This window comes from Parasteatoda tepidariorum, chromosome 5, assembly GCF_982258835.1.
Source record: "Parasteatoda tepidariorum strain Cologne lab strain chromosome 5, Ptep-v5.0, whole genome shotgun sequence".
Classification (NCBI taxonomy): domain Eukaryota; kingdom Metazoa; phylum Arthropoda; class Arachnida; order Araneae; family Theridiidae; genus Parasteatoda; species Parasteatoda tepidariorum.
Window position 1 is genome coordinate 93,914,282 of NC_141759.1, and position 72,089 is coordinate 93,986,370.

General features: G+C 31.3%; 1 protein-coding gene across 1 annotated transcript; it reads left to right on the plus strand.

Moving 5' to 3' along the window:
• Positions 1 to 37,327: 37,327 nt before the first annotated feature.
• Positions 37,328 to 54,142, plus strand: LOC139426573 (uncharacterized). The gene is made up of 3 exons (XM_071185868.2): positions 37,328 to 37,890; positions 44,086 to 44,422; positions 51,367 to 54,142. The coding sequence occupies exons 1-3, from the start codon at positions 37,338 to 37,340 to the stop codon at positions 54,071 to 54,073; spliced, it is 3,597 nt and encodes a 1,198-aa protein (XP_071041969.2). The 5' UTR covers positions 37,328 to 37,337; the 3' UTR covers positions 54,074 to 54,142.
• The last annotated feature ends 17,947 nt before the right edge of the window (positions 54,143 to 72,089 follow it).

The window sequence follows — 72,089 nt, forward strand, 5'->3', positions numbered from 1 at the left end:
TAAGCACCTATATTAATATGCGTTACTGTTATGACTGTCAGCTTAATTTTTTTCAAATACAACTTCTTTTTTTGCTTAAAATTAAATTTTGATTCCATTTTAATACCACTGGGAAAAATTATAACGAAAGGTATTAAAAGGTGGCAGGTATGCTATTGTTCTATTTATACGAAAAGAAAAATGGTAAAAAGATACTATTAAACTCACAAACGTATAAAATAAAAACTTTTCAATATCAAACAAAACAATTGAAAATCTTTTTCTAAATCGTTTAACTTCTGGTTAATAATATAATTGAAAGTGCATATTAATAAACACAATCTGTATATTTGAATCCGTTTTAAATTACTTTCCAATAAATTTAAAATCATACAATGAAAACGTAATTTCTGAAATTGGCGTTTCTCTTTGGATTTTTGCCACACAAGATTGCATTTGGCGTTAATAAATTTCAATTTTGATTAATTTTCATAGCTTTACAGTTTTAATTTAGCAGCTTATTTTCAATCTATGGATTTTCTATCAGTTCTAATACCTGTAAAATTTACATCAATTTATTAGAATTTATTTCTAGACCATTTCTTTGTCGGCTAGCCACCGAAGGCGGCTGGTTGAGGAGCATCAGATATGAAAAGAGCCGCTCGATACAATTTAAAGTCGAATGTTGACCGATTTGTTCATATTTATATTTCTCTTTCCAGATGAGAGTCTTTATGGAGAGGGTGAAAATAAACTCATAAAAATGTTCTATTTTTGATATAAAACAGACCATAAAATTGCTACGGTACCTTCTTTCTACTTGACCTGGAACAAATAGTGAAAAGATATACTGTGAGAAAAGAAAAAAAAGTTCAGTTTAAGATGATATTAAAAAAAGCAAAAACTTTCTTCGTTTATAACTGATGTTATATATTGTTTTTTTTTTTTTTTTTTGTTAACATTTTTATTTCTCTACTTCAACTTCAAAGATTGGTATCAATATTTTCCTTTATTTGGGGTGGAGGGAGCTGTGTTATTTCCAGAAAATATATAATTTGAACCTAATAAAAATTTCGAAAATTACATTGATACTCCTGTTTGTAAATAAGCTTTCGCAAACGGTAATTTGTTTTCAAAACAATGGCATACAATCCAACACATACGGAATTACCGTACTTTAAGAAATTATATTTCAAGCCAAGGTTATGTATTCATGTTTTAATGTTTCAATTTTCAAGTTCATAAGAATTTTGTCCAGCACTGCATGTATTAAAGGATTTATGTTGCATCCATGTAATAAAAGGCTAAATAGGCAAAAGCTCATATTGTGAGTTATGATAAATGTTATATAAAAATATTATTTATATTTATTATTTCTGCTTTACTTCTCTACAACTGGAAAAAACATTTCGCAGAAACCATAAATAGCCTACCATCCAGGCTATTCCTGTTCAAACTTTAAACTATTTACGCTAACTTCGGTAGATGCGAATTTTGCTCGGTTGAAAAGCTCACTTTCTAAAAGCTTTAAGTAGGATCTCAATCAAATTAAACCAAAAGTTCTGTCAAGTAAAATTTTCCAAAACGTTTGCTGCTTATATAGTTTACAAATATAGTTTAAATGGAGTTAGAATAAGGGTGTTCGTATAGTTTTCTTTTCTCGTTCACTTGCATGTTAACACTAATGATTTAAACTAATTTTTGTTCAAATAAAACCCTCTAAGCAACCGTTAATCTTATGGAATATGGCTATGGAATATAATCATTTCAGTCAAGTATTCCAGTTTTTCTTCTTAAATTTTTCGCAGTTTTAATATGCAAGGTTTTAAAATGAAGCATGATAAACTTTATTGACTCGCTCTGTCTGGGACTCAATCTTAAAGGTTCGAAGGGATGACCCCAAATATGCTAACTAATAACTACTGACGCTATTTTAAGCTACGAAATCAGACACAAAAACGTACTGTCTCTGAATAAAGATCTAACTTTTTTTCAACGGACACAGATTCCCGATCCCTCCTAAATGTATAGTCTTCACAGTTTAATCAGGAGAGCAACCCAAGTTCAAACCCCCTAATGTTCATTTTAGATTTTGCGTATTTCGCCTTTTTAGTGAATTAAAGAAATTTTTGCACGCAATTATAAAATTCGTTTATCCAAAGATAATTTCATGCCAAAGTAATTTTGAGAAAATATTTATTATTATTTTTATTAATAATATTCGAAAAAAACTAAAATTGTAAGGTATAAAATTTTTTTACATCTTTTTAAAGTATCTAATTTCCCACGGCGAAAGACAAAATTTAAAAGAAATCGGTTGAATAGTTTCTTAGAAATCGAATTTTAAATAAACGACCTATTTTGAAATTTAATTTCTAAGGAGCTATTCAACCAATTTCTCTCAAATTTTGTATTTTTTTCCCAGCTTATGTTAGATACTTTAAAATGATGTAAAAAATTGTAGACCTTACAATTCAACATTTTATCGACTATTATTAAATAAAATAACAATAAAAAAATAATAAATATTTACTGAAATTTATTTCTTAAAAAGGAGTCTTCCTTTCTTCAAAGGACAGATTTATGGGCTAAATTGTTACTTTAAATAGGCTCTACAGTATTACTGCGTATTGTATTGACTGAATATTACTTTGAGTTGTCTTTGTCTATTAAGTGTTCCATTATTTCGATTAAAATAAAACAATACGTAAAAAGCTATATGTAAAATTTCGGTTGTTTGTAGCATTCCAAAAAATACTCTTGTAATAAACCATTTCTTATCTAACATTGCTTTCAGAGGAGTAGAAGAATCCTGGCTACCAACACTTATTAACCAGTTATAGTGTCCGGCATACAAAGACCTGTAACATATTTATAATCATCAGCTACGAATTTTGCATTACCAGTTACCATCTGTAACAATTGGTTTTTTACGTCTCTATTTAAATTTTCCTATTGTTGCCATAAGCCATTATGGCAGAGGGGGTGCGATTGTTCTTGTTTTCCAGTGGCGTCATCTATGGTCAAGAATTTGACTTCTGACACACCCATACGTCAGACCCGTTTATAGGGCGGACCCATTTATACATCCTTCCATTCCTCCACGGATCGTAATTTTGACCTGAACCAGAGAACAAACAATCTCCAATTCAGTATCCCCAGAGGTATTGATTTACTATGGGAACCTGGAAGACTTTGTGACTCGACATATTTAACGTGTACCAGTCTTCATTTACTACACGGCGAGTCATCGGTCGGTTGGATTCGAACACCCGTTCTCACAAACGTGAGTCCAGCGCCCTGCCAACCAGGCTATCCAGGTCAATTTTGCTTTTTTTTTGTCGTATGCCTGTTTAGGCAGTGGGGGTGCGATTGTTTCTGTTTTTCAGTGGCGCCATCTATGGGGCCAGGAATTCGACTTCTGCCGCGCCATTCACATAACCACAACCCGTTTATAGGGTGGGACACATTCGCACACTTTCACACACAAAGGAGAAATAACATAGAACACACACAGAGAGAAAGAAACATCCATGCCTTGTCCTGGATTCGAACCCAGGACCTTTTTGACGCAAGGACAGTTCCCTGCCCCCTACACAGACCGGTCGGCTTAAAAGTCCAGTTGTTGTTGACTTATGCCTGTTTAGGCGGAGGGGGTGCGATTATTCTTGTTTTCCAGTGGCGCCATCTATGGCCAAGAATTTGACTTCTGCCGCACCCATGCGTCAGACCCGTTTATAAGGCGAACCCATGCACTCATACATCCATACATTTATCCACAGATCGTAATTTTGATTTGAATCAGAGAACTATCAATCTCCCATCCAGTACCCCCAGAGGTATTGATTTGTTATGGGAACATGGAGGACTTTTGCGACTCGACAGATTTAACGTGCATCAGTCACTTTACTACACGGGAAGTCTTCGGCCGGCGGGGTTCGAACCCACGAACTATCGGACATGGGCCAAGTGCCCTACCGACAATTTTGCTATTGAAATATTACATTGAATTAAATGAGATATTACAGTGAGACACAAAATCATTATTTGCAGGTCACATATTTCAGCCTCCTAATTTACACTAATACATAAACGATTCTTATACGACGATATTCTCCAAATTTTTAGAACACTGTGTTTTTTTCTTTTTCTTTTTTTTTTTTTTTTTATATTTCTTTTGGACACCTTTTTCGAATATCATTGAACTCTAATTGGGCTAGAAAGCGCGATTTAAAAATAATGATTGTAGTTGTGATACGGTCGGTAGGTTGAGGATTTTTTCACGTATATGGTTACGAAAGAAAAAGAAAAAAAAAGTAGCGAAAGCTCCGAAGAAAATAACTTTGTTTTGTTCTAAAATATAGATTATTAGAAATTGATTGAAAATAAATTATCTTTTCTTCCAATAGAAACATTAAATTTTTTGTGGATGTAAAATAAAGCAGAATAATTTCCCCTTTTAGTAATAATGTGATTTATTTGATTTGATGTCTTTATTGCAGATAATTGATTTTTTTTTCTGTATTACAGTTTGGTTATTTTTAAAAATAAAAACAAATTCGCTGATTTTTTTTGGATTTTTTTCTTCTTATTTTTTTTAAAAAAATAAATGAATTTTCGTAATATTATGCAAATAAAAAGTTATTAAATCTAAACAATTTGAAAAAAATTATGAAAGAGGCAAACCGATAGTAAAAAATATTTAAAAAAATGCAATATTGTTTTTCTATGAAACTACCTTTGTTTGCAAAAAATGGTCCATAATTTAAGTATAGCAAGAAAACGCATATAACATAGTAGAGATATGAAACTGATATGAGGTAGCAGCATTAATTCTCCAGAATAATACGTACTATAAAACTACCCTTCTTTGAAAAAAATGGTCCATAATTTAAGTATAGCAAGAAAACGCATTTAACATAGTAGCGATATGAAACCGATATGAGGTGGCAGCATTAATTCTCCAGAATGCTGAGGTCTGCATCATTTTCAACGCTAATACTTCTTTTACAGCAGGGGTTTCCAACTTACATGACGCCGAGGGCCACAATTAAAAACACAAATCAAATGGCGGGCCGCAACTTTATAAAAATTTTATGTAGGACTCTTTTATGTTTGAAGGAACATTAAATATTACTGTCAGATTTTTACCAAGTTTGTACAAAACAAAAGTACTGAATTACAAATTAAAATAAGAAGTAGATTTCTGAAAAATATTTAATTGTTATTAATAATAATATTTTTAAATAAATTCTATTAAATTATTTTTAAATATTAATTATATATTTAATATTAATTATATTAATTATTTTTAAATAAATAAATTCTATTAAATAAATAATAAAAATTCGGGCTACAATAACTTTAATGTGCACCTATGTATTAAACAATTAATGTGCTACAGATATCAAATTGTTAGATATAAAACTTTTAAAAGGTTGGTATTAAAACTTACATAGTAGCACACAAAATATTTAATGAGAAAATTGAGGTTTGTCTGCTGCAACCACCAGAGAATAGATATTGATATTTTAAATTTACAAATGTGTATATAAATATTTTCGTCCAAAATGAGTGGTTTCAAAAAGTTAATTCTGATAATTTCTTGGAGGAAATTTCAGATACGCACATGCTAAATTATATTCGCAAAATACAAAAAAATTAAATAAAAAAGAGCAACATACACGATTGTTTTTGTATTTGAATAAATATTTTCTTGGATGCAAAACCTGAGAAAAAATTTTTTTTGCACCGTTGGTATGTTAAATTTCACAGAAACGAAGAAATTAGGTTTTTATTAACGAGAAAAGTATTTTAAACCCATATATATTTTCAACGAAAATTGTAAACAAAAAAATGACAACTAACATATTATAGTTCACGGGCCACAAAAAAAGGCTTCGCTGTCCGCCAGTTGGATACCCCTGCTTTACAGGATGCAAACAGTAATTGATTTCTAAAAGAACTCCTTTGAATTCTTCCAAAGTAAAAAGTCCATAAATTTATAAATTATTTTTTATTTGTAATTTTTTAACACAAAGATGTACATTGGAGTGCGTGTTTTTTATGAGCAAAATATCTTAGTAGAGTATCTTAGTATCTTTACTACTCCATGCTATATTTACTATTTTGTAGAGACAAATTTTCGCGCGTGAAGTGGAAGTTAAAGTTTCTTTCTAGATTCTTATTTGTATGGTTGTATTTTGTGTTGCAACATTCGAATCCTGTTACCCTACAGCCAAGAATCGCCATAGTCTTTCCAAAACGTATCGTACTTCAAATGGATTTATAAATTCTATAAACTGAATACTGAACCATTCATTAAAAATTCATGTCATGGCATATCACTAACATTGAAATCTGAATTAATCCGATAAAAACGGTTTTTATTCTGATGTAGTGTCCTCTGAACTATTCTGAGGAAATAGTTCAGAAAAAAGTTCTTTTAATTACGATTAATCATGGTACTCGATTTGAATTGGTAAACTACAGCACTTTCATCCTTTCAAAAGTTATCGCCTTCTTCCTTCCTTCGCAGTGAAGAAGTGGAGATACTTAGTATACATTCGAATGAATTTAGAAAAAAATCCTGGTTAGGAATATATTATTAAATTGAATGAAAACTGCAGCTTGTAGTGAAAACAAGAAAACAATTGCAGACTTTAACAAGTTGAATGTCACGCTAATTTTACATGGCTTGCTCGTCTGGCCACACGGTAAATAACAACAAACTAAATTATCAAATATTACACAGATTTTGCTGGTTTTGTAATGGGTTTAGCATGACATACATATAAAAAAAGTGGTGAATCATATAAGCCTACGAATTGTTTAGAAATAGTGGTGGATAAAAATGTACTAAATTGAATTTATAAATCCAAGAGTTACAATTAATAAACTACCACTTTTAAAAATATTTATTCGCTGTCCGGAGCAAGTTGGCATCTTTGTGTATATAAATAAAACTATTTTTGTCTGTTCTATATTGCATTAATTTCTTCAAACCATTTTAGTAACGATGATAATATATAAAAAAAAATAAAAATTTACTCGAATTATGTGTTTCTAATAATCTTAGCTTCGCCGGTCACCGGTGACCCCCGTGGCTCTACGAACAAACTCAGTGCCGATCCCCGGTGACCCCCATGGCATTTAACGTGTTAAATCAGTGACGGGAATATATTTGAGATCCGTTAAAAAATACCATGCAACAGGAAAAAAAATATTTTCCCCCAGTGTCAACGATAATAAAATCAAAACTCATTTTTTTTAAAACTTTTTACAACTCGTTTATTTTTCAAATTTTGCACTAATTTCATTTTAATAAACAATCTGCTAATGTCATGAGAAAATATTAAATTTTCTGCGAGAATATTGTATTGCAACCACTATTTTATCGCAACCACTTGCTACATTTTATTGACACAAAATGTAGGGAAGAATTTCATCACGCGATATCACATGATAGACAACAATTGTGTTAAAGAGCTACACAGAAATGCTAGCTTGAGGTGCTCTGCCCGAATTTTCTTTCCAGTGGTGACAAAATTAGTGTTTTAACCTTTTGCATTCCAATATTCTTTCTGAGAAGACATTGGAAGACACGAATCTAAAATTTGAACCGTGGTGGTTCAGGGAATAGAGCAATCGTCTTCAAATGAGGTGAACTGGGTTTCGAATCCCAGAGATGGTTGGTCGATATTCACATCAGGCTTGCACCGACCACAGTGCTGACGTAAAATATCCTCAGTGGTAGACGGATCATGGGTTAGAGTCCCTTTGCAGTCAGGCTAAACGGGGAAGAATATAGTGGTTTTTCCTCTCCATTTAAAGCGAATGCGGATTAGTTTTATAAAAAAGTCCTCCACGAAGGCAAATTTCTTCCAATACTTGAGTCAAGAGTTCTCTTATCCTTGAGATTGGGTTCAAAATTACAAGGCTACGGAGTTGAACAATAGTAATTGTTAACCCGAAATCGGGTTAGTTGTTCAATGACGGTTATAAAATTTTATCTATCTTAGTAATTAGTAGTCACATTATTTTATGACAATCCACTCGCTTCTGTAGCTGCCCACTCTTCCGGTTTTGCCGGATGATTTTATTTTCATATTTAAGGTGGTTGCGCAACTCATGTTATTGGAGATATCAACTGCTCCGGACAAGACAAAATAATTAAAAAAGCGGTAAATAACTACCAAGTAAATTTTTCAAATATTTGTCTATATTTACTTTCTTTTTAAGAGGTATAGCAGCCGCAAGTACAACAAAGTGTTAAATTATATAAGCTTACGAATTATTTAGAAATAGTGGTGGATAAAAATCTACTAAATTGAATTTATTAAACCAAGAATCACAATTGATAAACTGCCACTTTAAAATATATTTTTGCTGTCCGGAACAAGTTGGTCTGTGTTATTCCATTATACTTTTTGTATAATAATATTAATTATAAATGAGTTTGATCACTACTACACATAAATAATTAAAACAAATACATAAAAGCATACTAGACTTTACTATAGCAAGTTTCAACCTGTTCAAATTAAAAGTGTTTTTAAGTAAGATTGATTTTCTATAATTGTTTTACTACCACTTGGAATATCTATTCTCGAAAAAAAATGAAAGTTGGTAGGTATGCACTTCTTTCTTTCCTCCGGACACTGTCCTTAGTGCCATCTACAAGCACTAAAGAAGACAGTGTGATGCGATTAATCTGCTCTCACAACCACCTTTTCTAACTACATACATAATATGTGACAATTTATATATTATATAAATGTCAACCGATGGATCAGATGATGCTACTTTCGGCGGCAGGTAGCATGATGTAGATAATAATTAGAAATTATTTTATGAATTTTAGAAATTTAGAGTTGGCAGCATATTAAATTATTCGGAATGCAAAAAGTTAATCTGTGATTCTTACTTTACTAAATTATTTTGCCCTCACTACCAATGAATAATTCGGAAATACATATATGGAGCCATTTTATTCCAGTCCACAGAAGCTTTGAATTTTAATTTTTAAATATCATATAAAAATTAATATATTATATATAAAATTAATATAATATTAATATTAAATATATATAAAAATTTAAAAATTTGTTGCACAAAGCGATACAGTTTGCATCCCTGATAATGTTGACACAGATATTTCACATTTTATTGCAAAAATAATTTGAAATTAATTGCGAGGAAATTAACTTATTACACGGATCAGATAAAAGCGTTTTTAAATTGCCCAAGAAAGTTTATTTTAAACGCGTTCATAAAAGAGACGATTCCTGGTTATCCATAATATCAAATAGTATAGAAAGAAATCAGTTTGGTCAAAAGAAATCCCACTTATTGATCCTTTTCTTTAGAACTATGACAGCGAAGTCTTTTTAATAAAAAAAATGGAAATAAATATTCATATTTAAATTTTCTAGGTTACGAGTACTCAATATTCTTGTCTCGAGGTCCCTTATTTTATAAATAATTCATTCGATTTGAAATCAAAATTTGGCGTTTATGCCTTGAATAAAGACTCTAATAATAACGCATTATTTAAAAAATAGATGCTCATGAAACCACAAATAAATGCAATTTGGCGAAGTGAAAAGCAAAAATTCATTCAGGCGAAGAAAGGATTCATCTCTTGATTTGAAAGGGCTCGGAGGGAAATGTTGCTAATGTACCGTTTCCATCTAAACATTTTCTATCATTAGGAGGGTTCGAAAACTCTTTAAGCTTTGTTTTTTGTAGGTGGTTCGTTCCATATCAATGAACGGAAGATTTGAGTTCTGCAACCTATCTTTATTCTAACGGAACTGAGAAAATGAGGACGATTTGGCTCTTTTGTCGCCAAAAAATATACTTAAAAAGTAAGAGATTATTCTGCGAAAGTAGATGGGTGTAGGCAAGTTTTTCCTTTCGATCTTTTTGAACCAACTTGCCCAATCAGTTGTAAAAATTTTCGCTAAAAAAACAATTAAAAGTAAAAAAAGACAAGTTTGTGTCCAAGCTCAAGGGTAATGGCCTTTTTGAGTGTGGCACTTGGCCGATTTTTTACGGAACATCATACATTTAGTATTTTTTTCGAATTTTAAAGCAATAAAATAATTTTAAGCGCGAAAAGGGGACACATGAATGAAGATAGCTTTTCTTTTACCACAGGCAAAAGTTCTAGCAATTTAAGGTTTAATGAGAGTAATGCTTTTGGTCTTGAAACTTCAGCTTATGAGAATTAATAATTTAAAGCCATATGCATTATTCATTAAATCTTAGCCACAGAAACGTCCCGCTAAAAATTGTAGATAGCTTGGGCCAGTTCAAAGTAGTTGTTGGAGTAATAAATTACAAATAGTGACATTTTCTAACTATATTTTCACTCATTTTTAAGAAATATATATACATTTTAAGCTTGTAAAGGGGACAGCTAATGAAGTCAAAAAATTTTTTTACTTTACTCAAATGCTCTAGAAATTTAAAGTTCATTGAGAGTAATGCTTTTGGTCTTGAAACTTCAGCTTATGAGAAATAATACTTCAAAATCAAATGTATTTAACATATGCGACAGGGATAGAATGTGTGCTTAAAATTTTAAATAGTTTTGGCCAGTTCAAAGTAGTAGTTATAGCAATAAATTTCAACAAGTTAAATTTTTTAATTTTTTTTCCTTCTTCTATTTTTTAAGCAATAAAGAAATTTTTTTCAAACTTGAAAAGAGGACACACGGACAAAGATCCACAGGCAAAGGTTATAGCAATTCAAGGTTCAATGAGAGTAGTGCTTTTGGTGCTGTAACTTCAGCTTATGAGAATTAATACCAAAATCAAAAGGCCCTGTAACTTCAGCTTATGAGAATTAATACTTCAAAATCAAATGTATTAAACATATGCGACAAGGATAGAATGTGTGATTAAAATTGTAAATAGTTTTGGTCAGTTCAAAGTAGTAGTTGTAGCAATCAATTTCAACAAGTTAAATTTATAATTTTTTTTCCTTCTTTCATTTTTTAAGCAATAAAGAAATTTTTTTTTAATCTTGAAAAGAGGACACACGGATAAAGATCCACAGGCAAAGGTTATAGCAATTCAATGTTCAATGAGAGTAGTGCTTTTGGTGTTGTAACTTCAGCTTACGAGAATTAATACTTCAAAATCAAAAGGCCCTGTAACTTCAGCTTATGAGAAATTATACTTCAAAGTCAAATGGTCTTGTAACTTTAGCTTATGAGAATTAATACTTCTAAATCAAAAGGCCCTGAAACTTCAGCTTATGAGAATTAATACTTCAAAGTCAAATGGTCTTGTAACTTTAGTTTATGAGAATTAATACTTCAAAGTCAAATGGTCTCGTAACTTTAGCTTTGGAGAATTAATACTTCAAATTCAAAAGGTCTCGTAACTTTAGCTTTGGAGAATTAATACTTCAAAGTCATATGGTCTTGTAACTTCAACTTATGAGAATTAATTCTTCAAAGTCATATGGTTCTGCAACTTCAGCTTATGAGAATTAATACTTCAAAGTCAAATAGTCTTGTAACTTCAGCCTATGAGAATTAATACTTCAAAATCAAATGGTCTTGTAACTTTGTAGCTTCAGCTTATGGGAATTAATACCTTCAAAGCCATATATATTAAATACATGACGCAATTCGAATGTTGTAAATAGTTATGTCTTGTTCAAAATAGTAGTAGTAGTAGTCAGTTACAACTAGGTAAGTTTTCTAATTATATTTCTCACTTTATCATTAGAAATGTGTGCTTCACAGATTACCGTTTTAAACATTCTTGAATAATTTTAATGTATCAAGGTAATCACAAATGAATTATTAAATTTAGGAACTGAGAAACAATGAAATTTTTTTCGGCCATTTTTTTATTTCTTTAAACGCAAATTATTTCCCTGATGTTTTAAATCACCAAATAAAATCTTCTTACGATGATTTTTAAAGCAATAAACTATTTTAAATAAATTCTAAACGTAAATACATAACTTTTAACATGTTAATGCCTCAAAAACCTGTTTAAAATAATTAATAGTTTTGAAAAATTAGTTAAAGATAGTCGTGAGAATTTTTACACCAATCATTCCAGCTTTAGAATATCAAGAGTCATATTGCCATTAAATTAGTTAAAGATAATGGTGAGAATTTTTACACCAATCATTCCAGCTTTAGAATATCAAGAGTCATATTGCCATTAAATTAGTTAAAGATAGTGGGGAGAATTTTTACACCTATCGCATCAGTTTTAGAATATCAATAGTCATATTGCCATTAAATTAGTTAAAGATAGTGGTGAGAATTTTTACACCAATCATTCCAGCTTTAGAATATCAAGAGTCATATTGCCATTAAATTAGTTAACGATAGTGGTGAGAATTTTTACACCTATCGCATTAGTTTTAGAATATCAATAGTCATATTGCCATTAAATTAGTTAAAGATAGTGGTGAGAATTTTTACACCAATCATTCCAGCTTTAGAATATCAAGAGTCATATTGCCATTAAATTAGTTAACGATAGCGGTGAGAATTTTTACACCTATCGCATCAGTTTTAGAATATCAAGAGTCATATTGCCATTAAATTAGTTAAAGATAGTGGTGAGAATTTTTACACCAATCATTCCAGATTTAGAATATCAAGAGTCATATTGCCATTAAATTAGTTAAAGATAGTGGTGAGAATTTTTACACCAATCATTCCAGCTTTAGAATATCAAGAGTCATATTGCCATTAAATTAGTTAACGATAGTGGTGAGAATTTTTACACCTATCGCATCAGTTTTAGAATATCAATAGTCATATTGCCATTAAATTAGTTAAAGATAGTGGTGAGAATTTTTACACCTATCCCATCAGTTTTAGAATATCAAGAGTCATATTGCCATTATAAATTTTAAAATGACTCTTGATATTCTAAAGCTGGAATGATTGGAGTAAAAATTCTAGCCACTATCTTCAACAAATTTTTCAAAATTAAAAAAAGTAATAAATTTTTGCCATTATAAATTTAAAAAAAAAAATAGATACTGAAATGCTAAGGAACAGTTGCAGGCACTGCTGACTAATTTTCTGTTTATATTTATACAGTTGATAATCTATTTAATGTTTCTTTGTTCTAATTGATTTTTTATTTCGAGTGTTTGAAAATTTTTTTATTTGTTGTTATTCGTCTGATGTTATTTGTTATTTGTTTGTTGTTATGGGTCTGTGCAGAGTGTTTCTACACTCCAGCGAATGATGTACACATCAAGTGCTGCTGCTAGAAAAAAAAATTTTAATGTGATTTCAATTACATCTTTGAAGATATATCAGTTTATTATTTCAAACTTTAGTTATCACTTTGAAAAATAAAGTAACCGAAATATCGCACTTCTACTTACATAACTTATTTATAGTGTGCTGTGGTAATAAATTGTTTTTTTAAGAAATTGTTTAAAAGCAGTAGAGTAATAGTGAAGACAAAAAAATTTGATTTTACGAATTTCTATTTACCAAGATGTATTGGTAAATTAAAAGACGTGAAACCTTTTTACTGTTATCTATCTATCTATCTATCTATCTATATATATATATATATATATATATATATATATATATATATATATATAAATGAATGTGTGTGTGTTCTATATAGACTCCTAAACCATCGGGACGAAAACTATGAAACTTGGTATACAAATAGTTCAAAGGACGAGGAAGGTCACTGTAGACATTCGAACATTCTACGGCAAACCGTTCGAACGGGATGAGCGAAAAACGGAATGAAATTTTCTGATTGGTTAAGCGTTAGCAATTGTTTTAAATTTAACGGTTCAATTTTTCACACATTTTAAAGATAACATCAGTGATAATTGCTAGCTTATAGCTTTATTTGATCTAAAAATAGTTTATTGCGCGTACTATTTAAATATTTAATTATTTTATATTCGCTATGTCAGAAAAATGCAATGAACATTACCTGGTAACACGCGTGGTCTACGTCGCCAAATTTATACTTTGTCTGACACCAAGCGCTTTTATTTTATTTATATTATCGTTTAAACGTGTTTTTAAGAAATAACTTATTTAAAATCTACTGTAATGGAATATAATATAATACTTAGATATTCAAAAGCAAAATTAATGGGAAAGTGGTACTAATTCGTTTAAGAGAAACATAAAAAATCGACGCCAATGAGGCTGAATTACAACAATGGTGCCTAATTAACATAATATATGCATATTGAAATAAAAGAAATAAGCTATGTAGTAGAAAGCAAAAGTAATGGAGTAAGGGTATTTATTTGAATAGATGAAGAGCAAGAAATTGTCGTGCTATCATTGACGACAATGACGCTTAATTAATGTTGATAATATGTATTTGTTAAAATAAAAGAAGTAATTTCTGAACTAAAAGGCAAAAATAATGAGAAAAGATACTTATTCGCATTTGGGTAACCGTAAAAAATCTGCATATTGTTACTGACACTAATGCTCAATTAATATTGATAATGTGTATTAATTGAAATAAGATAATTAAATGAATTAAGATAGTGTATTAATATTTTAATAAAATGAACTAAAAGAAATTTTTTCCACCAATACTTATATTTTAACAGTAAATTAAAGGTCAGATAGAAAAATGGTCATGCTCCAAAATTTTTATGAAGTTCTAATATTTTTATTTTATTTTTAAAATTGGGCTTTAGTTTGCTGCTACTGACATATCTATGAACTCAAATGTTGAAGGGTTATGTAATGAGTACCAAATATATTAATATAGGTATAAAATATTGTATTGATATATTTGGTGATTATTGCGCCAATATTAAGCAGTTTTAATACTGATACTTTGGAATTAAGCGTTTTACGGCCCCTCGAAAGGGCCGGTAAGTACCTGAGAACATCACTTAATAGTGCTAAATTTTAACTATCAAGAATTGGCCTCGAACAATAGCATCATGCCAAGTGATGTTAAATACATTTTATTTTTCGTAGAATGGTATTAATTACAAACAACGAACTTTGCTTACTTCGTAAAGCCACCGACGATTACAACATATATTATCAACAAAAAAAATCGAAATTATTTTTTTCATATTAATTGAAAAACTTCATGGAAGAGCCAGGTAAGTGACATTTTCAGAACGAAGAAAGAAGTTTCATCCGAATTATTTTATTACCTATTTATTAGAAGGTGGGACTAATAATTCTTTGCCTTATTTTATTTATCACCGCCTGATTTGAATAAAAATCATGCAAGCATATAAAAAACTAGTATGGATTAGTTATATTAGGATAAAAGTGAAAGCAAAAACAGTGCTGTTACACTAAACATACCCATATTGACACAACCACTTTATGTTTTTTTCTCTAATTCATCAATTCGCCTAAAAATGTCATTCACCTGGTTCTTCTATCAAGCTCTTTAATTGTGTCGGGATATGCCCTTCAGTTTTGAGCATGATTGCAGTGTGTTTTTCAGTACTGTTTTATTGATTCTTTTCCTCTTTCCGGTATTCAACTAGTATACATATATTAATTTAATAAATAAATAGGAAGTACTGTTATTTTACTACCACTTTAAATATAGATAAAAAAAATTATCCAACAAGAGTGATCGATAATTTGCTACACGCATTTTTAGCTTCCCTCTAATTCAAACAAATATAAACAATATTAGTCATCATCATCAAAATTTATTGTGGGAGGACTGAGGCCGTTTACCCATCAATATTGAAAATTTAAATTTAAGTTGATTATTTCTAGTATTCTACATGTTAACAATAAATTTTTAAAGTGCAACTATAAAAAAAAAATTTCTGGAACTAAGTAGTGGTGAATTAAATAAATCAAATTATCATTATCCCGCTCATTAATAAACTGCTAAATAAATAGTTTGGCTACAAGTTTAATCTTTTTTATAGTGATTGTCACCACATTCTCTGTGAAATATATATGTGAGGTAGATGTAAAATAATTTCTTCGATTCAATTGGTATTTTTACGGATGGTGGGGCAAATGTGAAAAGATATGAAATTTTTTATAATTTGTGTCATGGTGGTGCTTATTTCTAAAAACTAGTGGGCTGCGGCCCCTGCTCGCTAACGCTCGCCAACCCCCGTAAATTGCTACGCAATCTTATATGGTTTGCTTCGCAAACCAAGCTCGCTTCGCTGGCTATTAACTTAGGTACATTGCAAATGCACAAAATTCTAAGAATTCAAAACAATCATTCAGATCCATAACATCTTTTTAGTAAATACTAAGTCATTAAAATAAATTTGAATTCAAATAACTGACATGTAATTCGTTAATCCTATTAGAAATGTGCTATAGTATAATTCGTGATATAAATCAAAAATCGTCAAATAAATTCGTAATATATCGTGAAAAAAAGCACTTTCGACAAAATACTAAAATAGAGATCTATCGACAAAAACTACTCACTTCTGCCTAGCTTAATAGGATGAGATTGCCGCAGCTGATCTTCTGGTTATTTCAGTTTCCGTTTCTAAAAGCGCTATATGTTGAGCCACCTCAGCTAGATTTGGCATGTGATATTTTTATCGGCAATCATTGGTCGATTCGCCGTGTAAGAGAAATAGTAACGCAAACAAAACAAAGCAAACGTTGCCACCGGCGGAAAAGAAATACAGCCAAAATTTGGGAGCCACGTAAGAGAATTATATATATTAGATTCTAAACGTAATATAACAAAAATTGAATATCATCTTTATTTTACACGTGATAAGTCTTACTCAATTTCATAGCTGCCAACTAGTACGGCCGTTAAGAAATAATTTTCTTAGTAGTGTCAACATTAGCATTTAGGCGTATTAAATCTTACATTAAATCGATACATTAATAATATGAAAAAATATGTAAATAAGATCTATTTGTTTACTAATTATGCTTATAGATGTCGTGATAGTTTTGTTTCTAGAAAAGTCTTCTAAACTTAATTATCGTTTTACTACCCTTTCGTAAAATCTTCAACTACCGTTTAAGTTGGCAGACATGTAATTTAATATTTCCTTAACCCCTTGGGGACGGGTGATTCAGAAAAGCATTTGTACAAAATCAGAATCAAGTTGTAATTAAATAAAAAACGGTAACTGAAATGCAGTCGTTGCTAATTTGACAGACTTACATTGCTTTTACTTTAATTATTGTTAGTTTAATCATATATATAATCAATGTTAGTTCAAAGTATAACTAAATAGTTTTATTTTGAGCAAAGTAATGGTGACTTAAATAAATCAAACAATAATAACTCCGCCCACAAATAAACTGCTAAAGAAATACTTTGATTACCAGTTTTATCTTTTTACCCTGATTGATACAGTTTTATGCTGTCACGTATTTGTGACAGTCGGCGGGAAAGGGTTAATGCTGACTTCTACGCAAATGAAAAAGGAATAAATGCTTGCAATTATCAATAGGGAAGCACATATTAGTACATTAGGAAAAATAGATGAATCTCATATGAAAAGTTTTTTTTAAATCATTTTTATTTTATTTTATTTTATAACCGTCGTTGAACAGCCGATCCAATTTCATGGGTTTACGACTACTTACGTTCAACTCCGTAGCCTTGTAATTTTGAACCAATCCAGAAGACAAGGAAACTCCTGGATCAGTACCCCCAGAGGTATTGATTTGTTGTGGGAACATGGAGGACTTTGAGACTCGACAGATTTAACGTGTATCAGTCACCATTTACTACACGGGGAGTCTTCGGCCAGCGAGGATCGAACCCACGACCTCTTGGATATGGGCCCAGCACCCTACCGACCAGGCTATCCCGGCCTTTTTTTTTAAAAAATCATTGGAAAATTGGGTCTTGGTTAGGATTTGATGGCGTCCACACACTTTTCAACTACAATAATCAAGAGTAATAGTAAATAGCTGACCGGCCTGTGTAGGGGTTAGGGAGCTGCCCTTGCATCAGAAAGGTTCTGGGTTCGAATCCCGGGCAAGGCATGGATGTTCTTTCCTTCTCTGTACTATCTGTCCTCACTGTGGGAGCAACGTTGGCCCACCTAATATGGTGCCCCTGAAAGAGAGGCCAACAAATCTGCCCTGTAAATGCCAGAATTGACGGATGTTAACACAGGTGGGCATTGGAAAAAAAAATAGTAAACAGTGCACATGCGTCGTCATTGCATGCGTTGCTATGGCGACCGCTGCTGTTCTTTTTATTTTCACTAGCAGGCGTTTTTAATTTATTTACATAATAATAATAAAAAGCATTTTTATATTCTTTTTATTATTAACATATCTGGCTTGACGGTGATTTTAATATAAATATCAATGCTGAAAAGGGAAAAGTATTTTGTGACGTCTTGAAACACGCACATAGGTATTTTGAAATTAAATCCGACGACGAACATCAATGGAGACAGTTTTTGCACGAGCGATTAATACTCACTTGGGTCGGATCATGCTACTGGTCGAAAATTACATCACTATTTGGGGGAAGGGAGATGGTGGCTATTGGCTGGTGTTTGCATGATTTTGGCGACAAATTTTGTATTAACATGTGCTTCAGGATTTATTTCTTCCTTGTAAATGTTTACATAATATTATGTCGTCGTTAGGGTGGGGGAGATAAGTAAATGTCCTCTTCAGTATTTCAGACAATATTTTTGTTTTAATTGATTGAAATTCATGAAAGCTAAAGTAAATAAATATAATGAATGTTTTTGCAAATATAAGATGGTGGAGCAATATTTCAAATTCGTTTTTTTTTTTTTATTGTAGCTTTTCCTTGAGAATTTTCTTTTACAGTTATAAAGTAACGAAGTTGATATAAATATAAGCTCAAATTTACTGACACATCCTTATTTAGTTGTGTTATGAATAATTTTAAAAACTTTATAATCAAACAACACTTAAATTTAGTTCAAAGTAATGACCAAAATTCTGTGCTTAGCTTCCCTCCCCCCCTGCATTTCTAGATCAGCCCCAGTTGCCCATGAAGTAACAGCAGTATTGCTTAATATCACTTACTTAGATTCTAATAAAAAATTACCACAAAACTGTTCAAAATGTGATTATTGTCTTTATTACTTTTTGATTATAATAAGTATTCCCATTCTTAGGACATTTCAAACTTCCAGTTTTTACACCAGCTTTATGAACGTTTCTTATATGCTCGTATAAATTTTTATTTCGTTTAAATATTTTTTCGTTAATCACCTGATTCATAATTAATAATAACAAGAAAAAATTAATAGATTAAAACAAGAAACATTAATACCACGTGTAAACAGAGCTCGTTTGAAAGCTAGATTTAAAATTTGTAGCCAAATCAAGATCTGTCGCCAATTTACTATGCAATACACAGCATGCCCCTTCCCCCAAACAGTGATGTCATCTACGACCAATAGCGTGACCCGGCCGAAGTGAGGATTAATCGCTCGTGTTCTTGCAACCCATGATGGTTCGAAATGTTGTGGCGTTTAACGGAGTCAATCCAGAAAGAAAAAGCATTTGAACAATGGGTGATCAGTAGAGCCCGGATTTTGATGACCTAAAAAATCTCAATTAATGCCCTTAAAAAGTGCAAATAATGCCCTTACAAACTGCAAAAAATGCCCTTAAAAGTGCAAAAAATGCCCTTAAGATGCGAAAATTGCGCTAAAAATGCCTTATGACATGACTTAAATAGAAGTAAAAATATTGAACTAAAACAATGTTTTACTCTTTAAAATTATTATGAGTCGTTTCAAAAAACATAAAGCAATGCAATACTTGTTCTACGTTCATTAAAGTTTGACAAATATGTTTTATATCCTAAAATAGCAAAGAAAAGGAAAATATATATTCTCCAAAACATTTTCATTTTGTACAGAAACTTAAATGAATATAACAATTTCCGTCTCATAATATTACTAAATATCAAAATTACAGTGGATTATTAATTTTTTTTTAATATTTTGAAATGTAAACGAGCGTCTCTTGTCTGAAAGCAAATTTTTATACCAGGAGAAGCTTCTTTCAACGTCTACTGATGTTATTGGTGCGTACTTGAAAAGGACGGTCACACTTACTGACAATTCTTCTTCAATTTGAAAAGATGTTGCTTCACCTTTTAATATCCTAGAGATTTTCTTCATTGTTTGGAAGCCAGTGTAATAATAAAAAATTATGAAAAATAATAAAAATTAGAAAAAAATTAACAAAAAATTTAAAAAATGCTTTAAAATGCAAAATACGCCCCAAAATTTAAAGAAAATGCCCCATAAATCTCAAAAAATGCTCTAAAGGACAAAAAATGTCCAAAAATGCAAAAAATGCCAAAAAATGCAAATGTCATCAAAATCCGGGCCTTAGTGATCAGTAATCGTAATAAGGCAATCACAACTTTTTTGTTGATTTCGTTTTTTTTTTAATTTTCTATTATTATTTTTAAGCGCATCTGTTCATCCGTTTAAAACTGGGATTTATTACGATAAATTGAAAGAATTTTTTGTGAAAATATTTATTTCATTACGGAATTAATTTTCCAAGCTGCATATGTGGTAACATAAACTAATTCCATTATGAAGGGAATTAAGGAATTAAGAGATTGAGCGAAAGATAAAACAGTGAGAAAAATGCTACTGATACCATAGTTGAGTGAGTTTTCCTTCCACTCCTTTTTCTTTATCAACACTTCGAAATAGATATCATTGGCTTTAAAGCTACATTGTCATTCTTTTTACTTAATACTTTACTTAATGCCTTTTACTTAATCCTTCTTAATCTTTATAAAAGAAAACAAAAAAACGAAAAGTTAACTTTTCAATATAAATTTAGATAAAACATTTTTTAAGTAAATTAAATATAACTAGTGGGCTGCGCCCCCTGCTCGCTAACGCTCGCCAGCTCCCGAAAATTGCTACGCAATTATATATGGTTTGCTTCACAAACCAAACTCGCTTCGCTCGCTGTTAACTTAGGTACATTGCAGATGCACAAAATTCTAAGAATTCAAAGCAATCATTCAAATCCATATAACAGCTTTTTTTTTAAAAAAAATTACTTCTTTTTAGTAAATACTAAGTCATTAAAATAAATTTGTATTCAAATAAATGACATATAATTCGTTAAACCTATTAGAAATGTGCTTTAGTATAAAATCTTAAAGCGTAACAGCACGACTGAGACTCATTTTTCAAAGAATAACTAATAACAATAATAAAACAAATAAATTCATGATATAAATCAAAAATCGTCAAATAAATTCATAATATATAAATTCGTGAAAAGAAGCGCTTTCGACAAAATACTAAAATAGTAAAATACTAAATCACTACTCACTTCTGCCTAGCTTAAGATTATTTCAGTTACCGTTTTTAGAAGCGCTATACGTTGAGCCACCTCAGCTAGAGGCATCATTGGTCGATTTTCTAGCGTTGCCATTAGGGGAGTTGTAATGAGGCTTTTTTTTGCCGCCGTGTAAGAGAAATATATGCATATAGATTTTCTTTAATCACTTTTTTGTTGTTAGAAGGGATGTATTTGGATTATGTTAAAGAATAAATTGGAGCTAGTGATAAATATTTTAAAAAATTCAACAATTAAAGCATTAACGTTGATTCGATATAGTATTCTTTAAAATCAAAATTTCAACTTTGATCTTAATTTCAAATGATACATGAACTAACTTTTACTTCGTAGGAAGAGGGCGAGTGTGATCATGGGGCTAGTGTAAACAAATGAAATATTTCTATTATGTTTAAAAAATAAACAAATTTGTCAAATATTTGCAAATTTTAATAAGTAGCTGTCTACCGTTTTAAAATTATAATGGAGCTTCCGGAGCAGTTCTGCAAATGTATGTTATTCCAATGAACAATACAATAATGTGTTTCAAGAGATGGCAAAAAGTGAATCAAGTATTTGCCTAAAATGTAGCTTTATTAGTTATTTCACTAGCACTGGAACGATGGAATTTTGATGCACGCAGAAGTTGCTAGTATGCCTACACCAGGGATGAAGCAGGCGACTAAAAATATAAACAATGGTGACTAACCAATTACAAGATTTTATTGAAAGATATTAAAATTCGATTAAAATTGATTTAAAATTGATTATTTTAAAATTTATATTAAAATTTGAAAGATATTAAAATCTAGCATATTTTTTCTGTTTACTAATGAAAATGAGTGTCCTAGTCCTAGTGTTTTGATTTTATTGGGCACCTGGGACGCGAAGCGGTCCCTATCCCATTCATTTGGAATTTCAGCACTATTTTGGTAAAGCATTGAAGTAAGCAGCTTGCTCTAAACTATGTTAGTTTGAAGTTGTACAGAGTTGTGTTGAGCATTGAAGTAAACAAGCACTTTGCTTGAATAACTACAGATGAATTTAAAAAATAAATTGAGCAGCTTAAAATGAATGTGTAGACAGTTTTTGGTTTAAATGTACACAATAATGTGTATTTAATTAATGTGTAAATAATTTTTAATGTTATCCACGGTGATAGTTTTGATTCAATTATTAATTTGAGCAAATAAATAAAAATGAATTGAGTTTCTACCACATCTTACATCGATTGTCGCTTGTAGAATCCCTAATATACCTATGTTCCAGACGGATCAACGTTTCCCTCTTACTGTGGGAGAATTTTTTTCAGTGTTTAAAGTTGTTTCATAATTTAACATTGAATTTTTGATTAAATAAGCTTGACTTGCAATGATTTCAGCCACAACTGCAAGAAATATATAAATCTGATAATTGATGAACCGTCCGATAAGTTCGGGCCTATTTTCGATAGGCGATGCTCTCAAATGCCTACCGAAAATATTCCAAGTGATAGAAAACTACTCATCAGAGCAATTCGAAGTTATCTTAATTTCGCAACCACTTCGGTTGCAGCATGTTATCAAACTGCTACATATGCAATAAGTTTCCAAATCTTTGAGGTAATTAAGATAATGTAATGATCAATTCTTTAGTATAAATTTTGTTACCAGTTGAACATTTTTGGCTGACCTTTGGAAGCTCAGACTATCGGAAATGGGCACGAACTTTCCGAAGACCAAATATTTTATTTTGACAAAAACAAATTTTTTTCTTAATCAGTGTCTACTTCTATGTATGTACGATATGCCCTATTAGAGACGATATACTTCTATGTATGTACTATTTGCACTATTAGAGACGATATACTTCTATGTATGTACGATATGCACTATTAGAGACGATATATTTCTTTGTATAAATGATTTGCACTATTAGAGACGATATACTTCTATGTATGTACTATTTGCATTATTAGTGATGATATACTCCTATGTATGTACGGTATACACTATTAGAGGCGATATACTTCTATGTATGTACGATATACACTATTAAAGACGATATACTTCTATGTGTGTACGGTTTCCACTGCTAGAAAACTGCAGCAGCTAAATGAAAAAGAAGAAAAGAATTCCCCTTTTCAAAAGTTTAATAAATTCAACTATTTTGACAGTGTGAGTGTGTGCGAGATCTAAAATGCGTTAAATTGTTTTTTCATAATTCCGTTTTTAACAGGCCGACCAGGTGGCCGAGGGGTTAGTGTGCCTGACTGCGGAGCCGATGGCTGCGGGTTCGAATCCCGCTCAGGGCATGGATGTCTCTTTCTATCTGTGTTCTATGTCCTTTCTCCTATGTGTGAATGTGGCCAGCCCTATAAACGGATTTGTGGTTGTGTGACGTGGGGGACGCTGCTCCACCGTCGTGGCTTCGCCACAGGTACCCACTGGGTAACGAGGAGATTAGCAGTTCTGGCACTCCTGGCCAATGGGACAATACACCCCAAGTGCCCGCCATTAAAAAAATATTTAGCAGTGTATTTATTATTTTTTTTGTTTGAACAATATAATGTTATAACAGTATAAATGTTATTTTAAAAAAATAATTACGCTTACCAATAGATCTAAATATTTATAATACTAATAGATAATAATATATGGACGTAGGAAGTGGAGGCACAAGCGTAAGCAAATAGAAATTCCTCTTAGTACACATGCGTTTGAATACTTGTGCAATATATATATATATATATATATATATATATATATATATATATATATATATATATATATATATATATATATATATATATATATATATATATATATATATATATATATATATATATATATATATATATATATATATATATATATATATATATAATATATGCATGAATAATTTTAACTTTAATTGAAAAACTGTTTTCTGCGAAGAAACAACAATTATTGCGAAACAATCATCGGGTTGGTGAACGTCAGCGAACAGGTGACTTAGTATCAAGCTATATTAAGAAACAATTGTATTTTTATGAGAAAAACATTTGCTCAACTACCATACATAAAGTAACAAAATTAAAGTACTTGTAACGGGTAAGTAACAAGCTTGTAACAAAAATATTTAAAAAAAACAGTAACGGGTTTGTTCAAATTCCAAAAACAAAAAACTATCTTCCTCGAAAATACCAGAAATCTCTCTGAAGTTCCATAAAAATCTCGTGCTTTTAATTTTAATTTCTCGTTATACGAGGCGCATCCAGAAAGTAAGTTTCCCGAATTTAAAAAAAAAGGAACTCACACTTTCAGGAACTTATTTATTGGCAACAAGTACAGCAGTCATGACCAGAATTGAGACAGTTGTCGTATCGCGGGATCAACTCTTGTATCCCTCTGTCGTAGAACTCTGCCGCTTGTGAATGAAACCAGCGTCTTCAGCTCTTCGTCGTTTTCAAACCGCTCACAGGAGGACAGGAAATTTTTGAGGTGCAAGAAAACGTGAAAATCACAGGGAGCAAGATCGGGGCTGTAAGGTGGATGATCAAACAACTCCCAGCCAAATTCCGTCAAAGCAGCTGTTGTGCGTCGTGCCGTATGTGAACGAGCACTGTCATGGAGGAGCACAACACCTACAGTAAGCATTCCACGCCTCTTGTTTTGAATGGCACGTCGCAATTTCCGCAGTATTCCGCAGTAACCGTAGACGTCTGTCACACGCTGGTTCCATTCACAGGCGGCAGAGTTCCACGACAGAGGGATACAAAAGTTGTTCCCACGATACGACAGGTGTCTCAATTCTGGTGGTGGCTATGTTGAAAAATAGCTAAAACATTGCTGTGCTTGTTGCTAGTAAATATGTCCCTGAAAGTGTGAGTTCTTTTTTTAAAAAATTCGGGAAGCTTACTTTCTGGGTGTGCCTCGTATGTTTTGTTTCTTTTATTCATACTTTTGTTAGCCAGATATTTTTCAATATTTTTAGCCTTTATAGCCCCCGAGTACATAATAAATATCTATGTATTGCTTCATCTGATGTTAAATATCCTGCATTAGTAAATTTATGTTAATAAGTTTACTAAAAATTATCTGTATAAATGACTTATTTGACATAAATAAACTTTATCATGAGCCTTAAGTAAAAAAAATACCCTTTCAAAATCCTTTAAAATACAACTAAAAGGAAGCTAATAAACAACCCCAAGGCTTTATAAAGATTAATAAATTAAACATCGAAGATCAAATAATCAAAACAATGGACGCTCACTGAACTTTCTGGACTGAGAGATCTATTTCCACTTCATTAAATGAGAATAAAGAAGCAAATCGCAACTTTCCAAAAAAAAAAGAAGAAAAATTGCCCAACCCCTCCAGAAAAATAACAATAACTGAAGGTAAAAATGTTCTTTTGTCAGCCTTGTAGCGAAGATGAGTTCTGGCGATTTATCGTCACACTCCAGTAAACGCCATTTGCCTCAGTTAAAACTCTGCTCTGTTTTTTTTCTTCCCCTAAAACTAACCAGGGTGTTGTTGTAAATAAGCCGTACAGCCCTACATTTGAAGTAGAAAGAGTTTGTTACTTGAATTACTAAGATCGTGTTACTCTTCGCATGAGGACGTGAAACTGTCAAAATTGTGTGTCGGTTCCCTTTTTTTATTCCTTACCATTCATTTTCTGTATGAAGTGCTTCAACGCATGTGCGGTTTGTAGAGATTAATCAACTTGTGGATGCGGCTCTCTAATCAAAGAGGAATTTATTTTATTTGAAGAGTAAGTTATTTTCGATTTTTTTTTTTTTAAATTTTTATATGATGCAGAGCTTCTCTCTTTGCTAGACTTTATTATAAGTGGTAGATCATTAAAAACTAAAATGTGCAGGATTTAGATTACGTCTGATTTGCCAACCACTACGCTTTTTCGCGAAATATTTTATAGAGTGGTAGACATTTAAAAACCAAAGATTTCAGAATTTTTGGTAATTTAGCCAATATTTTAAAAGCCTCGCCTAGAATAAGCTGCAGAGATGCCAACTTGCTCCGGACAGCAAATATATATTTTAAAATGGTAGTTTATCAATTGTTATTCTTGGTTTAATAAATTCAATTTAGCAGAGATGCCAACTTGCTCCGGACAGCAAATACATATTTTAAAGTGGTAGTTTAGGAATTGCGATTCTTGGTTTAATAAATTAAATTTAGCAGATCTTTATCCACCACTATTTCTAAATAATTTGTAGGCTTATATAATTCTCCACTTTGCAATACTTATGTTATGCTATGCCGCTTAAAAAGCAAGCAAAAATAGTCAAATATTTGCAAATTTTACTTTGCAGTTATTTACCGTTTTTTTAAAATTATTTTGGCGTGTCCGGAGCAGTTGACATCTCTGAAGCTGGAACAAAGTGGAGTTACATATGAACGTTTAAATCATTTAAATATAGTGGTGAAGAAAATAAGTTTAAATGATTAAAAAATAATGCATTAAAACTCAAACATAGCCATCGCTAAAATAATTCTTTACAAAAAGCGTAAAAAGCTTGCAGCCCTGCTAAATTTGACATTATATTATTATTTATATGATCTTTGGAATTATTTACAAAGACTGTTGAGTAAAATAACTTTAATTCACAGCTTCGAAACCATGAACCACTAGCATAGTGGTAGCAACATTAGCGTTTTGGCGTATTAAATCTTGAAATTTAAAGTTTCAATAAAAATTTAAACTGCCGAGGCGAATTAATTATTTTAAAAAAAAATATGCAGATAAGATCTATTTGTCGGCTAATTATGCTTATGGGTGTCTTAATATTTTAGTGCTTTGAAAATTTTTCCAAACTCAAATGTTGATTTACTACCACTTTGTAAAATCTTTTTTAGCGACCATAAGAGTTGTTAACTATGCACTAGAAAACTGCTACCACTAGAAATTTTTCCCCTATTCTGTGCAAGTTGGTATCTCAGCAAAGAGGATGTATTTTTCATATGTTCCAACTTATACGCATTTGGAGTAAAATATTATTTCTATATTTAAAGTGGTAGTAAAATGCATGCTTTCTATTGCATTTCTAAACTTAATTTAAAATCTTTCTCACCACCACTATTTTAAAAAAAATTAAGTATGCAAATTAATATGCAAAACTGTTGTGGTGGTTCGCATAAGCCTCTCCAAAATACAACATTTGCTTTTACCTAAAATTGTAATTTAAATTCATCCTTGAAAGGATTGAAAGCATGTATGATTTTTAATCTTGGATAATATGTGCCATTTTATTATGTTTTATTTCTTATGCAAAACCTAATAATTCAACTATTTTAGAAATTTTGGTGGAAATATAATACATTTTTGTCTATTACTTTAATTTATTAGTGAAAAAATTCTGACAAACACTTCAATTATTTTTTTCTTTTACAAAATTTGGAAAGTACAAAATGGCATTGTATTTGTCTCATTTTTTACGGATTTTCCGTTATTTTAAACAATATTTTCTAGGGGTTGCAAAGGTATTGTATTTATATTTTTATAAATTACAATTATAAAAAGTTTACCTACCACTATACAGGAATAATAAAAAAATGTATAAAAGGTCGTATAGACAAATAGCCATGTTAAGCGTGGAGCTGAGATGCCAACTGCTCCGGACACGCCAAAATAATTTTAAAAAAACGGAACCAACTGCTTGTTGTGCTATATCTTTTAATTTTAGCTTGCTTTTTAAAAGATATAGCACAACATAAATTGAATGAAGTGGTAAATTATATTAACCTACGAATTATTTAGAAATAGTGGTGGATAATCATCTGCTAAATTGAATTTATTACAGACATGAAGTATGGGATAAGGCTCGCTGCGCGGCTAGTTTTGATTAATAAAAGTAAGTAAAAGTAATTATCCCTATTAAAACAATTTATAGAGTAAACATAATTAGCTAAATATATGCAAATATTAGTTAGAACATATTTAACTTTTATTAAAATTATTTCGGCCTGTCTGGAGCAGTTGGCATCTATGATTTTTCCAAATTGTGCCAACAGTTTTGTGATGTAAAATTATCCAAATTATTTGTTGCTGAAAGAAAGATTGTTTCCTTAGAGTTCGAATAGAAGTGCTTCTATATTTTTTCCAACCTCTGTATATTTCTAAAGTAAATTATTATTTAGTGATTTTCGTGGCAAATATTTTGTGGGATATTTCACACAGTGTTTTGAAACGGCAAATAGATTTCTTTAATTGCTCCGAAATGTGCTTAATTTCATCAAAACCACTGCTCATTTAGAGGGTTTTATGAGGGTAAATAATTGAAGAGCTAAGTTGAAAAGGCAGGAAAGGGACAATTCCATATGTATTTGTTTATCAGGAAAATTAATATAAAGTAGTTGCAACAATATAGGTATGTTTAATGTAACAAAATTAGTTTTGCTTCAATTTTAATATAACTAATTCGAATAAATTTTTAAAATGCTCGCATGATTTTTATTTCGAATTAGGTAGTGGTATAGAAAATAAGGCAAATAAGTATTAGATCCTCTTTCAAAATATCTTAAACAAAAGGTTCGGATACCTCTTTTTTTTTCTTACCCTGATAATAGTCATTCTAAAAATGTCACTTACCTGATTCTTTCACTAATCTTTTCAATTGTGGGACAGAGCGAGCGAAATGTTTTTTTAATCATATGAGTACAGGGGAGGTCATATCCTATTAAAAATACAAAGAAAATGTGAAAATCATATTCAAAATATATAAATGGTAGGAGAAGGAGAATTGTCATATCATGACGATTTTTGAATGAAATTCGACATTCTGACTTTTAGGTTTCTAGTGATGAAAACTAGCTCCGTGTTTTGGGGGAAAATATCTTTGTCATAGCAACGTTTATATTTTAATATTTATGCTTGATTTAGTAAATTTCTGAAAGTCCACTTCTACATATAAATAATTAATTATGTTGTATAAAATACTTCCGATAAGGCAGTTAATCACTACCGGAGCAGTTGTCAACTTTCTACCTTATTTTATTTTATTTTATAACCGTCGTTGAACAGCCAACCCAATTTTGACTTTACGAATACCAATGTTCAACTCCTTAGCCTTGTAATTTTAAACTCAATACAGAAGAAAAAAATTTGGATCAAGTATTGGGAGAAATTTGCCTTCGTGGAGGACTTTTTGATGGAACTAACCCATATTTGCGTTACATGGAGCACTGTGGTCGGTGCGACCCGGGTGCGGATTCAGACCTCATCACCTAAACGGGAGGTGAGCGCTCTATCCCCTGAACCACCACGACTCTTACTCCATTTGAGAAAATTTTTTCCAGTGGTAGCTAAGTTTATGTTTTAATGTTATGATTCCTTTGTTTTATAAATTTGAGTTTAAATTATTTTCCGCGCCACTACATGTAAATGATTCAAAATTTCATATGAAATGACATTTGGCTACAGTTTGAGTTTTTTTAAATGTTGGAAAAATTACCAAAAATTCTTAAAACTTATCTTTTAAGTGTCTACCACTCAAAAAAATATTTTGCAAAATTATGCTAAATGGCATTCCTGAGCTCTGTGTTCAATTTAGCAACTTTTACAAGCCACTAAAAGTGTAAAACTATTCCTGCTAAACGACCACCGTGTTTTAGCAACCACTATTTTTGCCACAAAGATATAGTTCATTACCCAACGTCTCAGTTACTAATATGCTACCTGTTTAAAATTTACTGCCCCTAAAAAGGTTTATTATTTTCTTAGTTAATGCTTTTATCCCGACATGATTTTGAAGTAATACAAAGAGCAGTATTGTGAAGAAAGTGGTATGATGTATATGTTTAAAGTGAGTGAATATTTTCTACTGTTACTACCGTTTTATTCCATTTAATTTTTTACCAAGTCTTATCACGGATATGAAAAATATAAAAATTATGGAGAGTAAGGATCTTAAAATTCTCTTGATAATTTTAAAAAAATTAAGGAAGAATTTTAAAAATTTCAAGAAAGAATTTTAAGAACTTCGGAAATTATAATTTTGGAACAATAGTCTTATCACAATACGTATATACTTTCGTAAAACGAAACTGTTCTATATATATGATGCTGGACGCTAATCGGTAAAAATCTGCAAAATTTTGCGTTTAATTTCTTTAAAAATTTTTAAAATCTTTTGGCTAGCACCAATTTTTCCTTTGGGCAATCTTGGGTTTGTAATTTAAGTGACAATTTTCAGTAGCAAAATGAATAATTGTAACCTGATTTAAACCCGTATTAGTTATGAAATCCACAGCTAAAAACTGAATTTCACTGCTGATTCAATCACTACTAAAAAGCAAATATTAAACATTAATTTAGAAAATTAATTACTGAAAAAATTAGAATCTGGCAGATTCTAATTTTGTAATATATATATATATATATATATATATATATATATATATATATATATATATATATATATATATATATATATATATATATATATATATATATTACTTCTGTTTAGGGTAGACAAAACTCTTTTAATCTTAATTTATTAAAATATCAATGGAACACTCTTGCTACTACAAGGAATAATATTTTCTGAAACCTTTCATATTTTAATTCATAACCGAAGTTGAGCAGCCAACTCGATTCTGAGTTTACGACTACCAATGTTTAACACCGTAACCTTGTAATTTTGGACCCAATCCAAAAGACAAGGAAACTTCTGGATCAAGTATTGGGAGAATTTTGCCTTCGTGGAGGTCTTTTTGATGGATCTTACCGCTAACCAGCATTAGCGTTACATGAAAAGGTAAACCATGAAAACTACAAATTGTTACACCTGACGGCAAGTTGCCTGTAACCACTGTCTTCCACTGTCGATATTTAACGTCAACTCTGTCGTCGGTTTTAGTACGGTATTTGATAGCATAGATTCGTATTCATGTATAGTGGAGGTAAAATCATTGCGAATCATATTTATAAATCAGAAATAAAATGGTTCAATGTAGTTTATAAATCCAAACTACTTTATAATTGTGAATAAAAATTCTCCCGCCAAGAGCAAAGAAAGTTGACAAGTGTGTAATTGTGACCCGTTTTAGTTTTCAAATATCTGAATGAATTTTGTTCAGATAAAATCTAACAGTAATAATATTTTACGGTATACACAAGCTTTATGAACAGGTTTCCAGAAAATATAAAATTTAGGTAAAATAATTACGACTTCATATCATTTGATCTATTTTTATCAAATGACATTTTTCTGCTTCATCACAATGGGGAAAGTTTCTTGAAGAAAAAAAATCCCTATTTATTTTAGTAATAATCTGCTAACTTGTGAGCATCACGTATCTCGTTTTAACATACTTGATTGTAAAGGCTTAAAATAATCTACTTTTAAAATAAATCTTCTTAAGAGAATCTCTTCGTAAATTTGGGGTAATTATTTGAAAGTGTTAACATGACTGTGAATAAGAGGTTTATGAGGAAAATAAATAATTTATGATCTATACCTGATATTATGCTGATTATACCTGATACGATAATTCAATTTTTATGAGAGTCTCGTTGAAGAAGGGACTGTTGAAATGACTTAAAATAAGTTTTAAGCCATTTCAATAATCGCTTTTGTTTTACATTTAATATTTGATGTGATTTCTGAGTTTCTTCCACGCTATAAATAAATACTGAGAAATATTCAAAATATGAGAATGAATATTTATTTTGAAGCTTTCATTTTAGATTTTAATTTTTGGGCAAATTATTTCAGTGTTAACATGATACTATGAATATGAGCCTTATATGAGCCTATATGATATGAGATATTATGAATATGAGCATATGCATAAGAGTTAAATAGATAACACTGGGGTGCAATATTTTTGGTGAATTTATATAAACACTTGATCTTACCTAATTCAAATCTGAAATTAGTTTTGTTCCGAAAACTACAAGTTTTTATTCACACGGATATTTTTAGTTTAATTCTACAAGATTGGAAATAACGTATAGGCTTATGTACATACATATACATTTGTCTGCTTCTTTGAAAATGGTACTCAAGAAAAACATATGACCTTAACGTAAGACATGAACTGAAACATTTCACCGCTTTCTGCCTACCACTCCTTACGTAGTAGAGAGGTGGTAGGACTAAGTATTCACTCGAGAGAATTTTAAAAAATTCCTAGTTATATATATATATTAACCCCTTAACTTGTGCTCTCGAGTTAATTCATAGCCACCGAGGGTCAAGGCCTGTCAGTAGATTTGTGACGTCATCCTCAAGTGTAAGCGAACTCATAAAATAACGCGGTATTCAGATTTGTATAAAGAGAAAACTATAATAAATAGTTCAATGACAATCTTTCTTATAAGATTTGTTAAAAAAAAGTATCCCAAAATAGAGATTACTCTAGAAAATTATTAGCATAATATTTTGGAGCAGAAATTGTTCAATAATTAAAAAAATTGCGCTCTGTAAAAAACGAGAAAATTTTAAGTATTTTTTATGAACTAAATTTGAAATTGTTTACAAGTTTTTTTAAACGAAAATTAAGACAGAAAAAATATAAAAGCAATTATTAAAATCATTTTTCCTATTACTCGATAAGATACATCTCATTAATATATTATATATAAGATACATTTAAATGAATATGCATACATACAGGTATGTATAAACTAACATATTGTTTTAAAGCTTGTTTACATAAACTCTTCTAGACTTATAAGATAAACATAAAAATGGGAATAAAATGAGAGTAGTTCATTTAATCTGGAGCAAACTCAAAATTTATTCTTATCATATGAAGATGAACACAGGAGTTACAATAATATTCATTTAAAACAACGTACAAAACGCAACGCACAAAAATTAAAATGGCTAACAGTGAATTAAATTCCTTTTTTATTAATATGATGTAAAAGCATCGGAGTATTTTGCTTCCAACTATGAATGTTTACGAAATTTTACTCATCGTAAGCTATCGCTAAGTATAAATAAGTTTCAAGTGCAAATCAACATTTTTATTATTTTTTCTTTCCCATAAAAATGTTACTAAAGCGGTTTGTTACAAGTTTTTTAAATAATAAATATATAATTTTAAATAATAAATATATAATAATAAATAAATAATAATTTGTCTATATATATATATATATATATATATATATATATATATATATATATATATATATATATATATACAAGACAAATGATGTTTAAATTTGTTTTATTTCACTTCTATAAGTTTTGTATAAGTACGAATGCGTTGTTAGTTTTATATTCTAATATTTGCGAGCAATAAACACTACTTAAAACTTTGTAATTCTTAAATACAACTTATTTCATTATGTTATTAAAAAGCTTATAATAATATTTTGAAACTCCCGGATCAAGTAATGAGAGAAATATGCCTTTGTGGAGGACTTTTTGATGGAATTAACCCGCATTTGGGCTACATGGAGAGAAAAACCATGAAAAACTCCCATTGATAACCTGATGGCAAGTTGACTCTGATTCATTACCCGTCTACCACTGAGGATATTTTACGTCAGCACTGTGGTGGGTGTGAGCCGGGTGTGAAATTCGTATAGACCAGCCATGTCTCGAACCCGATTCACCTAATTGGAAGACGCATGCTCTATCCCCTGAGCCACCACGACCCATTCAAAGACATTAGACCCATTGCTGCGCATTTTTTTTAGCCATATGACATAATTAAGACATGAAATTAATTATAAAGTTATCTATTATTGCCCAGATTACTTAAAAGAAACAACTATATTCTCTCCTTTCCTATGTGAAACTTTTTTTAATATTGTTTATCTACCTCACTGTTTATTATGGAGACGATGAATGGACAAAGACCACTTTTGACTCAGGAACTCAGCTTCATTTGATGAGTGAAGTGTATGTAACAATATCATTAAATAGAATGTTTATTATTTTAACCTACATTGAGTTTTTTGAACATCATTAAATAATCAAAGTTTAAAAAAAAAAGAAAAATTACACAATTTTTTAAAGTAGTTAACCTAAAATTAAACTTAATCGTAAGCGAATAGGGAAAAAAAAAGTATTTTAAATAGTGTATAAAAAATAGTATATAAACAACTAGTTGCTTAAATGATATCCCTTTCTCGCTTGTAGTTCCAAAATAGCTCCGTTAACCGACATTCGAAGCGAAACAAGACGGTGCCGTCTCTGAGAAAGTTGTTCCATTCCATTTGCCAAGGGTTACCGAGTGTTCTTCAATGTCGTGTGATTATGCTTCTTTTTTTTATTCGAATTCTTCTAAGAGGCGATGGTGATTTCCAAATGCAAATAGTTTTTAATCACATAAAAGTTTATAACTCAAACGTAACCTCAACTGTTTTAAGGCCTCCTATTACTTTTTGTCATATCTCACGGGTATACGCTAACCTTAGTGTCGCAAATGTCGCGCAGAAATCGTTCTTTGTCACTGAACTTGAAATCGTTTGAGGAGAATTAGGATTTAGGGTGTCTTAAATTTGATAGTTTGATTTTTATTGTTCTAAGCACTTCCACGCAAAAGGAAAAAAAATTCTAATAATAATGTAAACTGCATTTTATAAAGAGGACGCTATTAAACGTGAGAAACTTTCCGTGACAAATTCTGTTCAACCTTCGTTGGAAATTTAAGTTCAGATAAGCCCAGACTAAAGTAAACTATGAAGTTTCAGTTGCTGAAATTTGTTTTCAAAATATGGAATTGCTACTTAATTGTGAAAGGATTATTTACCTACAACGTAACTCTGAGTGTTTTCATTTAGATATTTTGAAAATAAAAATCAGTATTTGCAATTTTATAATTTAAAAGCTTTAACTAATTTTTTGGTTATTGGTTTAACTTAACTAATTTTTTGGCCCCTTGCCTGGTTTAACTTAACTAATTTTCTTGTGTACTTCCTTTTTATTCTTTTTTTCTCTATACTTTCGTGCATAGCGTCTTCGTGATGCATGTTCACAAAAAGTAGAGAGGGGTTGCAAAGTCTGAAGAAGAAAAAAAAGATCATCCTTGTAACTTTTGAACAGTTTGTCGAATTTTCATTCAGTCAAGTGCATGTTAATTCAATGCAATTTATTCATTAGTTATTTATTATTTTTTTGGTTAGTATATTGTTGTTGTTGTCGTTGACTATTTAGACAAGGGGAGCGATGGGTTAGTATATTCACATCTGATAATGAACCTTTTTTGTAATATCAACTCAGGGTTCCATTACCCTTTTCGAAGGCAGTGGGAAGTATACTTACCACCACTTATTTACCACTTTTAATTTGGGTTTCCATTTGTTAATAACACCAGCTTTCTTGAAGTGCGTTTGAATAAATTTGGTAACCATTTGTTAGTTTCAAAAAACGTATAAAAGTTGTAAAATACACAATTCCTTTTGAAGTTTGTAGCATTTATAAAACTTATTTTATAAATAAAGAAAAATAAAAGTCAATAAGTTCCTAATAGGTCATGTTAAATATATTTTCCACCAAAAAAATGGCATTTTTATTAACTAAATGAATTTTTTTTTCTTCTTATATCAATTACTATTCTTAAAACAATTTCAGTTCCGAAAATACTTTAATTTACCTTTACTGGAAATAAAGGGCCCTTTAAAGAGTTAAAAAAGCTTACTCATTTAGGCTTCCATATCCGAAGAGAATTGGAATCGCTGGCTTAAAGTACAAGAAGACTTATAATATGATTTTAACTTTAAACTTAGAAAATTTGTTCATTTTTGAAGTATTGGTTATTATTAATGTAGGTTACGAATAAATCAATTCATTACCCTTTTCTTACATTTAAAAATTGATTAATAAACACAGGACAAATACAGCAATATAGTTGTTAATTTTTATACTTGTCACAGTCTTAAAACTGGTTCAAAACAAGGTTCGCTAATTGTTGATAAAAGTCAAATGGGTAAAATAAATTCGCACACTATTTACAGCAAAGGTGAGGACTAATAACACATTTGAGCCTGGTTCGTGCACGAATCGAAACAGTTATGTAGCGTTCCCGTGGGCCTTGAAATTTTTAAAAAGTGGTAGCTAAAATAAAACATATGCCAATATCTTAATTTCTGTGTAACCATCACTAAAATTTGTTTTCCAAAAAAAAGTATATATGCATGAAAACTCCACATCGCTATACCACTTAACGATAAAATGATATATTAAAATGAGTAATATCTTCTAGCATTAAACCTAAATTTGCTACCACTACTGAAATTTTTCAAGGACAGGCGGGAATCCTGGTTATATTTGCTCACAGTCAAAAATACATTTTAAAAAATTTGGACACTCCTGGTTTGAGAATAAATGAATTAAAGTTTTGAATATTGTAAATATATCAAAACTTTGCTATAAAATTACATAGAAGACATAAACCAACACCTCCTGCTACTGAACACGGTCTCTAATAGGTGGTCTGATCTGACCACTATGAAGGCAAACCAATTTGTGAAAGAGCCCTTTAATACAAAATCTATTAAAAATAAGAAAGTGGTAGTAAATATATGTCTAAAAATTTGTTTAATTTATGAATATGATTGGTTTGTCTTATTAACCGCTACAGATGCAATTATCAAGTATATATGATAAATTTCTCTTTAAAAAAGAATTTGGGTTCATGCGCACAACTGGTTTACGTTTTAAATAGTCTGCGCAGGTTTCTTATAAAATACCGTGTGGAGGCTTTCTGATGTAGGAGGTGATGCATAAACTCGTGACAATTAACACGTTCACGCCGGGCTGACCCACCGGTGGGTCACGCTAGATTGTCTCATCTTGGCAGCGCACCGGAGTAAAAACAGGTAACAATAAATTTCATTTTTTAGTTTGTTTCTAGGTATAATAAAAATCCATAACTACCAATTGTTTCTAACGGATGCAATTTTTATATTGTTATATTTTTATTTTTATATTTTCCTTACAGTGAATTGTTATTGTTGAGAATAGATTAACTCCTCCCGAATATTATCTAATATTGAAATTGTTCTTCTACCAGTATTTTCCCTTTTCCCGGCTGGAACGTGTTAAGCAACTTCTTTGTTGTATACTAAGACTTCTTTATTTCTTTTCAATATAGGGGCTTGTTAGAGCAGTATGAACCCATTACAAATCATAGTGCTAGCCTGTTGTCTGATATTGGTTCCCTCTTCTGCCAGTTCGACTGAGAAACAGCAAACGAAATCCAGTTCGAAAAAAGAAATATCAAAACGAAACGATGATCTCAAACAGACTGGAGCTTATTCTTTAGGGCATGAATATCCTGCAAATGATGTTAACGGGTACTCTGCTGGTTCAGAGTACTCTCACGGTGACATAGGAGGTAACTATGATGATGGTTACAGAAATAGTTACGGTGGTAACCATCAAGGTAACGGATACGGTGGTGACGCTGGTGGTGGTGCTGGTGATTATAGCGGAGGAACAGGTGGCTACAGTGGAAACTCAGGCATAAGTCACAGTGTTAGTTACTCATCGGATTCCTATGGAGGCCATGGAGGAAATAATTTTTTCAATGATGATTGGGAGAAACCTGGAAAAACTGTTGTCAAGCATGTTGCGAAAAATATAGCTGTTCCCTATCCAGTACCTGCTCCTGTTTCCGTACCAGTTCCGAGATACATCAAATACTTCAAACCTTTCGCCATTGGTAAGAAAGAAATTTATTGTTCTCACATTTTTAAGAAAGTATTTGTAGTTAGCTGTATTTGCAGACTGTGACATCTTTTCATAAAAGTCACGTGAATCTTTTCTGGATTATTATACTCCCTACCATCCTTGTTTTCTTGCATGCTTTTTTTTAAATTCATGTCTTTTTGAAAATGTTATATTTATTTCTGTAAAAAAATAGCACGAGATATTTTATTTGATATCATTCCACTCTTTGATTGTGTGTGCTTTTACCTTCCGACTTAAAATTCAATCACGTGGTTTGACCTCTCTTCGGTTTACTGTTAAATTGAGGTCTTCTTTATGTCCTATCGCTAAAAGACTGCGCCGTAATCGGTGTGATGTATTTGTCTTCTTCTAGGTGCTGATATACTGAGAAGTATCACTTAAGTTTGCTGTATTCGGGGAGGCCAATTGCTCCACTTTTTACAAAAGTTATAATGAATTGGTAGCGAATTAAATAGTAAAACTTGTAGAATAAGGATGATTACGCCTACTCTTTTAAAGAGTAACAACATGAAGTTGGCAAAAAAAGTTGCATTTTATTAGATTTTTTGTATGAAGTTGTGGTTAAATAACTTGAACTGAAAGACACTTAACTAAAAGTAACTTTAATTTATATACTACTGGCAAATAACATTTTACAAATCAGAGCAAGCTACCATTTTTGTTTAGTTACTTTTGGATTTTTATTCGTATGCTAATTTCGTTCGTTCGTTGTAGTGGAACTGGTCGACTGAGGCCTTACGTATGTTACGTTTCGTATGCTAATTTAATGCTCGCGAATTTTTATAAATATTTAATTTCGTTATATGTAGTGGTGGATAAATTTATTTTACACTAAGCATATGAATTCTAAAGGAAACGTAATAGGTTTCGCTTTCACTTTAATAGCACAAAATGAAATAAATTTTGTCGGAAAAATTGCCTTATCTTTATTTAGACAAATTTCTTTTCACTTCAAAATATTGCATTTGTGCAAGCATTAGTGTGTTAAATTGAGGAACCTTTATTACATTTTCAGAACTGCCAACTACTTCTCTTTTTGCAAAATATTTTATAGAACGGTAGACATTTAAAAACCCAAAGCTTTGCGGAATTTTTGGTAATTTGCAAACATTTTAAAATCCTCTCCACGAAGAGTGACGTTGTATATGAACTTTCAAATCATTTATCCTCTTCTGACCTGAAATTGTAATTTTGTTAAAATGGTAGCTACATTTTGAAAAATATGCATACTTTAAAGTAATCATATCTGCTAAAAAATAATTTCATTTCGTTCATTGTGATTTGAAAAATTCAAAACTCTTCTTATAAATTAATTGGAAGTTAAGTTAATGAAATTTTCAGCAGTCTTGAGAAAAGTTCGTCACCACTCTTTAATTTTTTCCTAAGTTGAGGATATTTTGGTTCTGAAGAGGTTAAATACAGTGGTGTGGAGAATAAACTATAATGAATAAAAAATAATGCATTATTACATAAACATAGCTGCCACTAGAATGAATATTAATGAAAAGCGTAGAAAGTTGGTAGTGCTGAATTCGCAGTTTAAAGCTGATTTTTAAAACCGGCATAATTTTCATGACACCATTTCAATCAAGGGAAAAAATTCGTCACCAATCTAAAATTTTCAAAAACTGTACGATTCTCTCATAAATAAAAATAAAAAATTCAATTTGATTAATCTCCAAGTTGATTTTAAATTGCTAAAAGCAGTGATGCAAAACGATTGCATATGAATTCGAATAAATAAAAGAGTTACATAAATTTGACAACTTAACCAAAAACCATCTTACTTCTTCTTCTTCTTTTCCTTTTCTTTTCTTTTCAGTAGCAAATAGACCTTATCAGAAAGGTAAGTAAAATTGAAAAATTATGTGCTTATTTAAATAGATCGAGAAAAAAAATTACGTCTGTTTTGAATGGCAGAAATAATAATTATTTTCACTGTAATAGCTGGTTTTTTGTCCATACCCTAAAATAATATTTATTACTTTCAGAATATGAAAAGAACAATTTAAATTGTCATTATGTCGCAAAGTACTAATAAAATATTGGCAACGGAGCGTGTCGTCTTCGCTTGACACACATTAAACATCTCAAGAGATATTTAAAATGGGGGCATAGGTGAAAAAAGAATAACTCTCCAACTAAGGGTGGTTGAAATAGACAGATAGAAAGGTCAATAGTCTAAAACTTCGATTTTTAAACAACTTTTAAAAAGTAATTACACATTTTAGAAAACGATAATGGGCAATTAAATTGATGGGGCGCAGAAGATTTCTTTTTTATAGCTCTCCGTGTAAAATGTTAAATAGTTGTGGTAGCAAACGGATAGTTTAACAAATTGCTATTTTTTATACGTCATTAGCTCACCTGTAAGCTAGTCTTATTCCAAATATTCCCAAAACATTATCGGTTGAATGTTTCAGTTATTACTGTCATTACATTAGTTGACAGTTATTACATCTCAGGAACGATCATTCTCTGTTTCACAGTAAAATGGAAGTTAATAGATTTAAGTCGTTCTCAAAAGTTACTTGCATTGACATCGAAATGTTATCGAAAGTACATAATTTTTCGCAAGCGATTTTAATTTTCTCATTGTTACTTTCTTGGTACAGAAATGCCACTTGTGTTGACATTTTGAACGTGAAAAAGGGATCGATGAATAAAATTTAGCGTCAATAGGTTGACCTTTATATCAATTAAAAGACCTTTATTGATATAAATATATGTTAAGCAAATTTATCAATTATGAATGTTAGAGGCCTTTATTGATATAATTATATGTTAAGCGAATTTTCCAATTATGAATGTTAGAGACCTTTATTGATATAATTATATGTTAAGCAAATTTACCAATTATGAATGCTAGAGACCTTTATTGATATAATTATATGTTAAGCAAATTTACCAATTATGAATGTTAGAGACCTTTATTGATATAATTATATGTTAAGCAAATTTACCAATTATGAATGTTAGAGACCTTTATTGATATAATTATATGTTAAACAAATTTTCCAATTATGAATGCTAGAGACCTTTATTGATATAATTATACGCTAAGCGAATTTTCCAATTATGAATGTTAGAATCGGGGTGGCTCAGGGGATAGAGCGTTCGCCTTCCACTGAGGTAGCCGGGTTCGAATCCAGGCGATAGCTGATTGACTTGAATTCCGCACCGGCCACAGTGCTGACGAAAAATATCCTCAGTGGTAGATGGATCATGGGTTAGAGTCCCTTTGCCATTATGCTAACCGTGAAAGGTTTTCGTGGTTTTCCTCGCCATGTAGCGCAAATGCGGGTTAGTTCCATCAAAAAAGTCCCCCACGAAGGCAAATTTCTCCCAATACTTGATCCAGTAGTTCCCTTGTCTTCTGGATTGGGTTCAAAATTACAAGGATACGGTGTTGAACATTAATAGTCGTAAATCAAAATTGGGTAGGCTGTTCAACGACGGTTATAAAATAAAATAAAATTATGAATGTTAGTACAATTTTATATAAATAATTACGTTTTTTGTTTAAGTTTGCATTTAATTTTATATCATAAAAATTAGTTTAAGAAATAAAAGGTTTGTTTGTTTAAGATGCTTAGTTTTTCTTTAAATAACTTTTTTTTCTAATTTAACTTTTAACTCTGAAACTCAATCGTAAAAAAGAGCTACTTACAAATTTTGGATACATTTGAATTTGTTGATATTTTTACATGTTTTCTTATTCGATCTCTTCTGCATTTTGTCAACGCCTCCTATAACTTAAAGCCTCCACACGGTATTTTATAGGTAGTCTCATCATCAGACCATAATGAAAGTAATCATTAAACGAAAGATTAATTTTTTTTAAAATTAGAAAGTAGTCCCAAATATATGTCTGAAAATTTGCTTTACAAATTTTTTTAAATTACATTATTCATGTGTTATAACAAATTCCAGCGAACTTCCATAATATAAATAATACAGCAATTTATATGTAGTTCTTTTCAACTTTATTTTATCCTATGTATTCTAAAATATTCTTGTAGATTACACGCGAATATAATAAATATCTTACTATATATAAATTTCTAATGATGGTTTCGCAGTTTTCCATTGTTGTCGATGCATTTTTATTGGCCAGAAAATCACGTGGTGTGATCCAGTTTTTCCTCATTCGTCTCCTTATTGTTTTGGTTGTAGTCAGCATAAAATTAATAAAATTTATGCTTTTCTATGAATATTTTTGATTCCCTAACTTAAAGTTATTTTCCTTTACTGCTATTATTACGCTTTTAATTCAAAAGTTTAAAACTAAGAGAATTGCTGTTTTTTTATTAGTATTATAATGTAAATCTGCCTTACATTTTTAGATAAAGTTATTTAGAAAGGTGGTCTAACAATTATTATTTTTGAGCAAATAACATTAATATACTCTTATAAATTACAGTTAAAGAGATCTGTTCAATGATTTAGAACTTAAGGATCAGCTTCATGCACAATGAGATGCAGGCAAAAAAAAGTATTTAATATATCCTACCGTTTGGTAAGTGAAAATATTAAATTAAGGATGTGAACTCATCAAATTTGTTTCAACAATATAACGTTATAACAACATAAATGTTATTTAAAAAAATGATTACTTAGAAAAATCACTTCTGTTTACCAATAGATCTAAATATCTAATATATATAATTCTCTTACGTGGCTCCCAAATTTTGGCTGTATTTCTTTTCCGCCGGTGGCAACGTTTGCTTTGTTTTGCTTACGCTACTATTTCTGTTACGTGGCGAATCGACCCATGATTGCCGCTAAAAATGTCACATGCCAAATCTATCTGAGGTGACTCAACATATAGCGCTTTTAAAAACGGAAACTGAAATAACCAGAGGGCATCAGCTGCGGCAATCTCATACTATTAAGCTAGGCAGAAGTGAGTTGTCTTTGTCGATAGATCTCTATTTTAGTATTTTGTCGAAAGCGCTTTTTTTCACGAATTTATACATTACGAATTTATTTGAAGATTTTTGATTTACATCACGAATTATACTATAGCACATTTCTAATAGGTTTAACGAATTACATGTCATTTATTTGAATTCAAATTTATTTTAATGACTTAGTATTTACTAAAAAGATGTAATTTTTTTATATGGATTTGAATGATTGTTTTGAATTCTTAGAATTGTGTGCATTTGCAATGTACCTAAGTTAGTAGCGAGCGAAGCGATCTTGGTACGCGAAGCAAACCATATAAGATTGCGTAGCAATTTTCGGGGGTTGGCGAGCGTTAGCGAGCAGGGGGCGCAGCCCAATAGTATAATATATAATATAAATGCATAGATAAAAGAAAAGTATTTTATATGCTGATTTACTATATATATTAGCATAAAGTGCACTAACACTTTCTTTCAATATTTAAAAAAATGTCGTTGAAAATAATTAATTTAATGCAAAAGGCTATTTTTAGTTGGTTTCAGACGGTAAATTTTCTTTACTGAACAAAATTAAAAAACTTTCTACTTTAAATTTATAACAAGGATCTAATATTGAGGATTTGTTAATTGTTTTAACTTATGGAAAGATAAAGTTTGCTCTTTATTTCTTTTAAATTTTTTAGCAGTGCATGAAACTCCTATTCTAAAATTTCAGCAAGAAAGTATTTATCTTTCTAAGTTAAATATATCTGCTTTTCGTATAATTTTAGGTTTAAGTACGCATAGAAGTGCCTATTTCAAAATTTCAGCAATAAAATATTTGTCTTTCTCAGTTAAATAAATTTACTTTTTGTATGATATTTAGATTTATTTTGTAGAAATTCTTATAGAAGATTATAGATTTCAAAATTTCTGCAAGAAAACAATTGTCTTTTGAACCTAAATAAATTTACGTTTCGTACGAGGCTTATATTAAGTTTTTGAAAGTGCATATAGACGCGTCAACTTCAAAGTTTCAACAAGAAAATAGTCACTTAAACTTAAATATATTTACTGCTCATACGATATTTAGATTTAATCAGTAAAATATGTTTATTTCATTCAATACGAAATATATTTAAATCTAATAATAGAGAATAATCATGTGAGAGAAGTATAAAGAATACCGTCCTTAATTTCAGAGAACAAAAAACTGGAATTTTTTTCTCAGAATTACCTAATATTATTTGTATTCATTGTAATTCTTTATTTTACAGCCAAACCTGTAGCTGTACCTCATGTTATTCCAGTAATAAAGCATATTCAAAAGCCAATACCAGTGTTTGCTGCTTTACCTATTCAACAAGCTGTACCAGTTCCTAAATTTGTTGGTTTGCCAGTTCAAGTGAAAGTGCCAAGACCAGTTTTCATCCATGTGCCCAAAATAATTCCAGTAGCTAAAAAATATCCAGTGCCGGTTCAAGTTAATATACCTAAGCCATACATTGTACCTGTTTACAAGTCCGTGCCGATACCCGTACCTCACAAAGTACCGAAGATTATCAACATTATAAAAGAAGTACCTCATTATGTGAAGAAACCTATTCCTATATAGTAAGTACAGTACTAATATATTTTATATTTTTAGTTTTTACATGTTCATATAGATGCCTAGTTTCATCAGTTATTAGGCAATTTGTTTCTTAAAGGGAGCAAAATTGATGTTTTAACCCTTTCGCGCCGACTGTCACAAATACGTGACAGCAAAAAACCGTATCAATCAGGGTAAGAAGATAAAACTGGTAATCAAAGTATTTCTTTAGCAGTTTATTTGTGGGCGGAGTTATGATTGTTTGATTTATTTAAGTCACCATTACTTTGCTCAAAATAAAACTATTTAGTTATACTTTGAACTAACATTGATTATATATATGATCAAACTAACAATAATTAAAATAAAAGCAAAGTAAGTCTGTCAAATTAGTAACGACTACATTTCAGTTACCGTTTTTTATTTAATTGCAACTTGATTCTGATTTTGTACGAATGCTTTTCTGAATCACCCGTCCCCAAGGGGTTAATGCAATAGTCGGCAAACGGAGGATCACGTGTCCTATGATACTCTTGCAATTGAAGAAGGGCTTGGATTAGGATTAAATACTAGAGAACGAGCTATTGGAAACGGGTTTGCTATTCACGGTTTTAATGAATGGATTAAAGTTCTATTAAGTTTGATTCAACAGAAATTTGCCTACCATGACCAGCAAATTATTCAAACGTTCGCATAAAATGCCACATTCTTACAGTTGTACTGTTCAAACAAAAATCTCAAAGCTGTAGTTTTAATTCTCTATCACTTTATAAAATCTTTTGCAGAAAATAGATTCACTGTATCAATTGAGAGCCGAGTTTGCCGATCAATGCGTAGTGATTGGCAAACTCGAATCATCTCCTTACCTTGCCAGCTGCTGTTTTCCGATCACTGCTTTGAGCCATTATTTAAAAGAGGTACAAGAAAAAAAAGCGGCGGAACCTATTTTTTAGTATCACAGTAAACATTTCTGTGTGTTAATTACAACTTTAACCCTTTCAAGACAGATTTTTTTCTATTCCAACAAAAAGATAAATTACGACTTTAATATATCAAATACGATAAAAATAACAATACTCCGTCAAAATAATATACAAAATTTAAATCTTTTGGAAACTGGTAGAGGGCTGAGACATATGTACCCCACCCACTTTTTTGGACAGGACACACATGTCCCAGTGGTGGTTTCGTTTTCAGGACATATATGTTCAGGTGATACAAAAAGGGTAAAAAAAGAAAAACATTGTGCTTTGACTTTAAGTACAACTACGGTTTTATTCTTTTTTTATAAAAAGAAACAGTCCTTTTATAAGGACGCTAGGCACAAAAGGTTAATGTGATAGATTATGGATGGATATGTGAGTGCTAAGTTTACCTTGTTAGCACATAAAGTTTCAAAAATTTCATAAAGCCTTAATGCTCCTTTGTGTAAAAAAAAATGATTTTACTTCCTCCATGTTAACCTATGGAGAATTATGAGACCAGAGTTTCCATATTTATTCTCTAGCTAATAAATATTTTTGAATAATTTTTGTTTCATTTCATTCATTTAAATGCGTTTTGTTCAGCTTAATTACCGAATTGGTTTAAGGTTGCTTAATTTTAAAAAAGATTCAAACTTCGAAAAAAATTTAAAAATACTTTTAACCATAATATTTAAAAAAAATTGTAATTAAGTTCAATGGAAACATAGTTTAATGTATAAAATAAAATAAAAATTATTCAAAAATATCAAATACTCATTAAAGGAAGAAATTCCGGACCCAAAATTTTCCGTCAGTTATCACGGATGAAGTAGTAATAAACTAAAAAAAATATTTGTTACAGATGTATGATACAGAAACTAAAATGGCACTTCTAAAAAGCATTTCGTCGCGTTTTATCTTCAAAACTCACCCTTCACGCTTTTACAAGATACGCCCTTGAAGAAAAAAAAAGCGATTATAATTTGCTCTAATAACGGTCATAGCGTGATGTTTTGGCGAATGATTTGAGAATAGAATTTCCGAAAGAACTAAAAAGAAATCTGTTTCAATACTTAAAATAAATTTTTTGTTTTATAAATATGAATTAAGGCCAACATTTTCGGGACTTTTGTTTTCGTAACTGCGAAATGAGAACATAAGATTTTATCAAAAGTATTTTTGAAAAGTACGGTGAACATAAGAAAAAAGTTTTAATTTATCCCATTAATGCCTAGCCGTAAAAAGACGTGTATAAAAGTACTAATATTAGCAAAGTGTTAGTACATATTAGTTTCCATCAAGTAGATACTTTTCTCAATTACTCATCCTCTAATTCTTTAAAAAGTGCTACGTAGTTATTGGTGTTGGCCATTAGGGCACTGGGGTGCGATTGTTCTTGTTTTTAAGTGGCGCATCTATGGCCAAGAATTCGACTTCTGCCACACCCATACGTCACACCCGTTTGTAGGGCAGACCCATTCCATACATCCACAGATGGTAATTTTGACCTGAAGCAGAAAACTATCAACCTCCAATTCAGCACTCCCAATGGTATAATTTATAATGGGAACATGGAGGACTATGTGACCATACAGATTAAAAATGCACCCGTCACTACACGGGGAGTCTTCGGCCGACTGGATTCGAACTTTAATTCTCACAAAAGTGAGTCCAGCTCCCTACCAACCAGACTATCCGGGGCACGCGTCGATTTTTCATGAAAATATAAATTTTTATATTATTATTTACCTATAATGGTAAACAGAATTACTAAACCCTCATAATGAAACACTTTTACTACCACTCTTTATACAGTCGAACCTCGCTAACTCGAACCTTGATTTCCCGAATTTTTCGATATCTCGAAGGAAAAAAAAATTCCCTTCAAATTTCCTATACACTCAATGTTAAAGAAAACTTGATTTCACGATTTTTTTTTCTTCTAATCCCTCGATAACTTGATTTTTATTTTCTCCATAAATACTGTAGATTTTTCTTCTGAAAATAAAAAACTATTCCAAAAAACCCCCAATGTTACTAACAAACAAGCACTTTCTGCAGTGGACACTGTAGGGAAATTTATTGAGAGGCAGCCAAATATGTCAGAGGAGACATTTAAAGCTATAGTCCACTTAGAAAGTGTTACAGACAAACTTCCTTACACATCTCTAAAACAAACAACAATTGAATCTTTTTTAAAATAAAAAGTGTAAAAAGTGTTTTTAGAATAAGTTTGGAATAGTAAATAAGGTATGTAAAGAGCATTTTTCTTTATTCTACTATCGATAACGTGCGATTTTCGATCATTCGAATTTTCGGTATCTCGAATTTTTTCGCCTCTCCCTTAAAGTTCGAGATATCGAGGTTTGACTGTGTATAAAAAATATTACAGATTTAAAAATAATAAAAAAACATTTAAAAAAATAAATAAATGAATAAATAAAAAAACGCTTTAACAATTCAGAGCACTAACCACAGTATCTCAGCTGCCCAAGGGCATTACTACAGATGTAGGAGTGGATTTCCCGCGTCAAAAGAACGAATTTCAACTCCCGCATATTTCGCAATGTTTCCGGAATTATGTAACCTTCCGTGGCGAGCGCCGTATTTAGCCGGCATCCACGTGATGTCCTGTGCGAACGAGAGTCGTAATTAGTCTTCGTCAACTTGATACCGCTTGGTAACCGTCCCAAACTGCTTTAGGCAGTCTCAGGCTAATATTCCGTTCATTTTCCCATTTTGGATTAGATTAATACTACTAAAATTACATTTTAAATACGCTTAGTGAGTTTTGTAAGTCTTATTAAAGTTACTCTTGTGTTATATTTTTATTTTTTTAATGGCGGGCACTTGGGGATTGTCACATTTACCACAGGAATACCAGAACTGCTACTCTCCTCTCGTTACCCAGTGGGCACCTGTGGCGAAGCCACGACGGTGGAGCAGCGTCGCCCACGTCACACAACCACAAACCCGTTTATAGGGCTGGTCACATTCACACAATCACACACACAGAGAGAAAGAAACGTCCATGTCCTGAGCAGAATTCTAACCCGCGACCATCGGCTCCGCAGTCAGACACGCTAACCACACAGCCACCTGGCCTGTGTGTTATATTTAAGAGCACAGTATTTTCTAGAAACGAAAGTAAAATATAATAAGAAATCTTTATAAGTTCAGTTCACTGGCGTCACTTCAGCAATCTGGATGGCAGTAACGCAATGGTTAACCCCTTGGGGACGGGTGATTCAGAAAAGCATTCGTACAAAATCAGAATCTAATTGTAATTAAATAAAAAAAAACGGTAACTTAAATGTAGTCGTTGCTAATTTGACAGACTTACTTTGCTTTTACTTTAATTATTGCTAGTTTAATCATATATATATAGTCACTGTTAATTCAAAGTATAACTAAATAGTTTTATTTTGAACAAAGTAATCATGAATTAAATAAATCAAACAATTATAACTTCGTCCACAAATGAACTGCTAAAGAAATACTTTGATTACCAGTTTTATATTTTTACCCTAATTGATACGGCTTTATGCTGTCACGACAGTCGGCGCGAAAGGGTTAAAGGAATCAGAAGCTTTTTTTTTTTTTTTCAAAGAAAACTTCAGGCAAAATATGCATCGTTTTCGAACATGTTAATGCTTTAATGTAAGCGGCGTATAGATCGAGGTACCTGTTTTGCGGCAGTTGCCTCTTCGTCTGAGAAATATTTGCCAAATGCAACGGAAGTATGCTGTCGAGTGATTAAAATAACAGTACAGTAATATTAAAGATATACACAAAAAAAGAAGAAAAAAAGGATCCGAGAAGTAATTCATAAAATACAAGTACGAATACAAGAAGTCCGAATTATATAGGAATAACATAAAACATTTACATAATCGAAAAAATTAGTACATATTTACATATTGACAGCGGACTGAATAATTACGAAATCGGAAAAACTAGTATGTATGTTACGGTGAAACACTGAAATCTGGAGAATGTCGACATTCACCGGTGAATGTCAACATTCACGTAGTGGCTTGGTGTATGTCCGAAATATTTGCTAAATACCCTTATTTCTGACTCTCACCGGTGAATGTCAACAATCACATAGTCGCTTTGGTGAATGTCCGAAATATTTGCTATATCCAATTTTATATTAATTTATTCGTTAATATTATATTTATTTGCTATATTTATATTTATTCTATATTTTAATACTTACTGACGATAGATTAGAAGAAACATCAGTGTTTGGAGTATCGGGCAAATATATACCGGGCAATGGTACTTGACCTTAAAAAAACATCAGTGTAGGGTATACCGGACAAATGTATACCGGACAGTGGCACTTAACCTTAAGAGAACATCAGTGTAGGGTTAAAATATCGAATAAATGTAATTATATCCACGAATAAATTCATATCAAATCGAATGTAATAAATATTTCGGACATTCACCAAAGCATATCTGTGATTGTCGACATACACCGGTGAGGGTCCGAATGTACAAGAATGTAATGAAATATTCGATCTTTCACCGACGTATTTGGTGTTTGTCGACATTCACCGGTGAAAGTCAACGACCACCGATTTCGGTCTTTCGCCGTGACATGTACATATTTACAGTTGGAGCGAAAAAATAAATGATACAGCTCATTTTCGGAATATAATGCTAATGCTTGACAACAAGAGGTCAATATATAAAAAGCACCAAAACGAAAAAAGTTTTGGTTCATTTTTGCTTATACTAAGTGAATGTTACATTCTGTTACTGTCTACTTTAGCTTCTAAAAAGCTGTATGCTTTAACTTTCCATTCAATATAAATACTTATATCATTGCTATATTAAGGTGTATAGAACTACCTTGCTTTTGCAAAATAAATAATAATAATGAAACACGAGTTGCGCCATTTTTTTTTTTAAATTTTGGAGAAACGAACCATCCTATTTAAGGGAGGCTAGACACATATGGGTTAAGATTATTTAATTATTTACGGTCGAAAAACTATTATATCATTTTAAATTACGTAAGTTTGTATGGCAAAGCGCAATAATTGAGCTAAATTAGACAAATAATTTCTGATTAAAAATTTAAAAATAAAAAAACCGTATTTTTAAATTTAAGTTCTTAAGAGCCATCAGAGCGATTTTTTTTAAATTAAAAGATGGTAAATAATGTTTAAAAAAAATTGCATGCAATTCAATTCCATACAATTCAGATTATTAATATGTTAAATAATATTAGAATATATATTATAGAAATTCTTGTTAAAAATTATTTTTTTAATGGAATTCCTATGGAGAAACTAAATTTATATTTGTGTACTAAAAGCTTTTGATTCCTTTAAATTGTTACAGATAAATAGGAAAATGTACAAAAATAAAAACTATGATAAAGGGGCCCACCAAACTAGTTATTCAGGTGAAGAAAAAAAATCAATAAGCAGTTACAACAAATATTATTAGAATAGCATCATAATGTTACTATCTTTACAAAGATTTACAAAAAGAATTATTGATATACAGCCTGTTATGTATTCATCATACAAAAAACAGATTTGTAGGATGCTTTCCAAAAATAAAGTCAAAAAAGTGCAAGCATGATATTGTGGATTGCAAATGAACATAGCAGCAAGGAAAATAAAAACAGTATTCAAATTTACAGATCACAATTGAGAAAGGTAGAAGTGTAGCGTAAAAACATTAGAATTGTTTGATTGCCGGTTAAAACTAGAAGGTATTTATAATAGTCAATTTTCATCTTTTCTCTAGTTCCTCAAGCAATCAAACGTATCTTAATGCTTGTCACTCGCATTCCTCTATAGTGATTTGTCAGATTTCAATAGTGTTTCTATTTTTTTTCTCCTTGAAGCACTAGTTTGTAAATCTAAACATGTGTACTTTTTTGCCTTCCTTTCTTTACATGGATTCTAAAAATATATATTAAGTACAGACGTTACAGAACTCCCTGCGTAATTTTTCGTTTTTATTTATTTTTTTAGTGTGGATTCCCATTCATCAGAATACGGAAAAGGTCATGGCTATGGAAATGGAGGATACGGAAATGGAGGACATGGAAATGGAGGATATGGAAATGGAGGATATGGAAATGGAGCATATGGAAATGGAGCATATGGAAATGGAGCATATGGAAATGGAGCATATGGAAATGGGGCATATGGAAATGGAGCATATGATTACCAGGGTGGTTTCGGAGGATCAGAAGAGAATTCATATGGAGAAGGATTACACACAGGATCTATGCCTTATGATATGTCATACAATGGTGGTGGCGGTGGAGCGTATGGTAACATGGACAACTCAGAATATGGGTCTCAGAATGGTTATATCAACACTCAAGAAAGTATGAAGTTCAATTCACCGTATGCGTATGAGCAACCAAACCAACACAACTACAACCACCAAACCCCCAGAAAACCGAATTATCCACCAACGTCATATCCAAGGGCACACAGGCTGCCAAATAAATCGCCAACATCTCAAGCGGATGCATCACCCGATTATCATTCCACTAACCATGGTTTGAATTTCAGTACGCAAAATCAATATCCACACAACAACGTTAAACCACATACAGAATCTGTCAGCTATAGCCAACATCAAAGTGGTACACCTAATCAACAACTTTACTTCAATACGCCAGTTAATGGCGGAGGAAGTGAAGTTTCATCAAATTCAGCTTCAACAACACCCGATACGAAGTATTCCCAACCCGTTTATAAGCCTTCGGCGTACGAAGAATACGTTTTAAGTCAACAGCAAAGCGATCAACAATCCAATTACGTTAAGAATGTTTCAACCCAACAATATTCCACGTCTTATAATCCAGAAACATCCAATCAAAACGATGCAAATGCAGGACTGATATCTCAGGCTTCAAAGATGTATTCAAACTACCAACAATATCCACAGGGTATTTATAATAACCCTTTCAGCATCAATCAGCAATCAGCATCGTTCAACAACATTCCTCAGCAGCTGTCTGAATACAATGCAGTGAAATCTCGTTATCCTCACTTGAAAATGAACTATAATCTTGAGCAAGCGATTAAACATTCTAACGCTTATCAAAATGAAAATATGTATTCTAATCCATGGAATTCATATTCTAACGAATATAAATCTCAGAGCACACCTTATGATTATCCACAAGCTAATTATCATCAAACTCCTTCTTACTATGCATCACAGACCTCTTCACATCAAAACAAAGAAAATGGCTATTCCGACAATCAACAAAATAACGGTTTCGAAAACACACAGTCACAGTTTATTCCAACTTCACACGATGGAAATGGTCAAAGCAATTATAACCAAAAGAATGTTGATGCATATATGCCAGCAGGTTCATCTTATAGTACAAGCAGTTACAGTAACAGTTATTCTCCTCAATTTCCAAATACTGCTGCTCAAAGTTTCAATTCGAATCTCAAAAATTCTAACTTCAATGACGTTCAGAAGTACAATGAAAAGTTCGATCAAATTGCCAATCAAAATATGTATCGAACGAATTCTAATTTAGCTTCCCCTGACGCATATACTCCAACTGGTTCTTCAATACCTTACAGTTCTAACTCGTATGGAAATAGTTATTCCAATCCGCAGATTTCATCACCACAGATCAATGATCAATACAGCAACCAATACTATGGCTTGCAAAATGGCATGACTGATTCAAACAACAATCCATTCCTTCAACCGTTTAATTTTGGAAACAATTTTGCAAACTCTGAGACTTCTCAAGCCTCAAATCCTACTGATGCCTTATCTGCATCCAAAGAAGTAAAATCTTCTGAGTCAAACAATCAAAACAGATTTTCAAGTTTTGTAAATGCCGATTCTTCGAATTCTTTTGACCAACAGGAAGACAATTACCCGACAAGTTATTCTAATAACGTGTACACCAAAAGTAATACACATAACTCTATACCACAAACCAATTACCAATTCCAATCTCTCTCATCTGGTGTTTTCAATGAGAGCGATTCACCATCGCTTTCTCAAATCCCAAGCAGCACTTCAGTAACTAAGCCTGATGTTTCAACCTCCTTTAGTTACAGTTTCAGTGAAAGTCAACCACACCCTGTCTATTCAGGCTCACACTATGGTAGTTCAATGAGTGACAATTTTTTTAAAGGATTTTCCCAGCAAGAAAGCTCACAGCTTCCATCAAAAAGTACTTATTCAACTCTTCTGGACGTGAAGCTGCCAAGTAAAGCGTCTTCACAAGAAAAGGCTGATTCACAAAACTCAGCGCCATTAGTCTTTCAAGGTTTTGATCCAAAGATAGATGAAATGGAACAGCACATACAAACGTCTTCAAGTTCAATAATTAATGTATATACTAACTCGCCGAACTCTAAAGAGGCTCAGAAGGGGCAAACATTTTCTTTCATTGACACAACAGCTCTGGATTCATCACCACCAATGTATTACCAAGCACCAGACCCAGGCTCGAAAAACGGATACAGCAACGTTGATTTACAGATTGTGCAAGCTCCCACTTTTAACAAAGACCCCAATGAACCGTTGCAGACGTCTCTAGACAATTATTCACCACCACAACCAGTCTACAGACCTAGTGCTAGTGACCAAAACACGTTATACAAAGAAGCGAGTAGTGTTAGTGATTCGACATACAAATCAGCTTCAACTCTAGATACAGATTCCAAGACAAAATCCAGCTAGAAACAAATTTCATTAGAACTGTTCTATCCTAGTCTTTGTAAGTTTTGATGTCTGTTATAGATGTCTGTTACAGGATGTCTAAGGATGTTACATGATGTCTGTTATAGGTGTCTGTTACAGGATGTCTAAGGTGTCTAAGGATGTTACATGATGTCTGTTATAGATGTCTGTTACAGGATGTCTAAGGTGTCTAAGGATGTTACAGGATGTCTGTTGCAGGATGTCTGTTACAAGATGTCTAAGATACATTTGATCTACTTTGACACACTTTAGCTATTTAAATATAAGATAATTAAATTGCATCACTCTTACGTGATAATATATAACATTTTCTCTCTGATGCGATAAACTAAAAAAAAAAAATAGAACACACAATAACTACTAAAATGTAGGATAGCTAAATTTTTTTGCCCCTACATGACAATATATAATGCTTTATTTCTGATGCAAGAAACTGAGTACAAATTAAGAAATAAGTAAAAACAATAGAAAGCTGGTTAAACGAAACATGATACAGCACAAGAAAATATTACACAGTGTTAGGAAATGCTTGAGGATTGAAAAAAAATATAAAAAAGGAGAGAAATATGTACATAATACAAGATGAGGAAATGAAACTCTATATATTGCTAAGACATACATGCACAAAGAACAAAATTTTCAGCTATCTTATTTCTTTTATGTGTTTTTCGTTTGAGAACTTGCGTTCGCATGGCCCTATTTCAGACAGAAAGAAAAGTTAAATTGCTATTTCGACGACAAGGCTGCTATGGTCTGGAATAATATAAAGAGAGATAGAAAAAGTAGGAGGAATTAAAATAGTTTACCCAGAAACTATTATTTACCAAACAAAAATTACAAATTAATGAAAAAATGAAAAATGACGATAGGGTTTATTTAGGATATTTTGTGCTATGAAAAGTAAATCAAAAACTACTTGAATAAAGCACAAATAAAAGCATAGAAATGAACATACTATATTTTCGGTTTCGGTAGGAATCGATTCATATTTTGAAAAATTCTAATGATTTACTTAATGAATCGTTCTAGTATATCGTCCTTTCTCAGTCTTTGAAAATCTATTCTGATTTACTTTCTACATCTTGCATATACACAAAGGTGTCCCGCCAAGCCCTCTCATACCTGTTTCTCATCCTCAGTTCTTTTAATATCTGGTTCAAGCTTGTTTCTCTGTCCTTACTGGTTAAACCACTTTGCACGCGTTTGCTTCTTTACTTTTCTACTGTCATTATGTGTTCAGACATTGAGGAAGTTTCTTGTTTACAAAACGGAAACCAAAAATCCGTTTTTGTGATTTATTCAAGTTATTTTTGCTTTAAGCTGCTGAACTGAAGCTAACTTTAATATCTAGTTAGCTGGTGAACTCATAGCTGCCAACTCTTCCGGTTTTCCCGGAAGATTTAGTTTTCATATTTAAAGTGCTAGTGAAATTCATGTTATTTCACTAAACTTTTTGAATTATAAAAATAATTTTAAATCAGTTTGACCACCACTACATATAAATAATTACTACAAATATATAAAAGCATATTATTCCATTCGATAGGAACGTCAACCTGGTTAAAATATAAATATATTATTGAGGAAAATAGTTTTACGGTAATCGTTTTACTACCACTTGGAAAATCCATTCTCGAAAAGAGTGAATGTTGGCATGAATGTATGTGAACTGAATTCCGAAAATTAAACGAAAAGGAAATTTATAGAATTTTCTTCTGCATTATGATACATTCGTTACCAAGCTTTAAATTTTTCTGACCGTAGCTACGCTAACGTACTAAAACTAATGCAATCGTAGCAACTCTTATTCAATTAGCACTTGATGCAATCGTAAAAACCCTGATTCAATTAGCACTTGAATGCATATAAAAGTATATTTGTACTTTATAAAATAAATCAACCAGATTAAGTCATTACAGTTTGTTATTAAAATCGTAAGTGATTAAAGCAGCTTGAAAAAATTTATTGGAATGCCTACCAAATAGGATGTTGTGTTATAATAAATTACTGTGGTTCTGAAATCTATTGAACAATTGAACGAAACTACTGAAAGAAACGCAAGAAGAACTGAAAATCATTTTCATATGGAAAGAAAATTGTGTAAATAAGATAATTATAAATTGCTGGACATTTATAAATTGAAAATCAAAGATACAGTTGTAAATAATAGTTTAATATTTTACTTCGTTATTGTACTTTATGTTTATTAGGTTATTCTTTCTGAAATGTCAGTTATCGTTTGTCAGTTTAAAGGTTTTTTATTTTTTTAACTTGTGAGCAATTTTGAAAATATTTAAAAAATATTAATTTTGTCCAATTAATACAATGATGAAGAAATAAAAAAAAAGATAAATTTCAATATTTAAGTGGATTGTGATTGTAAAATTTCTTAATTTTGAAGCTGTAATGAAACAAAGTAGAAAAATATATGTATTTCATTTTAGTACCGCAAAGAAACTAATAATACTTCTAATTTCTTATTTGAATGTTATGACCCTTAAGCTCAAATTCATAACATTATTGAAGAAATTATTTCAGTTAAAACATTTTTAGCCTAATTATCATTTAAGCTTAAGTTTTTTATTTAAATGTAAACTCACAGTTTTAAGTTTAAAAACTGACATTTCACATGGAATGGTCTAAGACAAAGAATAATATATGTGATGAAAAATTAGTTTTCTTCAATTTGTACATATTTCATGAATAAAAAAAGTTTTCTATATGAATGTTTCAGATGATTACTTAATTACGTGGAAAAGTTTCACAGAGTTTGATTAACTTATTAAAAGCACAAAAAATTATAATAAACATCAAAATGCAACATTTTGGATAATTATTACATTTTCTTTGATTAAGTGTTAATCTAGTGCAGTGTTTCCCAAACTTATAACTTTTGTGTACCCTTTCTAAATTTTTCGTAACGCTGTATACCACTAATAAAAAAAAGGAAAGTACAAGATTTGTTAATAAGTTTATTTGCATCAGTGAGGAGGATGATGTTGTTTTCACTGTGTTAAAAAAAATTGCACAAAAGTTGAAAATCACAACTGGCTGTTGACACCACTAATTATTAACTGTTAACTCTGCAAATATAGACAACAGAGAAATACGTAATCGTAAATTTTCATGACTAGCTTTGTTTTTAAATAAAAAAATTTGAAATGTTCGTTTGTTGCAAGATATTTCGCATAGGAACATGTACCCCCACTAAACTGTTCCCGTACCCCTAAGGCAGTGTTTCCCAAAGTGTGGTGCGCGCACCCCCAGGGGAACCGGAGGAGTTTAGCGGGGGTACGCGTTCTTATGCGAAATATCTTGCAACAAACGAACATTTCAATAAATTTTATTTATTGAAATTAATTTTATAAATATAAATTTTATTTATATAAATTAATTTATTTAAAAACAAAGCTAGCCATGAAAATTTACGATTACATATTTTTCTATTGGCTAATTTTTGCAGAGTTAACAGTTAATAATTGGTGGTGTCAACAGCCAGTTGTGATTTTTAACTTTTGTGCAGTTTTTTATAGTAAAAAATGCATCCTTTTTTTTAATTAGTGGTACACAGCGTTACGAAAAATTTAGAAAGGGTATACAAAAGTCATAAGTTTGAGAAACACTGTCCTAAGGGTACGGAGACCACACTTTGGGAAACACTGGTCCAGTGCAATTTGAATTTTTCAAGTTAAATTGTGATATTTGTTAAGTTGTATGCATATTAGGACACTGGGTTGGTGGTGTCTTTAAAAAAATAAACAATAATATAAATAATATATTTCGATATTAAGAAATTACGCGCGGCAAACTGTTAGTTGACGTACGCATATTCGGTGAAAGCTCGGCGTAGAACCGAGAGTGTTCTCTTGTAAGTGTACTGCTCAGAAGATACGCACGTAAACAAGTGAGATGATTTATGAATATGCTAAATCTCTCTAGCAAGTCTAGTTTAGCTGTATTTGTTAAAAAAAAGAGAGTTTATTGCACTTACTTTATTATTTAGTTACTTTTAATGTTAATATTACGTGAGGACCGCGTCACCAAATTAGTATTTCTAAAGCTATCCAAGAACACATCATTATTATTTGTTATAGTAATTCTTTTAAAAGGTTTTTTTTATGAAAATAAATAATTTAAAATCAAAGGTAAATGAAATAAGAAAAAAATTAGTTTTGTAGTGGAAAGCAAAATAAGTGTGAAAGTGGTACTAATCCGTTTTAGGTGAAACGAAAAAATCACCATATTATTATTGCCGTCAACGGTACTTAATTAGTTTAAGTAATAGAAACATAATGAAATAAAATAATTAACTATGTTCTAAAAAGCAAATCTTATGGAGTAAAGGTACTCATGCGCTTAAAAGAACCGTAAAAAAAAAAAGAGTCGTACCATTATTGAAACCAATGATGTTTAATTCATGTTGGTTTCATGTATTAATTGAAATTTTAAGAAATGATATCCGAATTAAAAAGCAAAATTAATCCGGAAAATTTGTGTTAAGGAGCCGTTAAAAATTGCAATATTATTATTGATACCAATTCTTAGTTAATGTTGGTAATATCTATTAATTGAAATAAAAAGAATAAATCTAAAAAGCAAGGCTAATGGATAAAATATACTCATTCGTTTCGTGGAACCATAAGAAATGGCCATATTATTATGAACACCAGTGCTTAATTAATGTTGGTAATATGTATTAATTGAAATAAAAAGAAATAATATTAGATTAAAAATGAAAGCTAATGGAGAAAAAAGGTACTTTTTCGTTTTGGTAAACCGTAGAAAAACACCATACGCAGATGACGCTTAGTTAAATCTTGTAAACTGTTCTATTGGCATTAGGGAGATTGGCGCAATTTAAAAAAAAAAGAGAGTTATAAAGAATTTCCGTAGTTTCAGAAAATATTTTTCCAGTGGTAATAAAAATTAGTGTATTGATGTTTTAATAAATTGGAATTAAAAGAATTTTTTTCAGCCACTACATATAAATATTTTAAACAGTTTATTAAAAGTCAGATAGAAAAGATTGAATTCCTCAGCTTAGCTAAAGTTCATACTTTTACTATATAGTCTCAATGCATATAATTACACAGTCAGAACCTCAATGATCCGTATGAATACTCCTTCACTTCATTTGCATTCCACAACCTCATCGAAGCACCACAAAGATCAAACTAAAGGTGAATGGGAAAAGAGCCGCAAGTGGCTTCAGGTGCCTATTCGTTCGTTCGTTATTTTAGAACTGGGCATCTGAGGCCTAAATGGCCCTTTTCCCATTCATCATCAAATATCCCGAAGGGACGTACATAAGAAAGTTGTATTGGTGGTTCGGAAAAGAACCTGAAATGCGATAGAATAATGAAAGGCATCATGAAAGATGTAGCAGGCTTGATGGTGAGGCTCCTCATCTACGTCTTTAGAGCTGGGAGCAGGGAGATGAGTAATGAGATGATTTTCTCGTCTTTCAAAAGTTCCTGAAGTTCTTTGATGATCCTTAGGAACTTCACTGCACTGTTGGGGGCATGTTGTGGTCTACGCGTGAAGGTGCGATGATTTCGCCTCGGCCGAGCACCACAGCCCGCAAAATAGGCCGGGTGATCGCCTTGACAATTGATGCATTTGGCCGGAAGGAGGAGAGGCTTCACGCACTGGTAGGTAAAATGTGCTCCTGCACATTTCATGCAGGCTGGATCACCTGAGCATGCTTTCTGCGCGTGTCCAAATTTTTGGCACTTGTAGCATTGGATGGCGTAGCTCCGCTTCAGGTGCCTAGATGTTTAATACCGTTTAAATATTGAATTCCTAATAAGGTCTCTTACGCTTAAAATCGACTAAGAAGTAAGAAGTGGTAGAGACTATTAAATCATTTATAGTTATTTAATCTAATGAATCAAAACTACCACCATGACTTAGTACAAATTATTCGTATTTGAACCGAAAACATTCTATGCATTTACTTTCAATAGTAAGCTGAAAGAAAAATACTAGAAAAAGTTGTTTACTTTATTTTGTTTCAATAGATTTTTGCTATTTATTAGTCACTACTTTCTACATTTTTTGTAGCAAGTGGGCTAATACTAAACAGAAAAGGGTGATAAACCGTTAATCAAAATATTTCAATTCTTCTTTTTTTTCGTTAACCCTTTCGCGCCGACTGTCACAAATACGTGCCAGCATAAAACCGTGTCAACCAGGGTAAAAAGATAAAACTGGTAATCAAAGTAATTCTTTAGCAGTTTATTTGTGGGCGGAGTTATAATTGTTTGGTTTATTTAATTTACCAATAAATTGTTCAAAATAAAACTATTTAGTTATACTTTGAATTAACATTGATTATATATATGAATAAACTAACAATAATTAAAGTAAAAGAAAAGTAAATCTGTCAAATTAGCAACGATTACATTTAAGTTACCGTTTTTTATTTGATTACATCCTGATCCTGAAAGAATGCTTTTCGGAATCACCCGTCCCCAAGGGGTTAAAGCAACTTTTCGCAACTCAAGCATCACAATTTTTGGTTCATTACAGATGCAATAATAATACATACTATACTTATTAACCCTTTCGCGCCGACTGTCACAAATACGTGACACAATAAAACCGTATCAACCAGGGTAAAAATATAAAACTGGTAGTCAAAGTAATTCTTTAGCAGTTTATTTGTGGACGGAGTTATAATTGTTTCATTTATTTAATTCACCATTACTTTGTTCAAAATAAAACTACTTAGTAATACTTTGAATAAACATTGATTATATGTATGAGTAAACTAACAATAACAAAGTAAGTCTGCCAAATTAGAAACGACTACTTTTAAGTTACTGCTTTTTATTTAATTACGTCCTGATCCTGATTTTGTATGAATGCTTTTGTGAATCGTTTGTTGTCATAGTCATTCGTCCGCATTTTCGGGACCCACCTTGCCCAAACCTTGGCATATCCTAAGCGGTCTCTCAGAATGTTGTGAATGCAGGACTTACTGACAACAGGGATCATCTCGCTGAGGTCCCGAACCTTCACCCTTCGATCTTTCAGCATTGCTTCTTCCACTTTCGCAATCGCTTTATCCGAAAACGATGGCCGACCAGAATTTTGTTCGTCATGAACGTCTGTAAGTCCGTCTTTGAATTCTCTGCACCATTTGCGCACATTTTGCACACTCATACACTCTTCCCCGTACGCCTCACAGAGTTGGGAATGAATGTCCACCGGAGGAACGTTTTTTGCACTCAAACACAAATCACAGAGCGTAATTCGCACCTGGTGTGATAAACAAATGGAAACTTTATCTTTCACGGCTACCAAGAGAAGAATTAACGTTGTATATACCTCGCCGGGGCGGGAACTGGGACAAAGGGAGCTAAGTTACACGCCAGTCTCAACAAACCCCGCTTAACAGCGTTCCTAGCATCCGCAGCTCCTTGGGAACCTTATTTTATGGACAACCCTCGTATATAAAAATAATAATTAACAACTTGCAGCTTACAAAAGAATAATAATTACGAACAAAAACCTTAATAATTCGAAATTAGATCAATCAGAATGGTTTTGGTATAATCATTGGAGCAGTTGGAGGGGACGTGGGTGAACGCCGTTCTCCGAATATACTTGGTTTGCTGTAGTAAAAGAATTTAAAATATTTGAGAGAAATTTAAAATATTTGAAAAAATGTCGAAACAATTTATTTTCCTTTTTATTTTTCCCACATTTATTTTTTCTCTTATTTATTTATTTATTATTATTATTTTTACGAAGTGAAAAAAAAATTCTGATTGGTTTTGGGAAGAAAAAAAATTCCACTTTGACATAGTTGTGGATGTACTAATTATATTCGAAAGCGGAAGTGAACTTTCAAACCTGAATAATGCAAGTTTTGGGCTCGTCTGTAAACGAACGCAATGAAAATATAACCATATTTTCGAAAATGTTTATAATGTTTAAAATTTTTGGCGTAGCTCAAAAGCTAAGAAATCAAAGTAAATATTTACCAGCATTTAATGAGAACAAATTCTTTGCATAAAGTTGCTTATAGTTAATTTCATGTGGCTCTAAATAGCAATGTATTTTTAATGTGTTGCTTTTTATTCATTTAAACTTATTTTCAACACCACTGCAGATGAAGGATTTAAAAGTTCAAATGCTATGAAACTTCTTTCAACTTTTTCATGATGAAGGTTTTGAAATAATGGCAAAATTACTAAATATTCAGAAGGTTTTTGGTTTGTAAATGTCTACCTCTCTATAAAATAATTTGCAAAAAGCGTGGTAGTAGGCAGTCCTGCAAACTTATAGCTAAATTAAATACCAAATTCCATGAAAAAGTCCCCTCTTCCTCTGCGGAAAATTTCAATTAAATATTCCCATATGAAAATTTAATTAAAGACAAAACATCAGATCGATAGCAGCATACTATTGCAGTGATATATTATATTCCCGATATCAATAGCAGACCTGCCAACTTTTAATCCCTTCCATTATCATTTTTCCCAGTGGTATTAAAATGGAATTAAAACTTCAATTTTAAGCAAACAAATACGTTGTATTTGAGAAAACTTAAGTTGACAACCATGATTGTAACACATATTAATATATATACTTAATTTTTGTAAGAATAGTGGTGATCAAAATCATTTAAAAATTAAATTTATAAAAGAAAAAATAGTATATATTTACTACCACTTTAAATATGAAAATAAAATCTCCCGCAAAATGCGGGAGAGTTGGCAGGTATGCAATAGCATACACATAACCTCATTTTCACCATACCAGCTTAGCTCAAGTTATATCTCATATTTTTGCATTATGCTCTTATTTGCATATAACTACACAGTCATAACTCAATGATCCATTTGAATGAATACTCCTTTACTTCATTTGCATTTCACCAAGTTCAAGTTCATTTGCAAGTTCAAGTTAAAGATGAATGGGAAAAAGGCTGCAAGCGTCCTCACGTGCCCCGATATTTAATACATTTCAGTTCTGTGTCACGTGGCTGGTAAGATTTTGAATATTAAATGATGTTATTTTTCGTTATAACTCTGTTTTACATATTTTATAAAATGGTGGGCAAGGAAATCAATTTAAGAACTAATAATTATGTTCAAGCGATTGGGTATAATAGGAAAAAAGCACAACTACTTCCACTTACTAGGAATAACATTTACCTTTTAGTTTAATTAATAAACTGAGTTTTAAATATGCTTACTAAATTCATAAACTTCGGTAAAACAACAATATAAATTATTTCCAAAGGAACTAGACTAATACAATTCCAACCTGGCGAGTAGCGACTTATAACAAGACACTTCGTTTGATGCTTTTACTTGTTGCTAGAAATCAGGTACGCAGAAATGCTGTTTACTAGTTAAATTTAGTAGGAATAACACGATCTGTGACGTAGCTATAGTATACCCAATTAAAAAAGAGCTGATAGAGTTCACTCATTTTTTATTTTACTAAAGACACTTTTAAAGTAAGTAACATAAGTTATTACTAATGTGAACTTCTCTTACTGTTAAACAGAAAACAAATCTGTTTCTTTTTTTGTGTGTACATACCTGCATGTGTATAGTTTCTTCCTTCTATAGCTATCAACGCAAATAAGTAGTTCATAATACTTTATATAGTTAAGTACAAATGAGGAATTGTGTACTCAGTAATATTTAATAGAAATTTATATAGTTTAATATATTATATAATTATATTATCAATAGCTTCTATGATAAATGAACCAAAAATAAAACTAATGCAAATTGGCAACAAAAAAATTTAAAAATATAATAAATAAATGCCTGCTTTTTTTTAAATTCAAGATGGCCAGGTAATTTGAACTCGTCGTTTTTCGGCTTATATAAAAATCAGTCAACTATAACATATACCCTATAAATAAATTAGAATCCCCCCAAATATTTTTTCCGACTACAGCATTGGGTATAACTCATAAGAAATGATACTTTACTCACTTAGATGACAATGTTCAACTTGTAAATGGGTATAAATCAAAAATTGTGAAGTCACTTTTAAAGCTTTACATATTTATGTACTATTAATACTGTCAACTTGGTATTTATTTCATTCAAATTAACGTAAGGATTACATAGAGATTAATGCTTCACTCGCGTAAGCGGAAATGGCAGACGCTTAAATACATATAAATCGAAAATTTTTCATTTTACACAACTTTTCTTATTCCGCTTTATTTATATATATTTAAGTGGTCATAGTAAATAATCCTCTTGCCATCAAACTAACCGTGGCAGGTTTTCGTGGTTTTCCTTTCCATGTTACTCAAATGTGGGTACGCTACTTCAGAAAGTCACCCTTAAAAGCTAATTTCCCCCAATGCTTAAACCAGGAGTCCTACTTTATTTTATAAAAATCGTTGAACAGACGACCCAATTTTTTGGGTTTGCCACTACTAATGTTCAACGCCGTAGCCTTGTAATTTTGAACCCAATCCAGAAGACAGGAGAACTCCTGGATCAAGTATTGGGAAAGTACTTTTTGATGGAACAAAACAGCATTTGCGCTACATGAAGAGGAAAACCACGAAAATCTACCACGGTTAGTCTGACGGCAAGGGGACTCTAATCCATGATCCATCTACCACTGAGGATATTTTTACGTCAGCACTGCAGTCGGTGCAAGCCGATGTGGAATTCGAACCCGGCTCATCTGATTGGAAGACGAGCGCTCTATCCCCTGAGCCATCACGGCTCCAGGAGTCCTATTGCCTTCTGGATCGGGTTTAAAATTTCAAGGATACAGAGTTAAATATTGGTAGTTGTGAACCCAAAAATGTGTCAGTTGTTCAACGCCGGGAAATAGTAAAGAGAAGACGCATAAAATTAATTATTTTGAATTTGGACAATGAAAGATTTGAATTAATTTCTTCCAAAAATTAAATGAATCAAGGGAATTATTAAACATCTCGGTATATCGATTAGAGACGCAAATGCTTAGAATCTTGTATGTATGACAAGGTCTACCTACAAAACCACCAGAGCGTTGCCAACGAGAAAACCAAAGTATTGTTATTTTTTTATTGCTGAACAAGAAACAAAATTTTACGCGTAATTATCGTTTGCGAGTGGTTATTCTGATCAAGTTAAAATAGCCAATCAAATTTAATCACGATAATCTTAATAGCCTTTTTTGTGGTAACCTCTAAGCGAAATCGAATGTTATCAAATTGTTTTAAACCTGCCGTTTGAAATAATGTGTTCTTGATGAGCTATCAAATTTTGCCCGTTAAACAGCGAGATGAAATATTTTCATTGGTTCCGTTCCATTTGACGTGCTTTAGATCTTGAATAAGATGCTGTATTTTATTTTTAGAGTTTTTAATAACGTGTATGCGTGCAAAAATATGTAAAGAAAAATTTTGTCTTTAATTAAAACGATACTTTAATGACGTACTTTTTCTGAAGATTAAATTTTGTTCAAAAGTGCAACGACCTTGTTATGTCTTTATGTAATCTACACAAAACTTCAGAACAATCAATTTTAAAAAAGAAACTTAACATTTATATTTATTAATATAAAAATTAAATTGCGCCATCAAAACCTGATCATACAGCAAAAAAAAACTATTCAACTAAAATAATTTTCGATTCAATAATTGGAATTAATTAAATTATATTCTTCAAAGAAAAGAGCTAATTAATCAATGTGATTAATTTATTGCTTTACAAAGCTAAACATAAATGGCGCAATGACATAAATTTCTCTGCGTAGCCATTTATCTGCGTTTTTCCAATAGATTTGGATTCCTCATGTTTAGAATAGGGCAGAAATCCTAATATTTTGACTTATAGAACGTATTTTGACTTATAGAATAAGCAAATCTCTGTAATTTATTACTGAAGGAATTATCTTATTTGATAAAAATATGGAATCCAAAGATAATTTTAGAATATTTTTTGGTAACTTTTTAATTGTGATTAATTGTTAATATTTTTAATTACATCTGTTTAATATTTTATTAAATCGTTTAGTATATTTTATTAAATAATTTATTAAATATTTAGTTTAGATAATAAAACAGGGTTCCCACGGTCCTTGAGAGTCCTTGAAAGTCCTTGAATTTTTTTGTGCTAAATTTAGGTCCTTGAAAGTGCTTGAAAAACGTCTTAGGTCCTTGAAAAACTTGATAGGTCCTTGAATTTGTCCAATACTGCCGGCGGCCCGTTTTATAAAACACCCGCGGATCTTCCTGGTTCTTTCTGTTTTGTTCCCGAGCTCTCTCACGTGGTTTTTAACGCCACCGTTTCTAACCGGGCCTAGCGTCTTGGTGTCTGCCAAGCGCGCTGAGCACAGCAGACAATCAATGCGTTCGGGGCGAGACTCCACTTCATCTTCTGTCGCATATGCTTAGATCTTTTTTCTCATCGAAACTGGAATACTCTCGAATTTCGTAACAATATATACCTTGTAGTTTTCAATAAATTTGGCGTTTTACCATCCGCACTTGTCCTTACGTTTGCGTCATTTCAAACCTTTATTGTAAAGCGTATTCGCAAAGGCACGGCTTCGTATTTGTGTTATGTAGTTTAGACTAGTTATGCCTGGGAAGTGCTATTTTAATCCCCAATGGATGGATAATCAAGCTTATAAAGAATGGATTTTATCGATGCCCGAAAAGAAGTTCAGAGCCAAGTGCCGATTATGCATGAAGGAGATCGATATCGCGAAAATGGAAGAATCTGCTCTGAAATCACACATCAAAGAAAGGTAAAACAAAAAAGCAATCTCATGCCTTGAGTTCTCTTTTTCCAAAGACATCAACATCTAATTCATCTGGTGTAAATACTCCTTCAACATCGTGTGCCCCATGTGAAACAGAAACTTTAGTGGCCGAGGTAACATTGTCTTCTTATCTGATCAAAAGGAATGTGCTTGATGCTGAAATTCTCTGGAGTCTGAAATGCATCACTAGTAATTATTCATGTAACTCCTGTGAAGGGATTAGTAAATTGTTCTCCAAAATGTTTGCTGATAGCGAGACAATTTTTTTGTAGTGCCACAAAGTGAGCCTATTTGGGCTCCTTTGGATTGGCACTATACTTCAATGGGATTCTTATAAATGAGCTGAAGAATGTTGATTGCTACGCTGTACTCTTTGATGAGACGTTAAGTCAGTCTCTACAATCTAAGCAGATGGACATTATGGTAAGGAATTGATAATAAAGTTTACACTAAGTATCTTACTTCCCAATTTATGGATCATGGAACTGCAGAAAATATTTTGTCCTCTTTTTACAAATGCATGGATGGTGGTTAAAAGCTCTCTAAAATACTTCAATTATCCATGGATGGACCCTATGTCAATTGGAAATTCTATTAGAAGCTTCAGTGTGAATTAAAAGAGAAATATTCCCACCAGGTCATATTCATTGGCAGTTGTGGATTACACATAACGAATAATGCTTTTAAACATGGTGAAAATGGGATATGTTCCTTCTAATTTTTATTTTCAGAAAGAATTGTTGCTGCATAACATTTAGAGAAGGTTGTGTAAATTATGGATGAATAATTTCAGAAACGATGTTTAATAGAGGAGAGGAGGAGGTTATGGAATAGTCATGGAATATGGAATACCTAAGATTTAGCTCTGTCTTTCATGCAGCCTTTACATGGAAATGCACAGGATTAAAGGATTTCACCATTAACACCTCATTACCATTAGTTATAGATTGTGCTGAAAATGATTTTGTGAATTAATATGTAAAACCAGTAGGGTTGTTTTTGAAAAAATATAAATTTTAGTCCATAATACATATACTTTCTTCTCTCTATATAAGCAAAGCATTTAGGTATTATATTTGAAATTAATTATTGCCACAACAAGCATTATTGCTTCCAGTAAAATAGAAGAGAATAATTTTTAAAATTGGTCTTAGATTAAGGTCCTTGAAAATTTTGTTGAGGTCCTTGAAAAGTCCTGGAAAGTCCTTGAATTTCAATCTCATCATAGAGTGGGAACCCTGTAAAAAAAAACATTTAAAATGTCATAAGTTACATGTTTTTTATCATATTGATTTGAGTTAATTTTTATAATAAAATTCTAAGTTGGAAAAAGGAAAATCATTCGAATTTTCATTTCTAAAACTCATAGTCAAACAAATCAGGATTAATTTAATATTTTTTGTGAAAACTGGTACAAAAAAGTGAAAACTTGGAGAGTGATATTTTTTAAGCTCATAAACTTTTTCTGGCAACTTCATAAAAAAATCACCTGTTTTTTCATTGTTCATAAGTTCATTACTCAAAATCTCTTTGGTCGATTTTTTTAAAAACTTATTCTCTGGTAAAATAATATAATGGTTAGTATGTCTATGATTTAAAAATGTTCTAATATTAATTCAAGTAAAACAAGGAAGAAGAATTTTGCATGCAATAAACGAAAAATTTCATTTCACAGCGTTATGTGTGAATAGTAAGCTTTATTGATACTAAATTAAACGTGTGTGTGTTCACCCCATAATCCGATTCTCTAAGTTTCGACTAAAGGCTTTTTTGTTATCAATATTCGGGGATTTTTCTTTTTTTTTTTTAAATTTTTGAAATCGGGAAGTGTACACCGGAGCAGTTAAGGGTTCCAAAAAGCTGTAGGCATTTTTTAAAATCCTTTTAGGTGCGTGCAACAAATGTTACAAAGTGCTGGAAATGTAAAACCAATTGCTATAAAACGGCCAACCACTTTAGCAACCACTGTTCTTTACACTGACGCCCGGTGGCTGAGCGGCAGGACTTCGTGCTGTCATACCGCAGGTCCCTGGTTCGATCTTCGGGCCGGGCAAGGTTTACTCAGCCTTTCATCCCTTCAGTGGGTCAATAAATGAGTACCATGCATGCTTGGGAACTAAATACTGGGGGTTCTGCGTTCAGCTGAATATCTGACCGGAACAGCTGCTCCTGCACCCCAGAGTACAAGGTCAAGAAAACTGAGATGGGCACGGTAGGCCTTGGCCCTCTATGGGCTGTCGCGCCACTGAGTTTAGTTTAGTTTAGTTCCTTAAACAACTAAGAGCTGTATATATATATATATACATATATATATATATATATATATATATATATATATATATATATATATATATATATATATATATATATATATATATATATATATATATATATATATATATATATATATATATATATATATATATATATATAGTACTAAACTACTGCAGTAGCTTAAAAGTAAAAACTTAATTCTCTCCTAATTGTTTAAAAAATTGTTCACCAAGCTATTCAATTATAAAAGATGCAGTGTAAACCAAAATAGCGTTTCCAGTAGATTTTAATTTTCCTAAATTTTATTCGAAATCTTCTTCACTGTGCTATTTAACTATAAGAGATATAAAACAAACCAAACCAGCTCTTCCTTGAAGATTTCAATTTTCCAAAATAAATTTTAGAAAATTCTTCGCTACGCATTTCAACTTCAAGAGATACAATACAAAGCAAACAAGCGTTTCCAAAAGATCTTTTTTTTTGTTTTCATTGTCACATCCGATAGCAATCAAGCGTAAAACTTGTAGACCAAAAATTATCACTTTGAAACACGTTTTTCCCACAGTGTTTCAATTAACTCCTTTAAACGGAACACGGATGATCGAATCAACACAGTTCCGTTCTCAAGATCCAAAAGGTGAATACAAGTCATTATGGCGTGTTTATCCTCCATAAATGTATTATGCATGCCATAATCCTAACTATTATCGATATTCATCGTTATAATTCAACTTAATCGAACGATTACTGCTTCTAGTGAGCATTAATCATTTAAAATAATCCCTTCTAAAAGTATGAGTAACGAGATTATTAGAATTCTTAAAAAAATATAAATTGAAGATAAATTTTTTATTAATCCAAGGGTGTTACAAATTTATAATCATGGTTATAAATTAACATAAAAGCTAAAAGGAATTTCATTTTTTATGTAACCACTTGAAAGTTTAAAAATTTTACAGTGTGGAATTTTTATAAGTGTTTCCTTTAATACATAAGTTGTCACAAATACAGTTAAGTATCATCAATTCTCATCGCCATTTCTTAAAATTTGTAAAACCGTAAGAACTCCGTAAAGTAGTGAAAAAGCTGCACAATAAAGTTATTTGGATTGAGGTGGTTAGTTTCGCTTAAAATTCATATTCAATTTTTATAATTAAAAAAGGAACTACAACTTTTATCTATCACAGATATCTAAAAATATAAACTCAAACTTAGAAATTATTGTGATTCTAAGCATGTTGAAAACCATTTATCCATTATTACCCATTACCACCAATCATAAAAGTAAATTTTATCTGAGGTGCCTGGGGAAGTAATCGGCCCTTTACCCATTTATCATGAAATCTTACATTGAGGTAGTACAATAAATTAAGAGAAATATATAAATATGTACAGAAATGAGCACACTTGCTTTGTGATTGTCCAAAAACAGTTTCGAAAACTTGAAGGTGAAAAACGTCACAAGAACGTCAATGGATGTATGTACCTATACGAGACGCTAACAATGATGTTGTTCTAAATGCTTAAACACACCGTTTAATACTTTAAAATTGAACACAATAAAGTTTATATAAAAGATATGCGAGAGTTTTGGTTATAAACAAGCGTAATAAAATCCGATGAACATAGGTTGAGGAAATTTTACATTGATTAAATTTATTACCAGTGGTAGCTTTAGAACTAAACATTAATACTTAAATTTTTAATATGCCATGATAGGGGGGGAGGGTAAAAATATCTCATTTCATTGAAAAATAAGCAAAATTATAAATTACTCACATTACTAGTTTATTTTTAATAGGTCGCTACGACCTCAGTTTGATAATAGAATTAACACTACCGTTACTGTGATAAATAGTATATACTTTACGAAGCTACAGTACCCTTCCAAATTATTAGGGACACTTAAAATTTCTAAAAAATTGTCATTTTTCAAAGTGTCATAACTTTTTCAAAAATGAATGAATTTTCATAAACATTTCAGGATATCATGTTCATGTCTTCTACTTTCACCTAAAAATTACTAATTTAATTTATCTCAATTTTTTGCAAATATTTGTGCATTTGAGCAAAGCAATTTTTTTTTTAAAAAATTTCATGTCTGACAAGTTGCTACTTTGTAACCAAATTTTTTGCATAAAAATTATTATTTACACATTAAAGTACAAGTCATCAACTTTAAAACGCGCTAAAGTAAATGACTTTACGATTTTTTTTGACCGAGATATGAGATTTTGAAAAAAAATTTCATTTATAGTGAAAACGAAATTATTGTGAATTCGAAAATTATTTAGTATAGATATTATTGCAAAAGCAAAAGCTTGTATTGAAAGTATGCTGTGAAGAATAAATGCAGTTATACAAGCAAAAGGACATGTTACAAAATGTTAAGTTTTTTTTTATTATACTTGTTTTACTAAAAAAGTTTTTAAATTTTATAATAAAGTTAAATTTCTTAAAAATTTCTTGAGTCGTTTTTTAAAAATTGTTATTACCAATTTACGAATAATGTTCTTACTTGTAATAATGTTTTAAATAAAAAACTTAATTAATCCCAATGGGAAAGTTGCGAAAAAATAATACTAAATACTAAATAATTTTCGAATTCACAATAATTTCGTTTTCACTATAAATGACAAAAAATTTTCAAAATCTCATATTTCGGTCAAAAAAAATCGCAAAGTCATTTACTTTAGCGCGTTTTAAAGTTAATGACTTGTACTTTAATGTGTAAATAATAATTTTTATGCAAAAAATTTGGTTACAAAGTAGCAACTTGTCAGACATGAAATTTTTTTAAAAAAAAATTGCTTTGTTCAAATGTGCAAATTTTTGCAAAAATTTGAGATAAATTAATAATTTTTAAGTGAAATTAGAAGACATGAACATGATATCCTGAAATTTTTATGAAAATTGATTCATTTTTGAAAAAGTTATGACACTTTGAAAAATGACAATTTTTTAGAAATTT

Coding starts and splice junctions, on each gene's coding strand:
- LOC139426573 (XM_071185868.2), top strand. CDS start 37,338: ATGAACCCATTACAAATCATAGTGCTAGCCTGTTGTCTGATATTGGTT. Junction 37,891..44,085: donor CTTCAAACCTTTCGCCATTG/GTAAGAAAGAAA, acceptor TTTATTTTACAG/CCAAACCTGTAGCTGTACCT. Junction 44,423..51,366: donor AAGAAACCTATTCCTATATA/GTAAGTACAGTA, acceptor TTATTTTTTTAG/TGTGGATTCCCATTCATCAG.